Here is a 72,089-nt window from a genome sequence, read left to right as displayed (position 1 = left end):
TATTTATCGCACGAGTGGTTCGACATTCGCTGAACACTTAGTGCAATCGGCGCACGCACCCAACCCCCCGGATAATACTCGCTCTTGCATTGCGAAGTGAAGGGTGCGAGGTTGGATATTTTGGAAGAAATGCAAATTTTTAAACACTAACTGCATGACAATAATAATCTTCTTAATGACCATCTGCAGCTGCGGAACAAACTTTTTTGAAGGTTTTCAACCGTTATTCCATTCGCCATAATTTTAGGGAGTAATCATTGTACCCTTGCCAACATGTTTTTAGCACTCCCGTTTGCTGTATAGCTGGGATTATCTGGTAATTCAAACCCGTAGTTATCCTCATGCGGTCAAATTCGATGATTAACCCGAATGTGCTAGGTTGGCTTAAAATAGTAAACGCATTGCTCCATTCACTTTTGACGTCCAACAAATTATTACAAATGTTAAGACAGTCGATATATCTTTGTTCCTTACAGGATAACGCATACATCAATTTCGTTAGCCCCACCTGGTTATTCATAAAATTTTAAGTTTAGGAGTACATGTTGGTACCAGTGTTAACATTGCAACTGAGGCTGTGTTAATTCAAAATTATTATGGAAATTGGTTGGATGGTGAAACTACGAGTAGGTGACAAAGTGCTCGAAGTCCTTTGTCTAATCACAGAACGTGGAATTCTGACGCACTCACCGTAAAGCACAACAAGCGGCGAATTGTGGCAGATCTGGCAAGAAAGCGAATTATTGGTGCAGGAACAAATGTTGCACATTGCTGAACTTGGAGCTTCGCAGCAGATGACCCCTATATGTTCCCATGATTACCAACGACATTATGATTTACGATTACTATGGGCATAGGGTCATCGAGACTGGACCGTGGATCAGTGGAAACGTGTCGCCTGGTCGGATGAATCCCGTTTCTTGCTACAGCAGGTAGATGCTCGCATCAGTAGTGTAGCCTCAGGAGGCAAGTACACCCCGTACCAGCCCTCCTGCCAAGGAAAAATGCCTGGCAGTGTTGTCGTCATCCCGGCAAATGGCTGCTCGAAACACACATAGCAACACGACACAGGCCGGTGGGGGCAGTATTATACCATGGGGACTTGTGGCAGTAATCGGAGACACCATGACAGGTATGGACTTCGTGAACATTATTACGAATCATCTTCATTCCTTCATGTTTGACCGCGATGGCATCTTCAAGCGGAATAATTATCCGTGTCGCAAAACTAGAATCGTGCTTCAGTTGTTTGAGAAGTATGATGGTGAGTTCAAGCTGTCTTGGCCATAAAATTTTCTTACTCTGAACCTCATGGAACACATGTGGGTTGCTATCGGGTGGCAGCTCCACGCCCACAAACCGGTGCCACATACTTTACGGGAGTTGCCTTACCGGAAATTGTCTTAAAAGCTCATAGACATCTGGTGCCACATACCCCGGAACCCTATGAAGGAATTGTTAAATCCCTGTCATGCAGAGTTGCTGCTGTATTGTGTCTGATCCTCCTCTGTAGTTGAGTGGACAGCTTAGCTGATTGCCAAACGCGGAAATCGAGTTAGATTCCTAATACTGCCAGGCATTTTTCCTAGGTAGGAGGACTGGTACGGGGACAATTCGCATTGTGAGGCCAGTTGAGGAGCTACTCCACGATTCAGTAGCGGTTCCAAGGTCAAGAAATCCGTCAACGACTGGGACAGCGTTGTACTGACCACATTACCCTCCATATCAAGTCGAATGCGTTGTCACAGGATGACATGGCGATCAGTACGGCCCACTCGGCCCGTCTGGAGCCATAACGCTGGAATGAACCTTTTCCATAGTGTTTTGGCTCGTCAGTGTATAAATCTGGTAACATAACCGGCCGAAGGGCTGGCAGTAGACAATTCTCTTCAGATAATCATCTAAAGTACGTGGTCGTCACCTACGTCTGCTCTCCGTCACTGTCACTGGACTCAGTTTATGAGATATCCCCCCTTCGCGGAACTGTAATAAGATTTTCGCCTCGTCTTGTTGTGCTGTCACAGGACTTTCTCAGCAGTGGTCGACCGTAGGTGATAGAGTGGGAAACATTTCCGCGGGATGTTGGTACTACTGTGGCCTATGTCGTGTGGAACCCTCTGAACTTGCTCAAGTTGTTACAAGGAATCACTGATGACATTCTGTTGTAGACACAGACTCCTGGAACTACAAGTGTCAGTTCCTTGTACCCTGTTTATTTTCTTGTGAAGTTTAATTCTCCTAGATGCAAGGAAATAGCAATTTAAGTTTTATTAATATTTGATGGACCTTGGATACTTTACCCAAATTTTTTTTTTTTTTTTTGGCTGCTGCAGGTTACAGCTGTTCTCGCCGGCTTCTTACATCACAATGTCCAGCCTGGCACCCTCTATTATCTGTATAATTTTGGTCTTAAAGCTTGGGGAGTTAGACACAATCAAAAGTTGATATGGCTTCGAACATATCCGACCGTTCGGTCTCTCGTGACGAGATAAACCTGCTTCCTGCGCATTCGTGCTCGGCATGGCTGTGCGTCGGCGTTTCCTGCGTGTGAATTTTTCGACCCAGCCCTTTAGTAATGATGTGGTCGGTAGCCCAGACGCTGGCAGTAACGAGGCGCCTGCCCGCAGCTCGGGGGTCCCGTATTCAATTAACGGCGCCGCCACCACCGCCACCTCCCGCCGAATAACAACGAGGGGCAGGCGGAGCGCGGCGCCGTGCTGTGGGCGGGCCAGCACACAGCACACAGCGCAGTCCCAGGGGGCCGAGCCCCACACCGCCCGTAACTGGGGTGAGGCAGTACAGCGCAGTCGCCGCTGGTAACTCGCACAGAAATACGAAGTGTAGTCATAATGTTCCAATTATCCTCTCGAAAAAATCAAGCTGCAAGCATGAAACTTGGTAGTGGTGATCGCCCTTCGCTACATATTCATCTTTCAATGCAACACGTTTTCCCAAAAGCCGGATGACTTGGCAGAGTCATCCAAAGAAAGCAAACAAGTCACAGGGTTCACTACAGGTCATAGTCGTAGATTTTACTTCATATGTATTGCACTTCACACCAGTGAAAACCACGAACATCATTCGATCATGTGTCACATCTACTGCGCAACCATTGACTTCTTAAGTAATAGAAAACAGGACGTTCTCCTCGATGGTGAGTGTTCATCGGAGGTCAGTGCCCCAGGGAAGTGTGGTAGGTACTCTGTTGTTTTCTATCTACATAAATGATCTTTCGGATAGTGTGGATAGCAATGTGCGGCTGTTTGCTGTGGTGTACGTGAAGGTGTCGTCGTTGAGTGACTGTGGGAGGATACAATATGACTTGGACAGGATTTCTGATTGGTGTAAAGAATGGCAGCTAACTTTAAATATAGATAAATGTAAATTAATGCAGATGAATAGGAAAAAGAATCCCGTAATGTTTGAACACTCCATTAGTAGTGTAGCGCTTGACAGTCACGTCGATTAAATATTTGGGCGTAATATTGCAGAGCGATATGAAGTGGGACAAGAATGTAATGGCAGTTGTGGGGAAGGTGGATAGTCGTCTTCGGTTCATTGGTAGAATTTTGGAAACATGTGGTTCATCTGTAAAGGAGACCGCTTATAAAACACTAATACGACCTATTCTTGAGTACTGCTCGAGCGTTTGGAATCCCTATCAGATCGGATTGAGGGAGGACATAGAAGCAATTCTGAGGCGGGCTGCTATATTTGTTACTGGTAGGTTTGATCATCACGCGAGTGTTGCGGAAACGCTTCAGGAACTCGGGTGGGAGTCTCTGGAGGAAAGGAGGCGTTCTTTTCGCGAATCGCTACTGAGAAAATTTAGAGAACCAGCATTTGAGGCTGACTGCAGTACAATTTTATTGCCCCCAACTTACATTTCGCGGAAAGACCACAAAGATAAGATAAGGGAGATTAGGGCTCGCCGGCCGAAGTGGCCGTGCGGTTAAAGGCGCTGCAGTCTGGAACCGCAAGACCGCTACGGTCGCAGGTTCGAATCCTGCCTCGGGCATGGATGTTTGTGATGTACTTAGGTTAGTTAGGTTTAACTAGTTCTAAGTTCTAGGGGACTGATGACCACAGCAGTTGAGTCCCATAGTGCTCAGAGCCATTTGAACCATTTGATTAGGGCTCGTACAGAGGCATATAGGCAGTCATTTTTCCCTCGTTCTGTTTGGGAGTGGAACAGTGAGAGAAGATGCTAGTTGTGTTACGAGGTACCCTCCACCACGCACCTTATGGTGGATTGCGGAGTATATATGTAAATGTAGATGTAGATGTAGATTTTTTGAGTGGTGCAACCTGCATGATGTTCGAAATCCAGAGACAAATTAAGGTAAGTTATAGGGAAAGATGGTTAATATATAGTATCAAATGGCGATAAGTTATAGGTAAAGACGGTTAATACATAATATCTATAGAAACCAAGAGCAATTAATAAGAATGAAATACCAAGAACCAAGTGCTCTGATTAAAAATGGTGTAAGATAAGGATGTAGCCTTTCGCCCCTGCTGTTCAATCTACACAGTGAACGAGTAAGAAGAAGGTCCCAGTTTGTGATTAAAACTCAAGGTGATATCAGTCATAAACATCTATCCTTGGACGCTCCGGCAGTTTACTAATATTACATTAAACTTTCCCGAATCCAATCTACGAGGATGAGCATTCTCTGAGTATATTAGGGTTGATGTACGTTCGATTTTGTCAGACAATTCGTCTCTGATCCTAAGGGGATTTCTCTAACCTAAAAACCTGCATATCCACTCCACACGTTTTCCGCTACCGTATTAGCCGCTCCATATGTGTAGAGTACACCTGACCTACGTTATATTGGCACCAAATTTCATCATAATTCTGCCCAAAGCCCCCGTGGACACGTCAGTTGATGGGAAGGTCGTCAGATACCCATATTTCATACCCTCTTTTGACGCCCCTGCGATGAGGGTGAGAGCCGCGCGGGATTAGCCGAGCCATGTAAGGCGCTGCAGTCATGGACTGTGCGGCTGGTCCCGGTGGAGGTTCGAGTCCTCCCTTGGGCATGGGTGTGTGCGTTTGTCCTTAGGGTAATTTAGGTTAAGTAGTGTGTAAGCTTAGAAACTGATGACCTTAGCAGTTAAGTCCCATAAGATTTCACACACATTTGAATTATTATTATTTTTTTAATGAGGGTGAGAACCACGACACCCGGCGTTGAAATCACGTATTTTTGTTATAGGTTGCAGAGGAAACCTTTGCAGACAGTTCTCCGCTCAGAATCGACATATAAAGGCCTCATGAAATGGTATAAATGGCGTCAATGAAACGACCCGCTCTCTTGGGGTGATTATTCCGTCACATTTTGTGGTCAAAGACGACAGCCATTTGATGAGTATTCAACATTGCTGACACCCCCTAGACAAATCAGCACTTCTTCAAAGACAACGTAGGGCTGCAGTCCCATTGAACGTGATCTGACCCCTTTTTTTTAGTGTAGTTTGACCGCAATTTTTCCTGTGGTATATAGGGCGGAACAACTAGGGATCGTTCAGAACCATTAGATGAAAACTGTACGTGATTTTAACCAGAAAAAACGTGTTTGTGTTTCTTCAGCCCTCCTGTTTTGCTCCCTCCTGTGGCGTGACCACGTGGAGGCAGGGAGGGGAGGTGCAACAATGACATGTGCTTGAGTAAAATGGCAAAGGGTTCCCCCCAAACACCACCCCTCATCCTGTTCTGCAACCCACTCAGTGCCAACCCCGCACGTTTGTTGAGCACTTTAAAAACGCACCAATCGAGAGGGTTGAACTCCCATTCAGGTGAGTGGCGTTCTGCTGCTATTCTAGCATCCATTTGAGGACATGCAAAATCTAAGGACTGTCCAAGGGGTTGCCTGCCCTCAGGCGCTAGAGCAGAAGCGGATCGAAACACATATCAAGAGTTCCACGCTGTATAACAAAGCAAAGCTTGCAGTCGCGCTACACTCCAAAGGGGTCACATCACATTCCTAGGAGTTGCAGTCCTTATAGAAGGGTTGAGTCGTCCAGAAGGTGACAGTAGTGTCAAACGGTCAAGAAAGTCGTTCTGTTCCTCATTGCACTGTGAAATGTCGTTTTTGACAACGAAATATGCGGGAATCAACGCCCCAAGGGAAGGGTTTGTTTCATTGACGCTATTTATTGCTCTTCCTGAGGCCTTTCCGTGTTGTTTCTGAGCGGTAGTGTATCTCAGATACTTTCTTTGGTGATTCAAGAAAACAACACGATTACAATGGTGGGCGTAGCGGCTATAACCGCTATCGCATAGGCATCAAAAGAAGGCGTAAAATGTGGATAAGAGGCGGTGTAACTATCTTCTCATCGTGTGCCACGTCCGCTGTGGATTTGGACAGAATTTGAATGAAATTTGGTGCCGATGTGACATAATTAATCCGCGTTATACTTCACCTGAACTGCTCAACTATAGCCTGTTTTCAACATGTGTATCCACCTTGCTTGTGAAACGTCGCCAAGCCCTAGGTTGGTGTCACAAGGGGGCACACTTATGCGCCGATGCAGAGGAAGGTTTTAGGCACATTTGAGCCAAATATTAAACTCCGGCGTCGCAACAGGAGGTAATTAAAGGGTTTTAAAAAAGTGGCCCTTTAATTATGTTGAACAGTGTACATTCTTTATTTAGCAAGTCCTGGTACATTCGTTTAAAGGAGGCGATTCGAAGGCATGAATTGACCTCAATCAGCAGTGTCTGCCTCAGCAAAGCACAAGACGGCATGTTCGCCTGCGACGGCGTGTGGTGAAGCGCACCGGTGAAGTAGCAGCATCAGCGGTCTTGCGTATGTGGGACTGGCGTCAGACATTCCTGCGGCAGAGTGCACATGAATGCTGGGCAGCTGGCGCCTCTGGAAGTGGGGTAGGTGCGAGACATGCTGTAATGCAGTCCTCGAACTAGATGGAGTCATCCTGGAGGTGGCCCACTCGTGTGACTCCAGCCAGCGTGTTGGAATCATCAGATCTAGTAGTGGCAAATAAACCAGCAGCTACCAGATAAAGCGGCTGGACATAGACGAAGCTGGCTGGCCAGCACAGACGTCACCTGGCATGAAGTATGTCTCAGCATTGGCGGTAGTCGAAGACCAGAGACCACTAGGTCTGAGCAGCAAGTATTTTTCATGAGGTAACTCAGCTCCCCACTGCGGCGGACTGGGGTTATGCACTATACTACGTCAGCACGATTTCAAAGGCAGCGTGACCGCGTCGGCCACAGCCTGTGAAGCCTACTCAGAGTGATGCTCTCACAACACAGAAAATGACAGCTATCACTGGCATCAGTTTTGTGATAAATACCAGATGATTATAGTGACAGCTATCATTGTCTTCATACCTAAAAGCTGAAGATGACCTAATTCAACCGAAACTGGTTACAGCAGTAAAAATACCTGAACTGGGCTGTACTTTCTTTCTAGAAGCATATTAGTTTATTTAGAATTCCTGTATATTGGAATTTCCATTTCTGTTTCATTCAGTGGAGATTTTACTCCCCAAATTACTTTCTCTTAGCTGTCCATCTTCACATTCACCTTATAAACAATGCATAAATTCGATTTTCAGATGACAGGAAATCAGCAGTCTTGATTGTGGGTACGACATTAAGGTGAAGTGCCAGGTGCATTCTATCCCTAAACTATCTGTCAATAAGTACACCAGACGAAAATTCCCATTGCAAAACGATTTCGTAGACGAACATTACTACCGAGAAAGAATATAGCGTTGGTTTTCAGTGAGAAATATTTTATCATCCCCTCAACTGCGCTCCTACAGGGAGTGTAGAAAAGCCGGCCGCGGTGGTCTCGCGGTTCTAGGCGCGCAGTCCGGAACCGCGCGACTGCTACGGTGGCAGGTTCGAATCCTGCCTTGGGCATGGATGTGTGTGATGTCCTTAGGTTAGCTAGGTTTAACTAGTTCTAAGTTCTAGGGGACTGATGACCACAGCTGTTAAGTCCCATAGTGCTCAGAGCCATTTGAACCATTTTTTTGAGTGTAGAAATATTAGGCGAATTAATTACTCCAAGTTGGGGAAATGAAAAACGCTGACTTCACCAAAACATTAATTAGTTTCATGATTCAACACTGAATACTTTTTTAATGAGCCCTTCGGTATAATGTGGAGATACTGAGATGCATTAATGCTTATTACTCCTTGTACACAGTTGTTTTTGTCTGGAACGCCTTTTTCGCAGTCAACATACTGAACAAAAATATTTCATCTAACTCATTAGTCAGCAAATTAGCAGTGTGGAGACGGTGTTGTCCTGCAAAACTCTTCGTTAATTAGCAAGGTTTACTCCTCTCCACTTTTATTATTATTTCTTTCTCATCAATTTTCTATGAAATACTACACCATGAAGCTAACATGTGAAATATCTCATAAACAATGGTTCACAACGTAGTTGTATCGCGGGTATTTGTAACTGAACTCACATATTTCCACGTGTGACAAATTCACCTCCTTACTTCAAATGTCGGAATCGCGTGTAATCGAACGGTTTTTAACATTACGTAGTGGGGAAAGGAATGTTTCTCGGCTACGAAGATGACAATATTTAGCCGTATTACCTGCTAATCCTGCTTAAAATGGGATTAATTATATGCATAATAAGTTTTGTGTCTCTCCACAAGTGAAAATACGGCATTGGCCGCGCTACGGAAAGCGAATCCGTTTGGCGGTAGGGTTAACGACACCCCGCGCCTGTAACTCTACCTGCTGTGACTGCCTCACAAGAAAAGAACCTCCCTCACTCGCAGACTGACCACGTGTCGCTTCTCACAAAAATACAAATTTTAGTGCCCCAATAGAGCATTTTCATTCAAACAAAACGACATTACACTGTTTTCACCAACATCAACAACGATCTCTAACACCAATTTTGACGCTACCTAACACAATACTATTAGTAGCAAGGCACCTGTTTATCATTTAAACTTCGCTCCAAAGTTAGATACGGATAATGGGGCCCGATTTTCAGGACTCGTGCACCATACGCACACAACACATTATGTGACCTACCTGGATTTGGTCTTATCCGCACCCCTGTAGCTTGTAGCTATGGTATGTAGCCTTACCTTATAACAGATGCAATGAAAGAAAACTATATCTACGAAGGTAGATTTGGTCACCAGCTCTGAAGGAGCAATTTCAGTACTTTCTTTCAGTTTATGCCATGAAATGTGTCAGAAACAAATTTACGTTAATGACTTTTGTGGCAACAATTTTACTTGGGAACAAGGTGGGCGCACACTGAGATATTCTTATACGATTAATGGCTGCCGTCTTTACTTTGAGTACTTAAGTAAAGTTAACATTCTGATAAAGAAAATTTAAATATAAGAATTCTCATAAAATTGAACTTTACAATGATATATCAAAGCGACCACACTTTTTGGTTCCTCAAAATGAAAACAAACAATTATTCTTGGAATGACACATTTATATAACACTGAAAGATTGTTGTAACAACAAAATTAATGAACTACGATCTTTTGACCCTACATAAGGACACAAAATTTACATTTAACAAAATTGACAGGGAACTTTCGGTCAGTATATGACTTTGGGACAATGATGCTTACAAAAACTTTTAACAAAACTTTTATTAAAACTATGGCAGACTATGGGGTTGGCTGTAACATCTCGATACATTGCTAAATACTGTTAATACGAAAATGTCTTGTCTTGTTGGTTGCAGTCTTATCGGTGAAAAAGTAGTTGCTTGTTGCATGAAAATTGGATAGACTCTTCACGTCTCCAATGATGGAATTAATTTATAGCTACTACACACATGCGGTGGCCATGTTAACTGCCTATATCATTGGCTCCATGTTTCACAATATAAAACCAGTCTGATATTCTTGCTGTTCAACACAAAATAAATTGAAGACGATGTTAGGAACTATAAGCCACTGCCACACCAAATGTTAAGTACTTTCACACTCAATTTTTACTGTTTAAGCCTCATATTGCTAGACATGGCATCCCACGATATGTACACTGCCAAGGCTTGACTGCAACTGTCTCTGGTTTTCCGTTCGTTTCCTCCGTTGCAGTGTTCGCAAGACAGGCAGTCGAAAGTCTGTATTTGAATCCCTATCTTTATGTTTTCAATTTGTTTAAATGAATTACACGTTCTAACATCCTTATAACGTTACAGTCAGTACATTTCTGACATTCATTTCTATATTTTATTCTCCATAAAATTATTAATGTTTTCACAAAACGCCCTCTTCTTCCAACGAACGTTTAACGCAGAAATAACACGTTCACATCTTTACATGGTTATAGAGGTTTTCATAACACTGACCTTTTGTATAAGTTGGATCATTGTACAGAGTCGGTTTGCCTTCGATACCATTTGAACAAACAAAAATTTTTAGACATTTCAGTTTGAATTTGGCTGTATCATCACATATTCACATCATCTGTAAGGCAGTACAAATGGCTGTCTGTTAAACATCTCAGTAATTGTCGCATCACTTCACTATAAGAAAATTAATATTACTCCTCTCTTATGAAGCTTACTTTGATGGTCAACATGGGGATATTGTACGTAACTGCGAGCAGCAATCAATTAAAGAAATACAAAATCTAAACAGTTACTCAGAAATTCTTTGAATATTCACACATAGACGTTGTGTCTTCCTTTCAACAACCGTGGATCATATCAAGAAGATGAAAGAAAGCCAACTAAATATGGGGCACAAGCTTTTATTGTGAAGAAAAGGGAAATGCAACTTTCTCTGGCTTGGAATACATCCTGATAATACACGAAAACCATTACATGACCTTATACTATGACTGCAGTTCTGAGGTGCAAAGTTGTTGCTGTATTTCGGTATAATTGCTAAACTGCATCGCTCTTGACTGTACTTTGTAGCTGTATTTTATGGAAGTCTTATTTGATTTCTGTTTGTGTAACACTTGTATTTTTCTGTGATCTAATATGACTGCAAAAGAAAATGTTAATGAATGAATCTACAAAAGCAATATCTCCTACTGAACATCAAATCCCATAGTTTTTATATTAATCTGTGTCTTCATCTCTCTACTATGCTTGAAGTGATGTTTTCTGAAGCAAACCAATAATGTGTAGTGTTTTAACTGCATCATGGCTGTAAAATCTAGTTGAGTGCATCGCTCCTTTCATGGTGGCATTACCGTGAATTTTTGTTGAAGTAATTTTTATAGGAAGAGATTAAATTTTCCTTTTGTTCACTTTTAATATCCATAGTTTAAGAGTGTGTGTTAGGATTGTAACATTCGATTCATTTATTCGATTCATTTATTTTTTGGAGTCTGCAACTATCCCGATGTCACCACCCACTCTAATAAAATGCATTCTTTCACCATTTGTTTCCGTTTCCTTTGTCTTCTGCTACATAATCTAAATAGTTTCCTCAATGAACACGTTAAATGAATATGGGGATACGAGAGATCCTTTTCTAATCCTGGCCTCTTCCTTTACTTCACTGAAATTTATTTTTGTGCTTTGATTCTCACACAGATGATCAATCATCCTTCTACCCCTCTAGTCAAGTCCTACTTTTCCCTTAATGTTTGCGTTTTCAATTAAACACCTTTATTTTGAATTGCACCTTTTAGTTTTGTGATCCCAAGAGGGAGTGCTGAACAACAACTAACAGCTTCACAGTTATCGAAAACGTTGTCCGAAACGACCGAAGCCCTACTTTTCATGTCTACAAACGTTTCGATGCAAATGTCGTTCACATTCATAGTTACGAAGCGACAAGTGCCTGTTTCACATAAATATCCACCAGACAACGAAACGCCCCTTCCTACAGGATTCTCCCTGTGTATAGAAATGTCTGAACATTACTGTTCTTCCATTAATAGTTCTTTTATTGAGCCTCAACAACGTCTAACATTCTCTAAAGCCTCCTTGCTACATTGTTTAATCATAAATCGGATATGAATATTTCCCTTTTTTCACTCCTTTATCGTAACCTGAGCAATTTTCAATTCAATTTCTCTGAAAGAACATTTGAAGTTTAAGCATTCATTTTAAGTAAGAGAGTGAGAAAGAACATCTTTAGACTAGAAGTAGAACAGCTTCGAAACTGATACGGACCTACAAGTTCGCAGTGGCATCTAACATACATACCTCTAAGTAAACAGATACTATTGAATAAATTTAGTTACTTGATAATAGCAGGCTCTATTTACAGTTTCAGTCTATCCTGACTTAAATAACCGTTAAAGTCAGTGTTAACACGTGGACAAAGCTCAAATATTTTAACAAATCTAACTTTTCTGGGAGGGCAGACAGCTTATTGCTATTCATTATTGTTGCTGAAGTTGTCATGTGTATTTGGAGTAAAGGAGGACAGGGAGCAGAAATATGTGCACGTGCGATAAAGAAATATTTTCAAAAATATATGCGAAAATTTGTAAGTGATACTGAACGAAAATAGTTTGCGTACGGAACCGCTTCTCAGAAAATGATTGTACTAGGTCGATTTTCGTTAATCACATACAACTGTAGATAAACTATTGCAAGGCATGTTTTTCCTGTGGTGTATGATGCGACGTATGAAAAGCGTTCTTCGGGTGACAGGGAGCTAGACACAATATTGAGGTATATATGACGGTAGTGTCTGTTCCCGAAAGAACAGTTAACGTAGATGACCGTGCAGCTTTGCTAGAAATGAAATGATAATTAAATGGACATCCTAGCTACAAACAGGCGTTGGTGTACTTCATTGCGGACAAGTTGAAAATGTGTGCCCCGACCGGGACACGAACCCGGATCTCCTCCTTACATGGCAGACGCTCTATCCATCTGAGCCACCGAAGGCACAGAGGACTGCAGGGACATATCCCTTGCACGCTCCCCGTGAGACCCACATTCCCAACATGTCCACGCCACTACATTCGTAGTGCGCCTGCCATGCTATGAGATGCTATAGTTTGGTACTTATTTTCAGATAGCGGCTATCGAGACGAATCCAACGATGTGTTACAGTGAGGTCTTTAAAGGTCCAAGGGAATGGCTGTTCAGAATGCAACGCTGAAGAAACGGTACCTACAGAAATCGTCACGACGACTTTAACGACTGCAGTTCTGTGGAGCTTGAAGAGAAGAGAAATCATCACATTAGCTTTCCTTGGTAAGTGTAGTTCTCTTCTAAAATGTCATGACAACTTCTTACTGGGTAAAATGTTCCAGAGATACTATAAACCCCCCTTTTATGATTTCATAGTGTTCTAGCTGGTCTCAGGTTCGATCGCAGCCACTGCTTAGATTCTGAATAAAAATAATCTGCAATCGTTGCTGAAGACTTTCAGCATCAGGAGTCACTCTCCATCTTCCTACCACCTCCTCAAGAAGGGCGGAGAGCAGACAGAGCTTCATAGCACCTTGCTGATCTTGGGGTGCGTATTTGCGTTAAAGGAGGCATAATCAGCAAAGATCATTTGCATGAGGACGTAGAAGGCAACAGACTTCACAGAAGACACATAATGTCTACCAACACGAAATGTGACCTGTAACTAAAACACTGTCATTATCTTCCCTCCATTAGAAAGAGGTTTCAGATTAGTTTCCCACTGTGATTTACGGGAGGGGACTGCCAAGGGACTGGTGACCAAGGCGAAAAGATTTAAGAATCAGCGAAACGATAACATTTAAGAATTTCTGAGTGGAATTTCGGAAAGCTGAATGTGATAGGGAATCAAAAAAAAACTAAAAAATGAAATGCAAGGACTCATGACATAAAAAAGTACCAGACAATGAAGACAAATAGAAAGATACTGCCTTTTGGTGAGACTTCATAACATTCGCTTCACGACTGTTATAGAGAGTCTTCTGAGAGTAGATGGCTTCATCTGAGCAACCAACACAACTGGCGCTGCTGGAGGTATCATACGACTTCCACGTCGCTGACAGCGGGCTGTACGAGCAGACAACGGTGATGATTACTCTGAAGGACAGAAAGCTTTGAAACATGGATTAATATCGAATCAGTTGTGGGTAAGTAGTAGCCGCTAGTGATGTTTCAACCCTCGTCCAGTCGTGGAAAATGAATTTGCAACATCCAGAAGATGTGCTTCATGACTGAAATTCGGGAGGTGTGTTTGCTCATGTGGAACGTGACACCGTGCAAAGTGGCCACCGATGATTCCCCTCCACAATGACTGCAAAACCCACATCACTCGCCCACCTTACATTTTTAATTCACAACTATGAGGTTTGCATATGGTTTTGCGGAATCATTCTGAATATTTCTAGTTATCTTCATACCGGAGTAACCAACCAGCGCAAGTAGTGATTTTCAAGCAAATAGCAAATCTTGTATCAGCTGAAAATAATTATTACCTTCGGCTCCTGTGAGTGATCCACAACGAGAGAAAGGCCGAGTCGGGGCGGTTTATAGCGGTCTCCCAGAAGCCACACGTTAGCTGAAATTGTGTGACGTGGGACGATGATTCCCGCGCACAGAATGTTTGGATTGAAGATAGGGGGTTGGCAGAAATTTTGTTGCACGAAAATGATCGGGCAGCCGCTGGTAGCTACAATTATTGTTGGTAAATATACGCAGCACTGCCGTACATTGATCAGCCTTTTGTTTTCCAGTTAGCGCCTTGCTCCATCTTGCCAGAGCGATATATCTCGTGACATTTGATTACCAATTCGCACCATTCGTGACCACCACTTTACATTTGTTTCAAAGTTTACTGGGTATATTTTAATTGTTCCCTTCTTACCACTTAGAGAAAACTTTTAATAACAATCTAATTAATTTTTCTCTGTTGAACTGAATAAATTCAATAATAATTCTGATGCTCAGAACACTTATCTGTTCAGAATATCCGTCCCTTGGCTCCTACCAATGATTAATGTTGGATGGTTTAAGCAAAAGATAATGATTTACATAATCTTATAAGAGAAAACCAGTCAAGCCCAAGATAGCTGCATAGCAGGGTGAACATAGCAATGTCAGATAGCGTGTTGTGCAATTAAATATGCTCCTCTCTTGGGTTAAGTCTTTGAATTTCTAGTCTAAATTATAATCACTTGCATAAGAAATTGAAACTTTCTTATGACGGCTCGGTGGCCAGTTCCCATCCGATTCATCTTTCAAGCTTCCCGACTAAGAGTGGTGCTAGTAACGCAGCTATGACTTGTCGAAGCATATTTGCCATAAATACCAGATGTACACTGCGCAACTATTAGTTTTGACGTTGTTAGGTCGATGTGAGTCAAACATGCCTTCCTGGAGGCAAATAAGGCAGTACAGGTAGTTTACAGAGTTTCAGTGACGACGTCTAATAGGGATACGGGAAGGTGAAACTGCTTTTCTCGAAACTGCAGAAAGAATTGGTGGAAATCTATCCACACAGCAGCCTTGGCATCATTCACCATCTCAAGCAGAGCAGGGTCTAGCCCACTCAAGCCGGTAGTGAATGGAAAGACAACCGTATTCTCCACGTAGCTGTGGTAAGACGTACTACTTCTGTGTCAACTCCAATTACTGTCATCTGCAGTTTCTGTGCCATCAAACAAGAACTCACTGGGTAGTGGTGTGGTGATCCGTTGCATTCTCAGCTAGGAGCTGTTACTGTCTTGGTGGCAGTTAGGGCTGTTTGTTGGTATGAAGGAGGCGAGCTGCCTGTGGCGTAGACACACTGAACCTACGCCAGGAGTTACACTGTGAAAGATGATTTCCTACCACAACAACACTGCCGTCTTTATCACAAGAATCTTGGCAGGAAATTTGCACGTCAGACTGATGACTGAACAGGTTGTGCCTCCACTCATTCGTGGGATTCAATGGGGTGTATTCCGACAGGATACCCCGACTCCTCGTACCACTGCTATCAGACACCGTCACTTACAGAGTGTCGATCAGTGGGTAGGTTCTGCGAGGTAGCCACGCCTTTCTCCCACTGAGCATGTGTGGGCAACAAGTCCAGCGTAATCCAGTACCAGAATTAAACGTTGCCTACTTGTATGTCCAAGTGCAGCAGGCATGAAATAGCATCTCACAAAATGACATACGCCACCTGCACGTGCAACTGCAAGCATATTTTCAAACTTACAGTCAAAACCTAGGTGACTACAGCCATTATTATGATACCACCATTCAACATTTCTTATCAAGCATATTGTAATCTGTAACTTGGAAACTTTAATTGTTTAGCGTAAACTTTATTCTTCTGGCCAAGTGTCTTCCTGGAGTTGAAATTTCATTTTCCTTCAGTGTAAATCCAATGTAAGCCTTGACTTCTACGTTCCTTCACTAAAACAACGCAGTTCGCAACTTAAAAGGGCTGCTTGATTTCCGGTCATTGGTGTGTCCTCATGTAGGAGGATAGTCATGGGTAAGAGCGACGACGTCTGAATAAGATGGTCCTGGACCATAAGGTTGTTGATTGAGATTTACGCCGCGACCTTTCTCTTGGTCCCTGTTCTGTATCCCGTCAGAAAGAGAGTGTAACTGGTGGGATGATCTTTGCCTATCCTCGAGGCGTGTTGGGTTCAAATGATACGTGGCAGAGATTAGTGAGAAATGAGACCATTTGGTGACTACAATTCGTCTGCCACGCCTTTTAAAGTACCCTAATTTTGGAGGCACTTGCGCAGGCAAGAGGTGAGTGTGCAATGCCATGTCTGCCGTGTCGTACACTGCACGTGATGTAACGTGTGCTGCAGAGCATGTGGGTCTCGCGAACTCATATTCTGAATCCATAGTCTCTGTATTAGTGCTTCGTTTGCGCCGTCTCAGGTAGTCTCCAGCTAGTAGTTTTAGTACTAGCAACTCATAGCTAGAGCTGCTCTCTTTCGAGGTTCTGAAATCCTTAGTGAGGTCATGTTTCCGAGATAGTTTCCAAGACAATATGTAACCTCCCTTGCTTTATATGCTTTGTTCGTGCTTCATTCCAACAGTTTAGTTTACGTCAATCAGGCATGGCTTTCGTTGCCGTATCTGACCTTGTTGCCTGAACTAAAATGTGTCTCTTTATTAATTTAAAGTTTCTCAAATTTGGATGGAGAAATTTTGTTTGGAAATAATAACAGTGGGTACCATTCTAATCCATTTTTGATTTCGTCAGTTACTCTCTTTCTAGTATTGTCGAGACCTAAGCCTGTATGTGTTAACAGTTAAATTTATTCCACTTCCAGACTGAATTTTGCATTTCTTCTATTGCTTTTATAAATCAGTCGTTAACACTACGACATTCTACAGTAGCCTTTCTGGGACTGATGAAATAGTAATATGCCTGGCCAACAGATATGTTACTGATTTGTCCTGATTTGTACGCAGATTACCTGTGCATCCTCCAAAAATAAACTGGAAAATTTGTAACTGTTCCCCTAGCAATCGACGGAAAACTTCTCAACTAATATTTCATCATATTATCAAAGTGTTCAGAAATTTTTGTGCTCCTCAACTGCATGCAGGCAACGGCCTTGCCGCAGTGGATACACCCGTTCTCGTCAGATCACCGAAGTTATGCGCTGTCGGGCGTGGCCGACACTTGGATGGGTGACCATCCGGGCTGCCATGCGCTGTTGCCATTTTTCGGGGTGCACTCAGCCTTGTGATGATAATTGAGGAGGTATTCGACCGAATAGTAGCGGCTCTGGTCAAAAACCATCACAACGACTGGGAGAGCGGTGTGCTGACCACACGCCCCTCCTATCCACATCGTCAGCTGAGGATGACACGGCGGTCGGATGGTGCCGATGGGCCACTTGTGGTCTGAAGAGGGAGTGTTTGTGCTGCTTCAGCTGCATGCGACCCCTCCGCGCGAAACCCGAAAAACAACTCAGCTGGAATTTTTTGACGGTTTATTGATTTAGCTTTGGCATTGTTGAAAGTAACAGAAAGACAATGGCTCTGTTGGAAAAGGCGTACTTAGTTCCGAAAGTTCCAGAGAACCAGCGATGTGTTAGGGGTAAGATTTGCTATGTCATATTACTATCGGTAATAGTGCCCCTTGCAAATGGCTGAATGTTTAGTGAGTAACCCGAGACTCGGTGACTAGTTTGGTTAACGACTGACAGAACAGAGACAGTTTGCCAACACTACATGTTTAGAAATCCGGGCACACTGTCGGGCTTTCAAAGGCTCCTATCACATAGTGAGTTTACAATAACGAGAAAGAATTGTTTCGTGCCACGTAGCAGTCCAAAATTGCGTCCTCATTCAGGAGCCACTTCACAATGAAACAGTGAAAGATTGAAGTTTGAGACCTTCGATATAGCAGGGCTCTTCAACGTATTGCGCAAAAAGCGTCTCGAAATGATACATCCACCGTGTGATGCAGGCGGTACAGCAGAACTTGCCTACAACTCAAATAAAGTCGAAGCTGATTCTGCAGGGGGCAGAAAAGTCACAGACCCAGTGCGGCAGGCAGGCAGTCCTTTAGTTTCTGTTAAGTTCTGCGTGCCAGGTCTGGCAGCAAGGAACGGGCAAAGAAGCTCGCTGCAGAGAGTCTGCCTACGGGGAAAATGTTGTGAGAGGAAAGGGCGCAGAAGAGACGCCCGGCTCCGGGTATTGCCCGTCTGAAAGAGAATGCAAGAGGGTTTTGCCTCTGCTCCCTCACGTGGAAAGTAGCTAATTACATTAATTTTCTGAGAAGCCTATTAACCCACAGTCATAATAACTAGGCCGTGAAATACAAGAGCTCGCAAAAGCCGGCAGAAATCTCATTGCAAAGATGGTCTTGCGTGAAACACACATGCAAGTAATTTTATCTTGGAACTCTTCAAAAAAAGTGGTTCAAATGGCTCTGAGCACTATGGGACTTAACTTCTTAGGTCATCAGTCCCCTAGAACTTAGAACTACTTAAACTTAACTAACCTAAGGACAGCACACACATCCATTCCCGAGGCAGGATTCGAACCTGCGACCGTAGCGGTCGCGCGGTTCCAGACTGAAGCGCCAAGAACCGCTCGGCCATTTCGGCCGGCTGGAACTCTTCCATTTGGTCCGTGTTTGCATAGAAAAATAGTAATATCAGAAACTGAGTGCGCCTTGATGCAAAACACGTTATTATTCGTTTATTTCTTTATTCTCCCAAACTAGTTTCGGCGACAAATATCACCATCATCAGTGTGATTTTAGATTTTAAAAACCCCACTGATGATAGTGATATTTGTCGCCGAAACTAGTTTGGGAGAATAAAGAAATAAACGAATAATAACGTGTTTTGCATCAAGGCGGCCTCAATTTCTGATGTTACTGTTCATGCAAGTGTTCCCATCATTTCGTCTTAAGAGATTTCGGAAAAATCTGCACCCATTGTAACACCGGTTCTGATGTGATATCGTAAATTATTTGACAATTTTGGAATGTACCCGCTGAGGAAGAATTAAGCAAAAGGAAGTCTAGTCTAGTCATTAGTCAGTAGTGCAAGTTGTAAATTTCTGTCATCTAATATAACGTTTACTACGGAGACTGGTCCCCAACTGCAAATAATCGCTCTCATCACGAGGTAATTGCACTTTAGATGTCCTCCAAATGTCGGAAGTTCCTATAAATTAAACAAATTAAAATTATTTTATGACATTTGACTGGACTAATTTATAGAATAAATAATACTATACATGCTGTTTATTGAGGAAGATATTCGCGTTGTAACATCTACCTAGCGTTTCGTAATATGACTGCACCAACGGTTTTGGTTGCCATTTTCGGTGTGGGCAATGCACAACTTGAACAGTTAGGCTGTCTCGCTTCATTGACGTAGGGGCAAGTTGTACACCATGCATTTACTAAATAAATGAGTCTTGTAGTATTTTAATTTAGTAGGCAGGCCAGTGAAATAACTTACAAATAAATAAACTGCATAGATAAAGCGTTAGGTATTGTCGACATAGGGTAATCATATTTTAAGTTAAATATATAGTCAAGAATTCACAAAATTTTTTAATGGTAGCCTTAGACAACAACTGATTTAAATGAAACCAAAGATAAATAATAGCTAATGTAATGCAGAAGAACAATGTGGTTGGAACACATACGCGCAAAGTTCGTTCAACAGTCCACTAATCAACAAATTCAATAGCACTCAAAATCCTAAAACACAGTTTTTCACTATTAATCGCGACAGAAAACTGAAATTCAGTATCCTAAATAACCATTGTGAACACAAAGAAACAAATCTGTCATACAATAGATTTAATATTAGCTACAACAACACACATAAATTTCTCAGTTGCCTCACCAATAAAATTAAAGTATGTGTGGGTTCGCAAACTCAATCAGCAGCCTGCATTCGCTAAACTAAAATAATTCTAGCAATCGGCATCGGCACCTCAGCAACGTTGAAGTTTTTAAGTAGGATGGCTGCTACCCTGTATAGTATATCTACTGCCAACACAGAAGACGAAATATTACCTGTCAAAGACCGAAGACCAAAGATGAAAGGCCAGACACGCCATGTTCATTGGTACTAACCCTTAAATACTTCCTATGATGTCACTATACATGTTAAATGTTGAATCAATGACACCATTAGAAACTAAGAATATTTGCACCTTTAAAGGGTGCTTAGAAAAAGGGATATAAGATACGTCTGTCACATATTCCACTACAGGAGTTAATTTAGTTCAAAGCTAGAACAAAAGCTTCTACGAGTCTAGAAAGCAATAACTGATGAGATATGGATCACTTTACTTGCGGCGAGTAATGTATAGTTTTCGGTGGTTTAGGTCATCTTACTGCTGCAGTTCATTGCGCATGTCTGAGTAGTAGTACTTTACAGGACACTGATGATGACAGAAACACAACAATTCTCCTTTATGTACCACTCCGCACCATCCCTTTTTCTAAGGAACGTGCGAAAGTACCTCGCTGCAAAGTTTCATGTGTGATAGGTTGGTGAAGAAGGCATCCTTGTTCACTCCACTTGAATATTGTTGAAGTCCTGGCTACGGGTACATTTAAAGCCATTTGTGTATGACCCCCTCCCCATTGACAATGTGCAGCTGTTAGGAGCATGTGATCTTTGTGTGTGACGCAGATCAAAGGGAGCCTAGTGTACTTGATAGACCGTGTGATCCACTGCAAGGAAGGACTGAAGGTCGTGCCAGGATGTGTTGTAACTACATGCACCATTGCCTGTAGTTTCTACTTCAACGTAACAGACAGATGGGAATGAGATGACACATTGGTCTGTATCTGCATTTTGGTATTTCGGTTGTTATGGGTTTATTTATTTATTTTCATTTTTTATTTCTGGGTGACTGTTGCTATTTGAGTTTATATATTTTCATTTTGTCATTTGGTGATAGTGAGTGGAGTTGTGGACGCTAGAAAATGGAGTGGCAAGTGTAGAAATCCGAACATTTCTGACATATTCCTTTGTTAAGATCGATATAGGCCTGCTAGCAGCGGAGACATCCAGAAAGATTTGCGCCGCGAATAGGGATAATGGCTCTAGACAGAGCACGGCAAGAAAATGAATTTATCATTTTAAATGGAAGGAAGGAAAGAAGATAGGGTTTAACGGCCCGTCGATATCAAGGTCATTGGAGACGGAGCACAAGCTCGGATTGTGTTAAGAATTGGGAAGAAAATCGACTGTGCCTTTCAAAGGAACCAACCCATCATTTGCCTGGAGCGATTTAGAGAAATCACAGAAAACCTAATTTGGGTGGCTAGAATTGGGTTTGCACCGTCGCCCCCCGAATGCGAGTTCGGTTGCCAACCTCTGCTCCTCCTCGCTTGGTATTTCTCGTTTGAAGGAGGATAGTTTCGACATCAGTGACTCTCCACTTTCAGAAAGACCTTCAGGGTAGATGAAGATCGTTTAAAGGCATTAGTCCACAATGATGCACATCAATGTACTCGAGAACCGGCAGATGTGATGAACTGTGATCATTCCACCATAGTACGACATTTCCATGCGATGGGGAGGGTTCAAAAATCATGTGTGTGGGTACCGCATTCTCTACTCCAAAATCACAAAAACCAACGGCTGGCCATATGTGCATCTCTGTTTGCACCTCATCAGTTGTCTCCTGATCGACACCGGCTATTCCTGTCTTGTAAGTCTAGTGCTGACGAGAAATGCTATCCTTATGCCAACTTAAGGAAAAGAAGGGAATGGTTGAGTCCAAACAAAGCAGCAACGCCCTGTGCAAACACCTGTGCGCATGCTTTCCAAAGTGTAACCATCACTGCCGACATTTATTGTCAACAATTGAGACGTCTTGCAGACGCAGTCCAGGAACAACGACCAGGAAGAATGCCGGAGTGATGCGACTCCACGATGAAACCCGCCTGCATTCTGCTAGACACAAGAAACACAATACATGAGGAGAGTTGGGAAGTCATTCCGCACCCACTTTTTTCATCTCATCTTGAGCTCTCAGATTTTCACCTTTTCCGATCTCTATCGAACTACCTTCATATAACTTCCTTTCCGGATGAAAATGCGACCCAATTACGGCTCGACGAGTTCTTCGCCTCGAAACCACATGATTTCTACAGTAGCGGAGCCAAGGAGTTACCCCAGCTTGGCAGGCTGTTGCAAACAGTGAAGGAAAATATATTACTGAGGACTAAAGTCCCTGTTATGTGTATCTGTTGTATTTATTAAACTTACGGGAAAACGCTACGAATTTATGCACCAACCTCATATTACAGTGATTTTTCTTCTAGTATTGATCAGTTTACTTGAAACGTGTCCGTCCATTACTGGACTGCTACGCCTCAAATTCCATTGCGTTCAGCTCAGTTTATCTCAGTCTGAGTCATACTCTTGCTGATTAATGAAAATATAAAGCTGATTACAGGAAAAAGCTGTGATCACTAACTGGGTCATGATGCCCTGAGGGAAGAACAGAAGCGTAGGGCAGTGAATCGGAGCCCCGCTGAGCTCCCTGAAGAGCACGGCCCGCCTTTCAGTGGAGAAGGCACTGTTGGTTTGGGAGACGTTTTGCATCCAGTTGGCGCAGCTGAGCCGCTGCACCCAAGTACTGTCAAGTGGGCATATGGCGGACGGTGGCCACAAGGTCTTTCCACTAACTGTGTCCTGCACAGTATGGGCTCAGAGTCTGTAACTAAGGAAGCGGATAACGAGTTGTGGCCCTGTGTAGAATTTTGCCGTTGCACAAGCCGAGCAACCTGATCGTAGCGCAGTTCTAAAGAATGTATTTTTCTACGACTGGTAGCTTCCTAGAAGGCAGTGGAGTGAGAGGCGAGTAGCAGATATCGATCTCTTGTGTCTCATGGAAAGGAATGAAGCTGTACTTCATTTAGAAATTCTTCTTTTTTTTCTTTATAAGAGCGATGCACCGACTTCTCGGAGCCGCTCTACCCAGGATGGACAGCATGGAGAATTTCATTGGAAATCTTAACAAATAACAGAGAGTGGGTATCAGGAAACCAGTTTCTCAGAATGTCGGGCATGACATACCTGTGTATTGGCTGCAGTAAAGACTTAATTGAAAAAAAAAATGGTTCAAATGGTTCTGAGCACTATGGGACTTAACATCTGTGGTCATCAGTCCCCTCGAACTTAGAACTACTTAAACCTAACTAACCTAAGGACATCACACACATCCATGCCCGAGGCAGGATTCGAACCTGCGACCGTAGAAGTCCCGCGGTTCCGGACTGAGCGCCTAGACTTAATTGAAGAGTGGTAGATTATCACTTAATTATACGGAACTTTGCGGAGAGTAGAGAGAGAGGATTTCTTTTTAGGCCACAGTCGAGTCTGGATCTCCAGATTTAGTGGAACACGCTCTTTGTCGACGGCAGAACGAGCTCCAGTGGCTGTTTTGTTGCTGTGGGCAGTCGGCAATTTCACTCGCAGCTTTCTACCTTCCACTAGGAACCGATGACCTCAGCAGTTTGGTCACATAGGAACCTACCACAAATCTCCAATTCTCTTCCAGAATCAAAAATATGGTGCAAATTTGCAGTATTGGCGACCAAGTAAGAAGGTTATTAACCGTTGGTAGGGAAGCACTTGTGGGTTGATTTTGTCGCGTCTTTTATATTTTTGCTTAAATAATTGAAGGCTTATTCATTATCAGAGCCATGTGGTAGTCATATGTCCTTCTGCCGAAATCTGAGCAATCACTGTGTCTTGTAGATAACTTCTGTAATGATAGTCATTCCCTTCACCTACCGCACGCGAAGTTTTCCAAGTCCTCCAGTTGTTATTTTAGATTACCTGAATATTTGTAAAAGTTAGTTTTCGTATACCCTGTGCTTCATAGATCTCAACAACATTCTATCATTAGTTTATGTTCATGCGTGCGTATGAGTAGAATCCATACAAATTATAAAAATGGATGTATGTATTTATGTACGTATTATATACACCGACGTGCCAAAACATTATGAACACCGGTTTAATAGGGCATTATTCCACTTTTCAGACACAGTACAACAGAGTCTGAGCTTGTCATTGAATTCTGAAACTCCTTCACAGAACTCCAGAAGTATGTGGCACCAAATGTCGACGCAGGTCAAACAATTCCCGCAGATTATGGGACGCAGGTTAGTAAGCACGCAGCGGGCACCCGATATGTGTTCCAGTGGGTACAGATCAGGAGCATTTACTGGCTAATCATGCTCCTCAAACCACTGTAGCACGATTCTCGCTTGTGTCTTGGAGATTTATCCCGCTGGAAGATGTCGTTGTCATCAGAGAAGATTTCAACTATGAAGGGGTGAAAGTGGTCCGCAATAATGTTCACGTAGTTCACTGCTGTCATGGGGTCTTCGAGTACTACCATAGGCCCCACAGAAACCCAATTCATTGTAACCACAACATAATTCTCCTCTCACCGACCTGTCTGTGGCGAGTTGCACGTTTCGAGCAGCCATTCGCCTAGATGACGGCGTGCAGGGACACAATCATAGACCTGGTGTAATATGAAATGCGATTCATTTGCACAGGCGACACGTATCTATTGCCCCACGGCGAAAGCTCAGCGATATTGTGCGCATTGCAATCGTAGTTGACTGCCGTTGAGTCAGCACGGGCTTTCGAGCTCGTCACAAGTGCCCCTTTGTCAAAACCGCTTACATCAGTGGGCTTTCGAATTGGCGGTCCGTATCTTCTCTATAATGACTGTCCACTCCTCTCTGATCCGCTTATGTTCTTTATGCATCACATCCCCGCAGCATCACCAGGAGGCATTCAACCTCACGGTGGGCAGTGGTCATAATGTTTCGGCTCATCAGTGCATGTATGTATGTATATATGTATGTCCCACATCTCTTCCTAGTCTGCTTAACCGATTTTAACCAAACTTGGTCATCAGTCTAGAGACACCACATTGATATTAAAAAAACGGTGGGGGTGAGAAAACCGTGTACCTCACAACGCGATAATATCCACACTATAGTCGCCCAGTAGTTGTAATTTTACTCGTAATTTCAAACATTTACGAATCGTTCAAAAATGGCTCTGAGCACTATGGCACTTAACTTCTGAGGTCATCAGTCCCCTAGAACTTAGAACTACTTAAACCTAACTAACCGAAGGACATCACACACATCCATGCCTGAGGCAGGATTCCATCCTCCGACCGTAGAGGTCGCGCGGTTCCAGGCTGTAGCGCCTAGAACCGCTCGGCCACCCCGGCCAGCTACGAATCGTTGTCTCGCTGACGACACTCGCGAATTTATGATAGCAGAAAAGTTTATCGCTGTTCACGCAATAAAACTGCCACATAATACATGGCCTTTCAATTTATTACATCTTTATTGCTCACTGTGTTGGTAACACATTTTTGCAGACAGTATTCACATGTACCATTGTATGTACCACAAAAGTTACATCATTGTACGACTCTTAGTTCAGGACATACGACATCATAAACACTGAATGCGTGAAACTACCGCATCAGGCAACGCGTTTAAATTTATTACTTCGCTACTAATGAATCTATTCGCAACGCTTCTCGCGGACAATATCCAAATTTACTGCTGAATGTACCTACAAAAATATATCGTTGTGGGACACATAGTTGAGGGGATATAATGTCATAACACTGGAATGCTTGAGAAACTGTCGTATCTTGTATGACGTTTTAATTGATTACTTCTTCTCTACTAAATCTATTTGCAACACATTTCGCAGACAGTAGCCACATATAGCACTTGATATACACGCAGAATTTTATATTTGCGCAGCACATGGTTAAGGAGATACGACGTCATAAACATTTAGATACATGAAAATGAAACTTCAGTGCGGTATTCGCTAGACATATGGGTGAAAAATGTGCACAATACACCTGAAATATATTACAAATGTGGCATCCAAACAAAATTGGTACCCATATTAGTTACAACCTGGAAAGAAATACTGTAGGGGTGAGAAGCACCAGCCTCCGATTGGGGTGAATGTGGAAACTTGTGTAGAGAAAGGACGAGAAGATGGACATACAGCGAGGGGGAAGGAAATGGTAGGCACAGATAGGAGGAGGTGAAGGTGAGCAGAGATAGGAGAGGGGGGATTGACAAAGATAGCAGAGGGGGAAATAGTTAAAGGGGAGAGGAGGAGATGGAGATAGCTAGGAAAGAGAAAGAAATGGATACAAGGAAGGAGATGATCTGCCAGAGGGGGAGGAGGAGATGGACAGAGAGAGGAGGGAGCGTGAGATGGATAGAGAGAGGGAGAGGAAGAGATTGATAAAGAGAAGGGAAGTAGAAGATGGACATACAGAGAGGCAACAGAAGTTGGACAGGCAGTGGTGGTTGGAGGAGGCTGACAGAGAGAGGGAATGGTGGAAATGGACAGAGATAGGAGATAGGAGGAGATGGGCTAATAGAATGTGTTTGTGAATTCCTAAGGGACCAAAGTGCTGAGGTTAAAGAGCCCTAGACTTACATACTACTTAAACTAACTTATGCTAAGAACAACACACACACTCATGCCCGAGGGAGGACTCGAGCTCTGGCGGGAGGGGCCGCGCAGTCCGTTACATAGCGCCTTAAACCGCGCGGCCGCTCCGCACGGCTACTAATAGAAGAGTAGAGTAAATGCATACCCCGAGCATGCCGGGTACTCACGGTAGTAATATAACATAATAGGGTAAATTTCGGATCGAGTATCCATTTCATCAGTTGGATGATACCTTTCTAGACGTACGTCTACACCTACAAGACTAAATTGCAATTGACAATTAAGTGCCTGGCAGAAGGTCCTCCGAACCACCTTTAGACCATTTCTCTACCGTTCCACTCTCTAAAAATTTGTGAGAAAAATGAATGTTTCGTATTTTACTACGATGACTACTTCTCCCTATGTAGGATGACGACGATAAAATATTTTTGCATTCAGAGGAAAAAACTGATGATTGAAATTTGGCGAAAAGATCTCCCCACCACGAAAAACGCCTTTGTTTTAATTACTGCCACCCCAAATCGCTTATCATATCCGTGAACTCTCTCCCCTATTTCGCGGCAGTAATTATCTGTTCTTCAACATTTTTATGAGAGGAACAACACTCAGCATTCATTTTCTAGAGCCATCCCAACGATATCGTTATCCCGGTTGCGCAACAGTGTTTCATTGCCGTCTCTGAGTCTGTAAGAAACGCTCTGTCTCTCATGTTGTCCAACCAGAGCAGATCGTTGCGGCAGCCAAAAAAGCGTGTCAAGAGCTACGTTGGCGTCTCTCACTATCCCCTGTTGGAACATGTGACGCTTCTTTTAAAAAAAAAACATGCTGGATACATATTATTAGAATAAACTCAAATTTACTTCGGTTATTCTGCGAAGCCTGATTACAAAAACAATGCAGTATACGTCCGATCCTATTAACAGAATTCATAAAAATGCTTTCATTCAGTTTTAAAATCTGAAAGAGTTATATTAAATTACGAAACACAGATGGATGGTTTTAATAAAGGGCGTCCTTGTGCCTTCTAGATGCACATTCGTGCATTCTTGCATTTGACATTTTGTTATTCACACATTCATAGCGATGTTATATAAATTTTATTAATGGTTATTTACATAATCATTGAAAGTCTATCTAACACTTACGTGTAGGTACTCATTACCTAGGAAGATTAGGTGAAGTAACTTGTGCTGTGTCGGTACTACGTTTAGCTTCCGGCGGATTTGTCGGTGTGACACATCAGCATACCTATCTTTCAGTAGTAACTCGTGCTCACTTAGTAGTTAGATAGGAAGTCCTTAGAACGAAATTTTTCAGAAGATTCCTTTTCTGTATAAATTTCAAAGACGCTGCAAAAATCGTAAATATGATAATTACACAATTACAAAAAGAATCCACGAAGTATTGTAGCTAGTCTCTTCTCTTTCTGGTGTTCGTACTTATTCTAGCTATATTTGCTTTTGGGGTGTGATTCTGGCGTAATTGTCTTCTAAAAAGAAAGTACATATTGGGAACATGCAACCTGAAAGTACATATTGGGAACATTCTTGGATTTTATCTTATCCCTAATGGAAAAACTGTGGGAAAATCCTTGGCTAGAAGTGGTTTCGTGTGTATTTTACCTAACTACCACTTTAACTAATGAGGTCTCTGCCTTCGCAGGTTATTGTACCAACTAACACAGGGCTAGCAATATTATAGTATCTCCTACACTTTGTGCTTTTTGTTAATCCATTTGAGGTTTTGTCTTGGCTGTGAGCATTAGTCATACGTGATACTTCCACACATGTATCTCATTGGTAGATACTTTTCAGGGGTCGAAGTATTTAAGAATATTAGTTCCACTAAAGTTTTGCCAGGATTTCAGTTGTAATTAGTCCCCATTCTTGCTGCAGGACGTCCCACAAATATTTCCACCTCATGATTCCCTGTTTTCAGATTCTCCTGCCCAACTCATCCCACAGTAGCTCGATTGGGTTACAATCAGAGGTCTGTGGAGGCCATTCCATGTCTTCCAAAATTTTCTAAACCTTTAGATTCTTCACACGGTTCTGATACATGCCGGATGTAAGTATAAGGTCTTTGTCTTGCTGCACAACAGACTCTTCACTAAACAGACACAAAACAGATGTCTTTTTTATCAAATCTCCGATTTTATTCTTTCCAAAAGATCCCCATGCCATCAAGGGACACCCTCCATGCTTCAGAATTGAAATTACGCACTGAAAATTCAAGCGTTCTTAGGGTAAATGGCATACGAATTGAAGGCGTTGACTTCCTAATGTTTCGAACCTGGTTCAGCAGTGAGTAAGACTCTCTCCCAATCCCTGCTGTCCAGTGGGGATGTGTCGTAGCTCACTGAATGCTTTTCTTCTTGTTAAAGGTCGCAACATTTTTTTTTAATTTTTTTTTAATTTTTTTTTTTTAAAGAACCCTGCCAGGTACCGTCTCACTGTTGATTTGCTCACTGGTGCATCCCTAGTTGTGTTTAGTTCAGTAGTCAATATACGGACAGTTTTTAATCTATTGCGTTTATTCGTCACTATCAAATACTTTTCCCGTCTTTCTCATATTTTTCCTGGGTGCTCTTGATCGAGGACAATCATCGTAGGAGAGTGAATCTCGATGCCGTTGTGTGGTCTTGACAACCCCACAAATAGAAGTCTTTGATTTCCCCTGTCGAATATCTGTCGAATACTATTGCCTTATTGGTGCAAAGCGATTATCTTTACCCATGACTCATAAAGAATCTGGCAGTTGAGGTCCATCTTCATTTATTTTTGCTGTGTGTACTACCTTGTTTCGTAGCCTGTCCTATCTTCACACAAACGGAACTACAACTGAACAGAATTGCAGACAACATACCTTCACAGAGCCGCGCCATGTACTGGCGAAACCTGGCATGTTTAGTAGAACTGCTTGAACATGTGAAGTTAGTTTTTATAAAACTTCTCAATACCAATATGTATGTGTATATACAACAATTATCTGTACAATACTGTAAGTATCATTATTAATCGTTATTTGAGCATACTGTTCTGTATTCCAACGAATAATTTACATAAATCATTCACATCTTGCTCCGTTGTAATACGCAGCATGGCGTTTCCAAATATATGAGGGGTAGTGTATGTATGAAGCGGATCCCTTGGATCGTCACTATCGTCGCTATCAAATACTTTCCCCATCTTTCTCATATTTTTCCTGGGTGCTCCTGATCGAGGACAATCATCGTAGGAGAGTGAATCTCGATGCCATTGTGCGGTCTTGACAACCCTGGGTGCTGAACAGTTCAGAGAAAATTTGAGTCTCGTAACAAATAAATACCCCACTCATACGGTTATAGTTGGTGGGGACTTCAACCTTCCCTCGATATGTTGGCAAAAATACCTGTTCAAAACCGGTGGTAGGCAGAAAACATCTTCCGAGATTGTCCTAAATGCTTTCTCCGAAAATTATTTCGAGCAGTTAGTCCACGAACCCACGCGAATTGTAAATGGTTGCGAAAACACACTTGACCTCTTAGCCACAAACAATCCAGAACTAATAGAGAGCATCATGACTGATACAGGGATTAGTGATCACAAGGTCGTTGTAGCTAGGCTCAATAGCGTTTCCTCCAAATCCACCAAAAACAAACGCAAAATAATTTTATTTAAAAAAGCGGATAAAGTGTCACTAGAAGCCTTCCTAAGAGACAATCTCCATTCCTTCCGAACTGACTATGCAAATGTAGACGAGATGTGGCTCAAATTCAAAGATACAGTAGCAACAGCAATTGAGAGGTTCATACCTCATAAATTGGTAAGAGGTGGAACTGATCCCCCATGGTACACAAAACAGGTCCGAACGCTGTTGCACAGACAACGGAAAAAGCATGCGAAGTTCAGAAGAACGCAAAATCCCGAAGATTGGCTAAAATTTACAGACGCGCGTAATTTGGCAGGGACTTCAATGCTAGATGCCTTCAATAGGTTCCACAACGAAACATTGTCTCGAAATTTGGTAGAAAATCCGAAGAAATTCTGGTCGTATGTAAAGTAAACAAGCGGCAAGACGCAGTCAATACCTTCGCTGCGCAGTGCTGATGGTACTGTTACCGACGACTGTGCCGCTAAAGCGGAGTTACTAAACGCAGTTTTCCGAAATTCCTTCACCAGGGAAGACGAATGGAATATTCCAGAATTTTAAACACGAACAGCTGCTAGAATGAGTTTCTTAGAAGTAGATACCTTAGGGGTTGCGAAGCAACTCAAATCGCTTGATACGGGCAAGTCTTCAGGTCCAGATTGTATACCGATTAGGTTCCTTTCAGATTACGCTGATACAATAGCTCACTACTCAGCAATCATATAGAACCGCTCGCTCACCGTTATATCTGTACCTACAGATTGGAAAATTACGCAGGTCGCACCAGTGTTTAAGAAGGGTAGTAGGAGTAATCCATCGAACTACAGACCTATATCATTGACGTCGGTTTGCAGTAGGATTCTGGGTCATATACTGTATTCAAACATTATGAATCACCTCGAAGGGAACGATCTATTGATACGCAATCAGCATGGTTTCAGAAAACATCGTTCTTGTGCAACGCAGCTAGCTCTTTATTCGCACGAAGTAGTGGCCGCTATCGACAGGGGATCTCAAGTTGATTCCGTATATCTAGATTTCCGGAAAGCTTTTGACACCGTTCCTCACAAGCGACTTCTAATCAAGCTGCGGGCCTATCGTCTCAGTTGTCCGACTGGATTCATGATTTCCTGTCAGGAAGGTCGCAGTTCGTAGTAATAGACGGCAAATCATCGAGTAAAACTGAAGTGATATCAGGTGTTCCCCAGGGAAGCGTCCTGGGACCTCTGCTGTTCTTGATGTATATAAATGACCTGGGTGACAATCTGAGCAGTTCTCTTAGGTTGTTCGCAGATGATGCTGTAATTTACCGTCTAGTAAGGTCATCCGAAGACCAGTATCAGTTGCAAAGCGACTTAGAAAAGATTGCTGTATGGTGTGGCAGGTGACAGTTGACGCTAAATAACGAAAAGTGTGAGGTGATCCACATGAGTTCCAAAAGAAATCCTTTGGAATTCGATTACTCGATAAATAGTACAATTCTCAAGACTGTCAATTCAACTAAGTACCTGGGTGTTAAAATTACGAACAACTTCAGTTGAAAAGACCACGTAGATAATATTGTAGGGGAGGCGAGCCAAAGGTTGCGTTTTATTGGCAGGACACTTAGAAGAAGCAACAAGTCCACTAAAGAGACAGCTTACACTACACTCGTTCGTCCTTTGTTAGAGTATTGCTGCGCGGTGTGGGATCCTTACCATGTGGGATTGACGGAGGACATCGAAACGGTGCAAAAAAGGGCAGCTTGTTTTGTATTATCACGTAATAGGGGAGAGAGTGTGGCAGATATGATACGCGAGTTGGGATGGAAGTCATTAAAGCAAAGACGTTTTTCATCGCGGCGAGATCTACTTACGAAATTTCAGTCACCAACTTCCTCTTCCGAATGCGAAAATATTTTGTTGAGCCCAACCTACATAGTTAGGAATGATCACCAAAATAAAATACTTCAAGTGAAGTCACCACTAGTGACTACATGATCATCTAGCATCACTGAGAGAGAAGTTGTTTTCATGTCAGGCGGTTCCTCTGTTGACTTCGCCTCACCTGCACAGAAAAAAAAATGAGTTACAGACATTCTTTTCTACATTCTTATTCATCTTTGTCGCCAATACTCCCATGATCGCTGTCTTGCAGTGTTGAAGGTTGGTATGCATTCTGGCCGTGCCTTTGAGAGGTCTTAAGCGACTGGCTGAGTGAATTATCAACCACTGTATACACTACTGGGATTTAAAATTGCTACACCACGAAGATGACGTGCTACAGACGCAAAATTTAACCGACAGGAATAAGATGCTGTGATATGCAAATGATTAGCTTTTCAGAGTATTCACACAAGGTTGCCACCGGTGGCGACACCTACAAACTGCTGACATGAGGAAAGTTTCCAACCCATTTCTCATACACAAACAGCAGTTGACCGGCATTGCCTGATGAAACGTTGTTGTGATGCCTCGTGTAAGGAGGAGAAATGCGTACCATCACGTTTCCGACTTTGCTAAAGGTCGGATTTTAGCCTATCGCGATTGCGCTTTATCGTATCGCGACATGGCTGCTCGCGTTGTTCGAGATCCAATAGCTGTTAGTAGAATACAGAATCCGTGGGTTCGGGAGGATTACACGGAACGCCGTGCTGGATCCCAACGGCCTCGTATCAATAGCAGTCGAGATGACAGGCATCTTATCCGCATGGCTGTAACGGATCGTGCAGCCACGTCTCAATCCCTGAGTCAACAGATGGGGACGTTTGCAAGACAACAACCATCTGCACGAACAGTCGACGACGTTTGCAGCAGCATGGACTTTCAGCTCGCATCCGTGTTTGGCGACATCGCGGTGAACGCACGTTGGAAGCGTGTATTCGTCATCGCCATACTGGCGTATCACCCGGCGTGATGGTATGGGGTGCCACTGGTTACACGTCTCGGTCATCTCTTGTTCGCTTTGACGGCACTTTGAAAAGTGGACGTTACATTTCAGACGTGTTACGACCCGTGGCTCTACCCTTCATTCGATCCCTGCAAAACCCTACATTTCAGCAGGATAACGCACGTTCGAATGTTGTAGGTCCTGTACAGGCCTTTCTGGATGCAGAAAATGTTCGACTGCTGCCCTGGTCAGCACATTCTCCAGATCTCTCACCAATTGAAAACGTCTGGTCAATGGTGGCCGAGCAACTGACTCGTCACAATACGCCAGTCACTACTCTTGATGAACTGTGGTATCGTGTTGAAGCTGCATGGGTAGCTGTACCTGTACACGCCATCCAAGCTCTGTTTGACTCAATGCCCAGCCGTATGAAGGCCGTTATCACGGCCAGAGGTGGTCATTCTGGCTACTGATTTCTCATGATCTATGCACCCAAATTGCGTGAAAATATAATCACAGTTCAGCTCTAGCATAATATATTTGTCCAATGAAGACCCGTTTATCATCTGCATTTCTTCTTGGTGTAGCAATTTTAATGGCCAGTACTCTATATAGATACACCTATACTTTACGGCTTATGATGTTAGCAGTAGTGCATGCAACTTAATAACATTGTGTTCAACATCAGAAGTTCATGATGCCACAGTCCCTGGAAGGTTTCCATTACATTTTCTCTACAATGCAATATCTACGACCTTTATCTGTAATGATATTTAAATAGCATATGAACATTAAATTACTTATCATAAGAGTGCAATTTAATAAAAACAAAAAACTATGTTTTCAATCCAGTTTATACTAAACATGTGTTGTGGAGATCTACTGAGTTACACAACCGAATTCGTTTTTCAAACTTTGGGTGCAACGGACTGATGTTATGAGAGATATATTTTCCGAAACAAATATTTATTCTGTCAGATCAGTCCCGCAATAAAACTGTTACATTTCTGCCAATTCTTCCGTTCAACATAATGAAGAAAAGAAAGAGGGTTTAGGGTTTAGCATCCTGTCAATGATGTGTTATTATTTAACTAGCAAGACCTCAGGCAGGTCAGTGATAGGGAAGGAATCAACCGTGTACCCTTCCCCTGCACCACTGCCCAGCATTTATTTCCGTTAACTCAAGAAAAAAATGGAAACTTCAAACTAGTTGCTTCCAAATGCAAGTCAGTCGTGTTGACAGCTGTACCATCTCGCTGAATGACGATATGGTCTCACGAACAATTTGTAAAAATTTTGAGGGTCTTTTCTGTTTCTTACCACGAATATAATATTAATTTTCTGTGAACGAAAAACTGGGTCTTTCTGCATGACCCCTGCACCAAACTACTTATTTCACTTAAATTTCAGAAAAGATATAACTTCCTTGTCAACACATCTAACTGTAGCAGATGGAGGCATGTGCACTGCGTGTACTGCCTGTTATGTCTTTATACTATGTTGTCAGAATACGATTTTTTTACTGAAAAGACAAAACAGGTGATACATACATACATGAAAACAATTAATGTATAGCAGAATACCATCTGGCATCCTTTCTGAATATTACAACTAGAATGTTGACGGACTGGAACTGATCATTGGGTAATATTTTTGTGTAATAACTACAGCCATCAATTTAGGAACAAATGTGTAATATATATATATATATATATATATATATATATATATATTTCACATCTGGTCCGAAATTAAATTTCAGTTTTATTAACTATTCTTTTATATTCGTTATATATATGTATATGTATATATATATATATATATATCACACTTGTTTCTAAATTAAATATCAGTTTTATTAACTATTCTTTCATATTCATGGTTGTAGTTATTACATAAAAATATTACCTAATGATCAGTTACAATCATGCAAAATTCTAGCTGTAATTTTCAGAGTGGATATATATATATATATATATATATATATATATATATATATATATATATACATATATATATATATGGCCACAATAACCTAATCATTATCACCTGCATGTAAGTGTATTGCACATTTACATGTTTCATGATAAGTTTGTTGGTACCCTTTAAAAAAAACATTTCTAAGACTTTTTGATGTATTCCACATCCATGAAGACTGCTTTACTTGTGGAAAGTACATTAGCATATGTTTGTTTCCTAGCAATTATTTATAGTGTATTCTTTTTTTCTAACTTGTTCTGCTTCTTGAGCATCTCCTTACTATCGATTTATGGAGCGAAAGGTACATCTAAACTACTGTAATGTATTTGTTTTTAGGGAAGGAGAGACACTCAAGAAGAAATTTTAACATTGGACTTATTATGGACAGGGAGATTCAGGCAAGTAAAATACATAATATACTTTATTAATAGTGTTTCATAAGGCTTTTGATAATATGTTAATAAGGAAGAAAATGTTTATTCCTAGGCAGTTTCGTATTAGATACAGACAAATAAACCAAGTAGTTGCACTGACAGAATGATGCAAGAGACCAAAATGTGGAAAACAGAAAGTACACAGTGATATTTATCACTAATATTTAATTTGTGTGTAGGATAGTCAGGAGGAAGTAAAGGATTTTCCTGTGAGGGTGGTCAGAGCAGTCAGACAGACAGAAAGTTTTACTGATAGGGCTTTCTGAAGGTTGAGTAGTTGCTGAATGTTAACAGAAAGAGTCAAGTGATGTAATGAAATGTGATGTTACGACATGCTGTAGGTGATAGTTGTCATACACAGATAAACAAATAGAAATATAAAGTTATGGTGAATGCATACATGATAGATGGTTAACTATTAAAACTGGAATGGAAACTCTTCAAATGATATGGTGTTTCAGGAACAGACCACATAAAAAAGGAAGATGCCTGTAACACATAACAGCAACAACTGTAAAGGGCAATAATGCTACCTGTAACAAGAAACATCTGCAAACATCAAATAAAAAGTCCATGAGAAGCTATGTTTGGGTCATAGCTCTTTACAATTGGGAAGAGGTATATAAAATGAACAGAAACTTTTGAAATGTGTTTTCAACCCAATCACTAATATATGCTTAAACGTTTTACTTTTCAGAAAGCGGCTTCTCATTTTTATGATGTGAACAGCTTACAATAATTAAACAGAATCCTAAGTAACAATGATAATTTATTATTAGTTCATTATTACTATACATTCTAATCTGGCGGCTTTGATAGGATTTGGCCCCGCAATCTCTGGATATTGAAGTTTTTTTAATGAAAAATGCAGCCCATAGTAAGTATTATCTCGAACTGCATAAAAATTTGTCAAAACTACAACTTGCAGATCCAGTGTGGTATGATTTGAAACAGAAACAACAGCTATGACAAGCTCCATTCAACATTTCATAGAGCACTATGTGAGTAATAAAAATGTACTGTCTCACCAATAAAGCCCAGAATTTTTGCAATCATGTGTCAAGTGTGTGTAATGATTATGAAACTAAATTCTTATAATATGCACATTATGTATAGGGGTACTTTGGTGTCAGTAATTTCACAGACTATTTGATCATATTATCAATTTCCAAACGCAAGACAAACAACACAAGAAATACTTAAGACTTGTCTTATTTTTCAAAAAACGAAACCACTGTACAAAAACTGTAAGGGTGAGCTACATGCCATACTTCCTAGCAAATCCTCACACATAGTAGTAGTGGATGTATGTGCTTTAGTTATTTTCTCTGATAAACATTGGGACGGCTTTTGTAGGATTATGGAATCAAGCAAATCATCTCAAAATACCATCTATAGGCTAATCTTGCTGAAGAATATTCAGAGTACGTAATACGTTTATAAGACCTTATTGCTCTACTAAACAAACGAATTGGATAAGTTACCTTAAAACATTCGAAGGTCTAGTCAACAACCTATAGTATAGTTCTACAAGTTGTTCATCAAATTAACTACCATTTAACAGATGCAAAAGAAACGAATGGCTAAACCCTGTCCTAGAGCTGACATTTCAGTGGGGGAAAAATTTATGCAAGCAATAGTAACCCTTATTAGTAAAGCTGGACTGAGGAAGCAATATTTTGATTCTAAGCTAAGAAAAAAATATTTGAGATGTAGTTGAGAAGGTGCTGGTTAGTAATCATCCACAGTAATGTCACCTACATAAAATTAGTAAGAGTGGTGAGTGATATACAAAGGGCTATTTGAGACTGTAAGGATACCTCATGCTGAAGCCTGTATATTAGCCTACCCTGAAAGCAAAAGGATTAAAGAACTCTATCCTTAACAACACATTAAGGCTTCCACTGATAATTTATAAATATGTATGCAGAAAAATTCATGAACAGATGTGATTAGTGTAATACAGCTTGAAGTTACTAAATATTTTGTTTACAGAAGAGGAGGAACATGGACTTCATTTACTAACAAATTACTTATCATCGTTTGTGTTTACTATTAAGCAACTGAGTTATGTGTCCTGAACTGTGACTGAAATGTATGTTAATGTTTATACATCAACCAATACTTTTTCCACAGTGAAGAGAATCCAGAATACTGCCATATCACTTGTAGTTGAACGAACTGTTTATCTTGTTGGCTATTAAGAGAATTATTTTGCATATATAAGTAAGAAAGTCATCATCATTCAGAATTATGCTTACACAGGTCAGCATACATGTTAATGTACATGAAAATAATTTTTGTTACAGTTCAGTAAAAGACATGTACTTTAGAAGAAAGATGTTCTTGTATTTCGTGTGTGTTTATAATTAGGCATGGTTTTCATGTGAGAACTATATGACTTAAGTTGTGTACTTCTGCAGTTCTGTAGTTCTGAATGGAAGCTATTTATGATTTGCTGGAAGAAGTTTTAACTTAGCATTTATTTATGGATGTCATTCACTTGTGTAGTTAAACATGCTGGGATGTAGCTGAATTTTGAATGAAACTTTAAAGTAGAGTTAGATGGAGTCATGTGTCGAGGATTTGTGTTTCATTGGAACTTTACTGTTCATCTCTTAACATCATGAACCAATTTATACTGAACCTTGGTGCAAGTACGGTGGGACACAGTGGTATGAGTATGATTTTTTATGCACACAGTTTCTTACTGAGGTCTGCACACTAAGAATATATGGGTATTACCACCAGACATGGCTGTGACCAACGAATCAGGTTAATGAACCAGAGGTGCAATTTATCGGTTACAAGTTATAAGATAGGAGTTCAATGTTATTTTGTGCATTAAATACACATTGACTGATTTTGTATGTGACCCAGAGCGACAGTATAAAATATCATATTGTGTTGGCTTGATATGAGTTTTCACAGATTGTCAATATAAACATTAAAGTACTAGTTAAGTGAAACTCTTATGGACGGCAAGAAGAAGAATTTGACGAGAAAAGGAAACTAACTGTACACATCTGAAGACTGCGTGATTACTGACTTTGTGGAGATAATTAATTCGATGGCGCTGAGATAAAGTTCTTCCTGGTGATGGGTAGTCAGTTCTCAGTATCACTGAAAACTAATCACAAAGTAAGTATCATGTAGTGCAATATGAAGCATTCGATACGAGCTACTGTGGTTATGTCATATTGCATGCAACTGTCACTCAAAGAATCATCGGTACCAGGCAGATGATATGGTTCACATACAACTAAGTGAAAACGAAATTATGTGAAATAAACACCTACGAGTTGTAAATATTTTTGTGCGGAAACCACTGGGATTAGCAACTGTAAAGAGAGTATCTAAATCCGCTTTTAGCGTTACGAAGAGTGAATGAACCACTTCTTAAGCCAGACCCTATTGACAGTCTAATTTGACTACACTGAACTGCTAATAGCAGAATGCAGCGTCAGCTAACCATTAAATAAGGCTTGTGCTTTCCACCGTTCACTACCTCTAATCCTCAAGATGGCATTTTAATTCACGATAACAGAAGTAGCTCTGCCTCCTGACGTATTTTTTCATTATAATTATATTTCCCTTTTTGGGAAGCCGTTACTGATGTTTATTTGCTGTACCCGTTTTACAAATGCTTCATGTCCTACCAACATCTGATGTACTGGATAGCAATTACTCAAGATACATCCATGTCCATTCCGAGTGTCCTCAATGAATCAAGAAACCAATCAAATGTGTTGTATTGTGAAGACTTACATTCTCCACGAAGTAGGAACAGGATGATTTACATTGTACTGTTTATGAAACTGATTTTTTTAACCTTTTACCATGACTGAGATAGAGATAAAAAAGATGAAGAAATTTATGTAATTAAGTTAAATATTGCTGAGGTCGAAGACTTCGTTTGTAGCTCTTTTTCTGGTCTTCCACAAACAATTACTTAGTGGCAGAGTACGAAAAAAATAAAACAAAATGAAATCCAGGAAAAAAATTATTTTCTGATCTCAACATAGCCTACGAAAGACGTAAAATTAAAGGACCCTTGAAATTAATCTAAAATATGTCTTATTTACTGAAGCTCAAAAATCTTGGAAGCAATGGAACTAACTGAAATACTGTAAAAATGAATATTATACTTTTTTATTCTAAAAATCAAAATTGCTGTTATAGATGTTGTATGTAAGATATGGCCATGACGTATTTGTACTGTTTACAGATGGTCTAACTGGGTAAGAACTCAAGAAGACCAACGATCCAATGGAACTAACTGAAATACTGTAAAAATGAATATTATACTTTTTTATTGTAAAAATCAAAATTGCTGTTATAGATGATGTATGTAAGATATGGCCACGACGTATTTGTACTGTTTACAGATGGTCTAACTGGGTAAGAACTCAAGAAGACCAACGATCCAATGGAACTAACTGAAATACTGTAAAAACGAATATTACACTTTTTTATTGTAAAAATCAAAATTGCTGTTATAGATTATGTATGTAAGATATGGCCACGACGTATTTGTACTGTTTACAGATGGTGTAACTGGGTAAGAACTCAAGAAGACCAACGATCCAATGGTACTAACTGAAATACTGTAAAAATGAATATTATACTTTTTTATTGTAAAAATCAAAATTGCTGTTATAGATGATGTATGTAAGATATGGCCACGACGTATTTGTACTGTTTACAGATGGTCTAACTGGGTAAGAACTCAAGAAGACCAACGATCCAATGGAACTAACTGAAATACTGTAAAAATGAATATTACACTTTTTTATTGTAAAAATCAAAATTGCTGTTATAGATTATGTATGTAAGATATGGCCACGACGTATTTGTACTGTTTACAGATGGTCTAACTGGGTAAGAACTCAAGAAGACCAACGATCCAATGGTACTAACTGAAATACTGTAAAATTGAATATTACACTTTTTTATTCTAAAAATCAAAATTGCTGTTATAGATTATGTATGTAAGATATGGCCACGACGTATTTGTACTGTTTACAGATGGTCTAACTGGGTAAGAACTCAAGAAGACCAACGATCCAATGAAACTAACTGAAATACTGTAAAAATGAATATTACACTTTTTTATTCTAAAAATCAAAATTACTGTTATAGATGATGTATGTAAGATATGGCCACGACGTATTTGTACTGTTTACAGATGGTCTAACTGGGTAAGAACTCAAGAAGACCAACGATCCAATGGAACTAACTGAAATACTGTAAAAATGAATATTATACTTTTTTATTGTAAAATTCAAAATTGCTGTTATAGATGATGTATGTAAGATATGGCCACGACGTATTTGTACTGTTTACAGATGGTCTAACTGGGTAAGAACTCAAGAAGACCAACGATCCAATGGAACTAACTGAAATACTGTAAAAATGAATATTACACTTTTTTATTCTAAAAATCAAAATTGCTGTTATAGATGATGTATGTAAGACATGGCCACGACGTATTTGTACTGTTTACAGATGGTCTAACTGGGTACGAACTCAAGAAGACCAACGATCCAATGGAACTAACTGAAATACTGTAAAATGAATATTACACTTTTTTATTCTAAAAATCAAAATTGCTGTTATAGATGATGTATGTAAGATATGGCCACAACGTATTTGTACTGTTTACAGATGGTCTAACTGGGTAAGAACTCAAGAAGACCAACGATCCAATGGAACTAACTGAAATACTGTAAAAATGAATATTATACTTTTTTATTGTAAAAATCAAAGTTGCTGTTATAGATGATGTGTGTAAGATATGGCCACGACGTATTTGTACTGTTTACAGATGGTCTAACTGGGTAAGAACTCAAGAAGACCAACGATCCAATGGAACTAACTGAAATATTGTAAAAATGAATATTACACTTTCTTATTGTAAAAATCAAAATTACTGTTATAGATTATGTATGTAAGATATGGCCACGACGTATTTGTACTGTTTACAGATGGTCTAACTGGGTAAGAACTCAAGAAGACCAACGATCCAACGGAACTAACTGAAATACTGTAAAAATGAATATTACACTTTTTTATTCTAAAAATCAAAATTGCTGTTATAGATGATGTATGTAAGATATGGCCACGACGTATTTGTACTGTTTACAGATGGTCTAACTGGGTAAGAACTCAAGAAGACCAACGATCCAATGGAACTAACTGAAATACTGTAAAAATGAATATTACACTTTTTTTTCTAAAAATCAAAATTGCTGTTATAGATGATGTATGTAAGATATGGCCACGACGTATTTGTACTGTTTACAGATGGTCTAACTGGGTAAGAACTCAAGAAGACCAACGATCCAATGGAACTAACTGAAATACTGTAAAATGAATATTACACTTTTTTATTCTAAAAATCAAAATTGCTGTTATAGATGATGTATGTAAGATATGGCCACGACGTATATGTACTGTTTACAGATGGTCTAACTGGGAAAGAACTCAAGAAGACCAACGATCCAATGGAACTAACTGAAATACTGTAAAAATGAATATTATACTTTTTTATTGTAAAAATCAAAGTTGCTGTTATAGATGATGTGTGTAAGATATGGCCACGACGTATTTGTACTGTTTACAGATGGTCTAACTGGGTAAGAACTCAAGAAGACCAACGATCCAATGGAACTAACTGAAATATTGTAAAAATGAATATTACACTTTTTTATTGTAAAAATCAAAATTGCTGTTATAGATGATGTATGTAAGATATGGCCACGACGTATTTGTACTGTTTACAGATGGTCTAACTGGGTAAGAACTCAAGAAGACCAACGATCCAACGGAACTAATTGAAATACTGTAAAAATGAATATTACACTTTTTTATTCTAAAAATCAAAATTGCTGTTATAGATGATGTATGTAAGATATGGCCACGACGTATTTGTACTGTTTACAGATGGTCTAACTGGGTAAGAACTCAAGAAGACCAACGATCCAATGGAACTAACTGAAATACTGTAAAAATGAATATTACACTTTTTTATTCTAAAAATCAAAATTGCTGTTATAGATGATGTATGTAAGATATGGCCACGACGTATTTGTACTGTTTACAGATGGTCTAACTGGGTAAGAACTCAAGAAGACCAACGATCCAATGGAACTAACTGAAATACTGTAAAAATGAATATTACACTTTTTTATTCTAAAAATCGAAATAGCTGTTATAGATGATGTATGTAAGATATGGCCACGACGTATTTGTACTGTTTACAGATGGTCTAACTGGGTAAGAACTCAAGAAGACCAACGATCCAATGGAACTAACTGAAATACTGTAAAAATGAATATTATACTTTTTTATTGTAAAAATCAAAATAGCTGTTATAGATTATGTATGTAAGATATGGCCACGACGTATTTGTACTGTTTACAGATGGTCTAACTGGGTAAGAACTCAAGAAGACCAACGATCCAATGGAACTAACTGAAATACTGTAAAAATGAATATTACACTTTTTTATTCTAAAAATCAAAATAGCTGTTATAGATGATGTATGTAAGATATGGCCACGACGTATTTGTACTGTTTACAGATGGTCTAACTGGGTAAGAACTCAAGAAGACCAACGATCCAATGGAACTAACTGAAATACTGTAAAAATGAATATTACACTTTTTTATTCTAAAAATCAAAATTGCTGTTATAGATGATGTATGTAAGATATGGCCACGAAGTATTTGTACTGTTTACAGATGGTCTAACTGGGTAAGAACTCAAGAAGACCAACGATCCAATGGAACTAACTGAAATACTGTAAAAATGAATATTACACTTTTTTATTCTAAAAATCAAAATTGCTGTTATAGATGATGTATGTAAGATATGGCCACGACGTATTTGTACTGTTTACAGATGGTCTAACTGGGTAAGAACTCAAGAAGACCAACGATCCAATGGAACTAACTGAAATACTGTAAAAATGAATATTATACTTTTTTATTGTAAAAGTCAAAATTGCTGTTATAGATTATGTATGTAAGATATGGCCACGACGTATCTGTACTGTTTACAGATGGTCGACCTGGGTAAGAACTCAAGAAGACCAACGATCCAGGGAACAAATATTCCTAGTGCAAAAGGTGATAAATGGAAGAGAGAGAAGTTTTGGGTAAATGTTACGGCAGGAGTCGTCCTTCAATACTGTAATTGTAGGGACAGTGGAAATAAAATATCACAAGTTTCTCCTACATCTACATGCTGAGGGAAATCGTCAGATACGTGAGGTATAGCAGCTATGCTGAAATGAAGGGATAACTAGAAAGCAAAAGTAATGGACAATTGCTTCAAACCAATCTTAGGGCTTATCATCCAATCAGTACCACAAACAGCATGAGCACGACTTAACACACCTGAAAGAAAACGACATGCAGACGTGTGGTATTGAAACTCATGGAAGACTGTCAACTACGTAATCTGCAGTTATCATTCATAAACATGGCTACAGTGACAGTAACACCGTAAAGGAAAGTATCTCTTAACATTAAAAGCCTATGATCAAGGCAACATTGATAACACGTAGTGTTTGTTGCACCGTTTGCCTTCATAGTAAGTTCGTGTTTGTGTCGCAGACATAGCTAGAGTCTGGATTTACTTCGACCGAAAAATTTGGTAGTCTAATGGTCACGATCTGAAAAGCAATTACATCTGACCCAGCGATGCTGTCTCCCCGAGTAACTACCAGGTAATAGCATTCTTATCGTACTACTGCTGTGTTTTTAGTCACAAGATTTGTTTCAATTACGGTGAGAGCAGCATGTAGTTTCTCGTTATTGTAATGTTCCGAGATGTGCTACGTTGCCCTCACTACCATTCCTTTCCCCTTTCGTCAGTCGTTCAGACGGGAGATATTCCTTTCCCTGTATGTACATCAAAGAAGACTGCCAAGGCAGAGTAAAACTCAGTGAGAGACGTTTACTCGTTGAGTGGTGGAGGTTGTCGGTACTCCGTGGGAAGATGGCAAGAGTTAAGTGTAGTAGTGGCCGCGAACAAACTCATGTACTATATCCAGGATCTAAAAAACGACCTACACAAATTTATTGAGTTATTAGAGCAGATAAAAAGAAAAAGTTTTGTTTTCTGCTAGGGGTTCTTAAAGAGTTTCACCCTTGACTTTTCTTAGGCCAACGTTCACAGCTAATCTGACTGTTTCGTTGACACTGGAATCTGATTTGCGACACAGTTACATCTTACTGCTTATTGTCAATAGTGAACATGTCCCTGGATAAAGAGCTATTCGTTTATTGTTAATGTTAGGTTGTGTTTAGATGTTTACAACTTGATTATGGATTATTGTACTCTTAGCCAGTTAGCTGAAATCCATTGCATTTTTGGGAAGGTGCTTTAGAACAGTCGAGCAGCAAGGAATTGGAATATACCGCGTAGTTCAAGTTAGGAAGACCAAAAAAATAGAAACTTGGATTGAACTCCTCCTCCCTCAATACATCACGTTTCTAACAGTCGGGAGTATGGTTAGCAAATGTGACTTACCGTGGCTGCCACCGAAGTGCTTGCCGACAAGTCTGGGTGTGCGGAACTGCCGACGCTGCTAACTGTTGCTGGACTGAGCCAAATGAGCCAATGTGAAGAGATCGTTAATCGCGGGCCCCATCATCCTCCTCATTATTCGTCGCGCATACGCGTACATTCAAAGTGAAACTTCGTAGCATTGGCAGAATGCTGAAGTCAAGAAAAACACGCACGAGCGCAAAATCCAGAGTGGCCTCACCAAATAGAAGTTCGAATCAGAACACCCATACCAATCCGAATACGCCTCTTATTGTCTCTCTCAATTTTTGGTAGCCTTACTTTGTAACCTCCCTCTCACTTATCGACCTCAATGACAGTGAAAAATTAAACCACGTGTACCTAATGGAAATTTGGGAAAAATCAATCGTCACCGAAGTTAATCTGTCGACAAAGAGGAAGGAAAGGGTTACATTTACATGAAAGGAAAAATGCAAATGAAATTGGTGGAAATTAATTTTGAAAAAGGGTAAAGTTAATGAAGAAAGTAAATGTGCGGTCGTTACGCTAACAATTAACTGACGTTAATAAGATATTTGAGATTTGGGGAAATTTACGGTCGCCAGTCCTATGGACAACTACTATAATAACTGAGAAAGAAAGGTTAATGCACATATAATTAGCACTAAAAGCGTGGTAACTGAAGGCTGACACGTGTTGTGTGAAAACTGAATGTTTGTCAGAAGTAATAAATTTCGCAACACTCTGACTTAATTTAGCAAAATAATTAATAAAACCGGAAAATTGAAAGTTAATTTAGCGACTGAAATTAATAGTGAACTTTGCTTCTGAAGCACTACACAATTAAATAAAATTATGTTAGTCTTGGGCTGCCTCAACAGTCATCTCAAATTCTACTTGAATCTACGCAATTTATAAATAACAGATTTAACTTTGAACTTGAATTAAATGATTTTGTACAATTAACAATAGTAAAATTTAGTACGGACCAAGCTGAGCTGCAGTCACAGGTAAGCTAATATATGGTAACAAAACTCGCACTCTTAATTTGTGCTTGCGTAATCTAAATAATGTAGCCAGCTATGAATACTTCAACTGAACTTTGAAATTAAAGCAGTGAAATGGAATGGTATTACTTTAATGCTGGCGTTTGAATTTCAACGACACTCGGGTTCATTTCGGAAAAGGATAGTATCCTGCTTGGTAATGCAATTGGGAGAATGAGCGACAAAAGTTCATGCTAAGTTACTGTATTTTAGTGATGCGAATGGAACAGTTTGAAAAGCTGAGGTCTGCCATACAGTTCTAAAACTTAATGTGCTTTCAGTCTTCCTTGTTGGTTGATTGAAGGTTTGAAGTCGTCGATCGAGAAGGTGGTGACAATCACTCATTGTCGGCCGTCGCTGTTGCAGAAGCTGGATGTTGGCGTGCCTTCTTCTCGACACAGTCACCAGGCGAAACGGGCTCTTGATGTGTGCCAGCTAATGTTTCCCGTCCGCGACACCGTGCCAGAAACTGCCATAGCAAGTCGAGCGCAATTACATGCTGCCAAACCCCGAAAGCGCGGCAACTCGCGGGAGCGTCACTCAACACACCTGCTCCACCGCCCTACTCCAGCCAGACTCTGCTCTGCCCGCGCTCCACGCGGCAGAGCGAACACTAGCAAAGGTCTTAAACACTTTCGTTCTCTACACGAGCTATCGATGTAATCGTTCGATAGCATAGTTTTCCCTAGGCAAGACCCAGCGTAAAAATACAAATAGTATTTACAAAACATACCAATTATACATCGACATGAATGCATAACAATTACAATATATAAAGACACAGAAATGTCGTATCTTCAGGTAACAAAATAAGGAAAAAATTTGTAGTACAATAGATGGAAATAGGAGGATATGCATTTCCAGCATTACACCTTCACACCTTTGAAAGGTATCCCCTACAGTCCTTTCTGGCCAGTCCCAGAAAAAAACTAAGTGGTCTCCCAATCAGGGATATGAATGGTCGTCCCTTAGCTCCCACAAATGAGATACTTATGGTATATAAGGACACAGGAAACAAGTATCGCCCTTTTCTCACGTACAGACTCATTTGTCAGAAATACTGCAAACTTTGTAGAGCTGTGTACAGCGCTCCCAAGGGAAGAACACACTTTGAAAATTTGCAGACCCACAAGTGCCTATTTATTTTGTTTGAGGAAACGTGTCTGGTGATCAAACACAGCATGATAACGACACGTGGACGGCTGATCACTCCACCCATAGGTTACTAACAAGCAGAGTTCTCTTTCCTTCCACCAGTGGTTTCCTGTTCTGCTATAGAGGACACCAGTCTTCCATTCCGCCGCTCATTGTCTGAGGAGGCTCAGTCTGGGGGTAACCCCTGAAAGGCTCGCCTGCCTATCGGTGCGGTCCAATGGCATAGGAGCTGCCTTCTGAGTGGCCGGCAGCTGTCCCAAAGTGTGTGAAATTTTCTCTTGTTTTATCCGAGTGAAAAGCATTTCATCTTGCACTTTACGGGAAAAAACTGCTACAAGAATGAAATGTTTGGTTAGGGACAGATGCGTGGGTTACCCACTTTGCTACAAGCTACCCCTAACCACTCACGTAATCAGCTCGCAATACCAGTGAAAAATTGACACATAAAAACTGAATTTATGTATTTAATTTTGGTCCTGTGACATCTTGTTCAGATACAGGAGAAGCCAATAAAGAATATAGAGAATATATATATATATATATATATATATATATATATATATATATACAATAATAGAATTTACCACAATTGACTGTTTAGGACAAGTTTGATACAGAATTTATCACGAGTTTCACATTAATGCAAACGACTTTGTTAACACAATATCATACACATAATTAGTGTGATTTACCACACACAAGATCGCTACATTACTTTTGATAATTTTATGTTATAAGATCCCACTTCAGATGATGAGGAATTCATTTACAGAGTAGAAGCTTTGATCCATCAGAAATGACTTCTTTCAATAATTTGATGTTGTTAGGAAGGTGATTATATAACTTCGAACCTCTGTGAGGAACACATTCTGATAGATTATGTCCTGGCATAGGAGACATGGATGTCTTTGCCATTTCTTGTTCCATGACAGTGCACAGAGTTGCTTTGCTGATATGCATTGGAGGTTCCAATATACTCTCAAGTAATGACTATTGTTTTAAATATATACAAGAATGGAGTGTTCAGTACCTTTAATGGCGGGACAAGAGGGCGAGACGAATCTTATTTCTTTATGTTGCGTATGATTCTGATAGCTCGCTTTTGCGTATTGAGTATGGGTTGACTACAAGGTGCATTCCCCCAGAATATTATTCCATATCTGATTACAGACCGGAAATGTGCATTATTCCTGTATTACTGCTTCTCTGTTACAGTCTGTGTTAAGTATCCGTAGCATATAACAGACTGATGACGGTTTAGCTGCAAGAACTTTAATAGGTGTGTTCAATTTTAGGCCACTCTTCGGTTATATTCGTAGGAATTTCACAGTTTTCAACTTTTTTTATTTATCTCCAGTGAGTGGTAATTTTATGCTTGGGGTGGGATGCATGAAAGTTCGTGGCTAACGTTTCTTAGGTGTTTCTTATAAGTTTATTTCTTTCTAATCAGTATGTTAGCTCCAGCAATGATATGTATGTAGATGTTTGAAGGTCTTTTTTGGTTTAACCCTGTAATCAAAATATTGGTGTCATCAGCAAATGAAGTTCTCTCTTTGGCATATACAGTTTCGTTCAGGTCATCTATATCCAAAAGAAAGAGGATTGGGCCTAATGTTGACCCTTTTGGCACACCATATCTCATTGTAGCTTTTTCTGATGCTTATGTTGTTGTTCTTATAATGTTTCCAGTGATTCTACCGTGTTGAAGAACAACTTTTTGTTAACAGTTAGAAAGATATGACCTAACCCCCTAATTTGTAATACCTGTAATTCCTTTTCTTTCTAGTTTACATAATAGAATAGTGTGATCTATAACATGAAATGCTTTAGATAGGTCCAGGAAGATCCCAGTAGCCATTTCCTTTTCATGTATATGTTTTAGGATAGGATGCAGTAACTCATAGACTGGTGTGGTTGTGGATCTTGATTGCCTCACACCATGCTGATCATCTGATGGCAAAGAGTCTGTTAATAAACTCTGGCACTCTATTTTAGAACAACTTCTCAAAGATCTTTAAGAACCCACTGAGCTGAGATATAGAACTGTAATTGCTAACATTGTCCATGGCTCCCTTTTTGTGCAAGGTGGTAACTTTGCAACGTTAAGGAGATTTGGAAATGAACCAGTGCAAAAGGAGTGATTAATAATATACTTCAGCAGATCTATAATAGAACATCCTGTTTGGTTTGCAACACAGCCTGAAATATCATCAAAACTACATGAAGGTTTCCTTAATGATGTAATTGTCAGTATGGGCTCATTGTGTGTGACCTGTTTGAGAAATATAGGCCCACTGGAGGGTTTGTGCTTTTCATTGTGGTGCATATTAAGGGTCTGAAAGTTACTTTGGATGACATCATTTGCTATTTTACTAAAATACTCATTGAAAGTATTAGCTATACTGCAGTGGCATCAGATGCTTGTCCATTTTCCAGACTTAGGCTAATACTCTTTGCCACTGGCTTGGCTCCTGCTTCAGAATGGATGATATTCCTTGTAGCCCATGTCTTGCTTTTGATTTGCAGATGTATTCATCATTACCCTTTTTTGCATCTTTAGTAAGTTTGTTGCAGAGCCTACTGTACCATTTGATATAATTTTGCATCTCTGATTATTCGCCATCTTCAGCAGTTCAACTCTGCAGTTTGAAGGTTTCAAAAAATTAACGTTAATGTCACCACAAATAATTTTCTTTCTTGTTGGATCTGGACTATTTAACACATCTCAAATTTACCCAAGAAGTCCTCAAAGTCACCATCAGGTGATTGGTATACAGTTAAAATGGTACGATGGATGACAGTGAGTTCAATAGTAGCAATTTCAAATACTTTTTCCTTAGTCAAATCAGAATGTATTTGGATGTCTTTATACCTTATATTCTGATTTGCAAAGATAGATGCCCCATCATGTTTATAATGACATCTACACACTGAACTGCCTAGGAGAAAAACCAGGTATACATACAGTTTCAATATGCTGCTTTTTAGCCAGTGCTCTGTCGAGCTGAACACATCAATTTTTAGGTCAGAGTCTGCTATTATTTCTAGTTTTCGTCATTCATTGGTTAGAATTATATGATATTGGAGAAAATGGGTTTCGTTTTGCTTATTACTACTACTTTCAGCCGTTTATGATGAACCACTTATCTCAGATAACATCGTGACTCTGTTTGCCTTGTGTTCTTCCTTGCTCTGCTTTCTGTTAAAAAATTATTCATATGGAAAGAAGGCATTTTTTTCCTTCTGCTCATCTCACTGGGCACTGCTGCTGGTGCTGTTCCTTGTGATCCATTTCCATAGCGGAGAAGGGAACTGCTGCCGCTGTCTTCATTGTTCTAAGATAACTTTTCATAGGATATATTCCTTGAGAGGTATCTAGTGTTGACGCTGTTTGTGAACGGTCAGTCTGAGAGGAATTCTCTTATGATGTTCCTGAGGTTTGGGACACTTCAGTGCACATTGTGTGAACATGATTAGCATTTTTTGGAACTGTTGGGATTTTCTAACAAAGATGAATGGCAGCTTAACTAGATGTGCCGTGAGCACTCTTCATAATTTCCTCGATTTTTTTTACAGATAACAGTTTTTCCCCTCCCATTAAGATACACACCATGCCTGGTAAAGATTTCACGCTCCATATCCTATGCATGTATTAAGAATATGTTCTGAAAGGCTTGGTAGATTTTGTAATACCATCTGTTTGCTTTCACAATCTCTTTCTTTGCACTGGAGAAATCTGAAAGGCCGTTTCTGTGCGGAATTCTACAACAATCGTTGTTTGCTTCTCCAGCAACAGTGTTTTCCTTAAGCATTTTGTGGCTCCTTTGAGATCATTTTTGCAAATGTCGTTGGCAGCTGCTATTAATATCGCGCACCATTTTCAATTGGAACAGTTCTTAAGGATGTCACACATAGGAGCTCCTGGTTTAACGAAACTAGAGGCGTTTACTCATTGACCACCTCGTAAAATGTTTGCGAGTCCTCTGCCGTGGTTGTCAGGATATATACAGATTTCACAATTTTACATCAGTTCTTTACACAAAGATGCCTTGGTACTACTAATTGCTTTCATCTTATTTGCTGTAGGTGGAATAAAGAAAGCTTATTGACTGCATTTAGTGGCGTGAGTGACTTTTCTACGTTGCTCTTGCGTGTATTATTTACCTCCACTGTTATATTTCCGTTCTTAATAATCTTTTAATTGGTTATATTTGGCGTCAAACTGTCGTATTTGTTACTTGGCAGCACATGATAGTTCGTCCTAGACATACGACGGAAAGTTGTCTTGCACTCATTGATCTGAAACAGTTCATCATTTTGTGAGTTCACGGGAGTCCCCTAGCAAATATTCTGAACATAATTTTTGGCGTCCTTTGATTCAATGAGGAGTGAACCTGTCACGGCAAGTTCTACACTTATGACGCACGTTTAAACTGCTGAGTCACGACCGTTACATTTTGGTCCACAGTCACACGTTATTTTCTCTTTATCGGTACCATTTCTGGAATGCTGGGCATATTCGAATTCCTTTTATCGTGGTCATTAAATGCGGAGCGTTTTGCCACAACCTGTATACCTGCTGCCATCTTGCTTGATACTCAACGTAAATGAAGCAAGAGATCTCTTACGCAAATTTAGTATGGAAATAGAATAAAATATGAGGAGAAAGGCCTAAAAGAGGCCGCCATCTCACATTATTACACTGCGGATGATCATGATTATGTTCCGAATCAAAGCTTGTAAGTCTCATTCTGTATCTTTGATTATGGCGAATGGTGACGTCCTTGTAAGTAATATGTTAAGCACAAATCCCCATAGAGGGCGGTTTGGGTCTAGTTTTAATGTTAATTGTTTATTTCTTTATTACGCTTATTTTAAATTTTCTTTTATTTTATTTTATGTAAGCGCATTTTTATAGATATATGACTGGTCGTGATGCATATATTTCATACAACAACTGTATTTTACTGATTTTATTCATATTTGATGGCAATTGGCTATCACTGATATAATGCCGCAGATGGTGGGCGGACCTCCCGCTGTTTAACGACGGCAACTGCACGCACGTCATGCAGCAGTTACTCTTCGCACCAGCCAAGAGCAGTTAGGGCTCCATTCCACCGGCTCCTACAGTCAGCGAGGGTATCTCTTCCTTTTAATTATTTATATCGTAGTTATTTAGTTCTTTACTGCTGTGTTTATCTTCATGTGTCCTGTAATAGCTTTCATGTTACATCGTTTTATAGAGTATATAAAGGTCCAAGAATGATCAGATATTGGTCGAAACTAGTCACCGTTTTTTTAATAAACTATTTTACACTTTCTAGACTGTTTTTATTATATTTTATTATATTTTACGACCGCTGTCATTTCCTAAAGCTCTGTTTTAAAAAAGTTTAGCTCAAACAGTGTGTAAACTGTTCACTTTGAGGAAGCTGTGTTAACAGCAAATTAAATACATCCGCAATACCAGCACAAGACAGATAGTTGAGGAAATGAATATCTCCAATGACAATGTGTTAAATGTCCTGCAAGAGACAAGCGACCGTCATTCCTAGTATCAAAAGATGTATCTGCTGGCGACTTTCCCCAGCCTGTGAAGTTCTGCTGATGCTACTGACAAGATTGAAAACTTCTGTTGGTTCCAAACTTCTGGTTTGTTTACTGACGAAGCTGTCTTCATAAAGGAAGGAATGCGCAACAGCCGAAATCGACATTTCTGGAAGCTGGAAACACCTACAGCAATTCCTGCGTTCCACCGTCAACAGAGACTTACCACAAATTCGTGGGCTGGTATTGTTCTCTATCATCTGATCGGGCCGTATCTTCTGCCTAACACGTTCGGTGTATTCAGTTACCGTAACTTTCTCCATGAAGTACTACCGGAAATGTTGGAGATTGTCTCGCTAACAATAAGCCAGCAATTATTGTCTCAACACGACAGGGCGCCACCACACTCTGCCTTGGTTAGCAATTTACATCACACTTGGAAAGACTTAACCGTCTTCATGCAACAGGATCACTTGCACCAAGGGACCGAAAAACTACTAGACCACACAGTGTGTGAACTGTTCAGTTTATGGAGCTGTGTTAACAGCAAATTCAGCCTCACCCCAATATCAGTTGTTGGTTTCCGAGGAATGGGCAAATATCGTGGCTACCACATTCTCGTAGCTTGGAGGGAGACAAAGTATTTGGTGTACGTGATACCAAAAGACACTCCAGAAGAGGAGGTTTCCCGTTTGGCGGAAGCTGCAGAAATTATTCGTGAAACATCTTGCTGTTTAGTACATGTTAGACAATCATTAGTTAGTAAATGTCTGTCGTGCATTAATGTAAACGTACAACATTTTCAGCAACATCTCTGAGACAACATTCATCGGACGGCAGTTTGAACATCGTCTGTTAACGTCACTAGCGGCAAAACCTTCTTGCACCCCAAGTGGGGATATGATGCTCCTGTGACATTTTTGTAACATAAGAAAGTTGTATCTCCTCCAAAGGTCTCCGTCTTCGGGTCACAAGTGGCCCATCTGGACCATCCGACCACCGTGTCATCCACAGCTGAGGATGCGGATAGGAGAGACGTGTGGTCAGCACGCCGCTCTCCCGGTCATTAGGATGGTTTTCTGTGGCCAGAGCCGCTACTATTCGGGCGAGTAGCTCCTCAGTCGGCATCACGAGGCTGAGTGCACTCCGAAAAATGGCAACAGCGCATGACGGCCCAGATGGTCACCCATCCAAGTGCCGACCACGCCTGACAGCGCTTAACTTTGGTTATCTGGCGGGAACCGGTGTATCCACTGCGGCAAGGCCGTTGTCCGTCTCTCCTCCGATACGTCTGAAATCTTGTATATGCAGTTTATTTACACCCTGTTCATTGCAAACCACTACTGTGAGTAGTGGATGATACTTCTCGCACTACTATCGTATATCTCCTTTACTCTTCAGTTCGCTAATGTCTTGTAGAAAGAACGACTGCTGCTAGCCTACAATGTATTGTAATTTCTCTGATTTCTTTCGAGAGAGGAATGTGAGCGAAGAAATCTGTTGCTTGGTTCTTCTTGTAACAGTAATCCAGTAACATTCAACAGTAATCCTCTCCGTGGTACACAACGACTTTCTTGAAGCGTCTGGCACTGGAGTTAATTGAGCATCTCTGTATAGGTCTCCCGCTTACTCAACTCGTCTTTAGATCTCTTCTATGCCCTCTATTCCCTACAAGCATCCCAATCGACACTCAGATTCAAGAATTGGTTGAAAGAATGCTCTGTATGCCATTTCCTTCAGGTATGAGTCACACCTCCCTGTGGTCCTTCCTATGAACCTTAGGCTGGCATCCACTTTTCCTAAAACCACACTCACGTCGTTAGTCCACTTAGGTGACAACAAAGGTTCTGTACAGTTGTTATTGTCTCCACTGAATTATCAATACTAGCCTCATCGAATAGTTACTGTATTTTCCCCTCATTTATGGGCAATATTCTGTATTTATTTACGTTCACGACCAACTCTAATCTCTGCACTAGGCATTAATCCTCTTATGTCGTTCCTCCATTTCGCAACTTATTTTTTTCGGTACCACAGCTATTCGTATACAGTAACTTCATCTGTGAACAGCCTGAAAGAGCTTTCGACTTTATCGATCGACTTTTTTTTGTTTATATCGTAAAGGGTAACGGTGCTATAATACTCCCTTAGGGTACTCCAGAGGTTACTTTCGGATCTGTCTATTCCAACTATCAGTTATACAGATCTCAAATTACGAAGAGGATTATCGGTGTAGTTAAGATGAAGTCATAAAAATTTCTGTGCTTGAAGTTCCAAAATAAATTACGTGGCACATGCTCTGCCACTACAGCAATGGTATCAAACCTGTGTGCAAGGTACGCTGATAGCATGTGCTAGCTCGCCTCGGTGGGAATGACTCAAGTAGTGTGAGTAGTAGGCCAGTCCTACCTGATTTGCCACAGGAAATATATTAGGTGGAAGAGATACTTTTGGATAAAAAGTTCTCAATTGACTTCCTGCTTGAGAATAGAATAAAATGTGAAGTTTTAACTCATGTGATAATCCTTCCACAGTGATTTCTTGTAAATGTTCTGGTTCCTTTCTTATATGTACAAAATGAAACTACGTCATAGAATACAAGCTACGTCCAAGAAGAGCAGATCTGGAGACTGAATTGCTGAGAATGACACACTTGAGACTGTCAGTATTTAAAGGCGAGATAAGACTCTACCCAAAGCCAGGCGAGCCGTACAGCCAAAGACCCAAATACACTCTAAGACAAAAAATAAATAAAAAAAATAAAAGAACGCACCACGATGGGAGTATCCGAATGGGACGGATATCGGTACATGTGATGTACAAACAGGACAAACAAATGATTACAATTTCACACAAAAATGATGATTTATTCAAGAGAAAGGGCTTCACTAACTGATGAAGTCAGGAACGCATTGGTTCGTCTCTGGCCCTTGTGCAAGCAGTTATTCTGCTTCTAACTGATTGACAGAGCTGTTGGATTTAGTTCTGAGATATATCGTGTCAAATTCCGTCCAATTTGCGCGTTACATCGTCAAAATCCGCAGCTGGTTGGAGTGCCCTGTCCATAACGCTCCAAACGTTCTCAAGTGGAGAGGGATCCGGTGATCGATTTTTCTGGCCAATGCAGAGTTTGGCAAGCACGGAGACAAGCAGAAGAGCTCTCGCCTTGTGCAAGCGGGCATTACATCGCTGAAGTTTAAGTCCAGGATAGCTTGCCAAGACGGGCAACGAAATGAGGCATAGAATATCGTCGACGTAGTTATTACTACCGAAAAAACTCGCAGATTCAACGTTTGCGATACAAAATCACAAGTTATAATCAAATGGGCAGCTCAGGTTTTATGCCAGAACAAGTAAGTAGCCACCTGGTCAGAGTACAGATCATGCGACTGTAGATTCCATAACTTACGTTTAAAGAAAATCAGCAAAGAATTCACCCATCAGCACCAGATGGTCACCAGGTGACCAAAATGCGCGTTGGCCAGAACACGAATGTAATGAAACATATTTCTCTATTATCAGATCTCTAACTTTCAAAAAACACTATATGGAGTGCACGATTCAGTACTGTTCCCAATGTGACAGAGGAGAATATCGCGTAAATAACTAACTCCGTCAGAACAAGCCTCGGAAGGCCCAACGATGCCGACCGATCGCCGTGTCATCCACAGCCGACAGGCGTCACTGGATGGAGGGGCTTGTGGTCAGCACACCGGTCTGTCGGCCGTTGTCAGTTTTCGTGACCGGAGAATATCGCTTCTTTCATGAAAAAGTATGGGAACACAGGTGACCAAAATGCGCGTTGGCCAGAACACGAATGTAATGAAACATATTTCTCTATTATCAGATCTCTAACTTTCAAAAAACACTATATGGAGTGCATGATTCAGTACTGTTCCCAATGTGACAGAGGAGAATATCGCGTAAATAACTAACTCCGTCAGAACAAGCCTCGGAAGGCCCAACGATGCCGACCGATCGCCGTGTCATCCACAGCCGACAGGCGTCACTGGATGGAGGGGCTTGTGGTCAGCACACCGGTCTGTCGGCCGTTGTCAGTTTTCGTGACCGGAGAATATCGCTTCTTTCATGAAAAAGTATGGGAACACAGCAGAAACTTCCCGCCCTTCACATTAACGAAACACAAGTTTGGTTCTGGCCTAGAGCAGTGACTCCTCGATTGGTTGGCCACTTCACTCCAAGCACTATGGTGGAGTGACATAATTCGACGGGATAACCAAAATTTTGGAGTGAATGCACCCATGTATCTGACACTGGCCGGGTAACTTCTCGGCGTCTCGAGCATTGATGTTCGTACAGAAAAGAAAAAAGTGTCATATTCATTTATTCTCTGAGAGTGGCAGCGGTGACGCAGCAGCCTCTGCCCTCCAGTAGGCCACGCACTGGCTCTGACCACAAAGGCACAAACCAGGCCATAGCCACATCTCCTGTGTATTTAATTATTCGCCTAAGCCCATATATTAAGCGTTGTGCAAAGGAACCGATGCCTGTATTAATTTGTTCTTTAAATGAAGTCAGACAGTATTAAATTACATCTTTCATGGGTCAATATTCATAGATCGTAAGAGGGCGTTCTAATCAGGGTAATTTGCTGTTGACATTCTCACATGTATTCAGAATTTCAGAACTACAAGGGCACTACGGCCTGAAACGCCCGCTAAACCCGCAGGGCAGAAGAAGTGATTAGGGTTGTGGATAGGGCCAAATAAGGTGGCGATCAGTTTCACTTCAAAATTGTAATTTAATAACACATTTAAACCAAAACGGCACATAGCCGAACCTCTTTACAACTACGAGTTTCAAAATCCAGTTCTTTCATGACTGAAGGCCTCCACGCTGCAGTCTGGAACCGCAAGACCGCTACGGTCGCAGGTTCGAATCCTGCCTCGGGCATGGATGTTTGTGATGTCCTTAGGTTAGTTAAGTTTAACTAGTTCTAAGTTCTAGGGGACTAATGACCTCAGCAGTTGAGTCCCATTGTGCTCAGAGCCATTTGAACCATTTTTTTGAAGGCCTCCAAACAAGAAATCTTCAAAATCAACAAGATAAATTTCAAGTGACTGAAGACAAGCAGTTAAAACTGCAAATAAAATTATATATATATATATATATATATATATATATATATATATATATATTGTATATATATCTATCTGCGATATATATGTATATATATATATCTGCGATACATGAAAACTCAAAGACCAAATTGTTATGGACGTGATTATCCACAATGAAATAAGTATTGAGCTGTAAAAACTACACACCACGTTGCACAGCAACAACAGAAGAGGAAAGGACACTGCCTGAAATTACGTTATAGGCCAGGGCAGGTAACCAGAACACTGACGACCACAAGGCAGAAAATTCCGCTAGTACACTTGCATTTGAAATAAGATAATATAGTCAACTCCACCAAAACAGAACACTGCTAGAATTTACGTCAGTGTCCAGGGCAGGTAACCAGAACACCGACGGTCACAAGGCAGAAAATTCCGCTATGCACTTGAATTGTAGTGAACGAATATAGTTAATTCCACCGCATGGCGGCTCGATTTCACCACTACAATCACTCGGTGTTGCTCACAGGTAAAGGTCCCCAACAGCGAACAATCGAAACGAACGACACAACATGAACGGACGTGGCTTGGGTACTTAAGACTCCACTCAACTTTGACGTCATGGGTCGGTAAGCGACGAAGCTCGTAGCGATCGGACAGCTCCACACACGCTCCGACACTGTGCAGGGACCGTCAGCGGTCCCAGCCGACTGCTCCGCATGGAGATATCCTCCCTGGTCCGCACCAACCGACCGACTGCCCACACACACCCTAGCCGAAAACTATAAGTCCAAAGATGGTACACTGTGCAAATATCGATACACATCGCTGCTGCCACACATAGAAGGAGGAAGAACCACGGCATAACCGCAACAATGGCGGGAAATCAAATGCAGATAGACAGCTAAGTTCAAGGAAACGCATAGTTTGGAGTGAGCACGGCTCGTAACCTCTTAGCCAAAAATAATCCTGAGAAGGGGAAAGCATTGTTACCGACACAGGAGTTAGTGACCACAAGGTTGTTGTAGCGGGTTTGTATACCGTATTATCCGAATCTATCAAAAATAATGGCAAAAAGCAGATAAAAATTCTCTTGACGCCACTGTGAGACACAGGCTTCATTCCTTCCACCGCATACATATGGCTTAAATTGAAGGAAATATTGGTGCCAGCAGTTGAGAGTTTTCTACCAAGTAATTGAATAAGTGACGGAGCAAATTCCCCACGGTGCACAGAATATATCAGAACATTGTTGAGAAGCAACGAGAAAAACATGCCAGATTTAGAAGAATGTAAAATTTCCAATACCAGCAACAATTTTCAGACGCTCGTAATTTAGAGCGGACATCAATGCGACATGCTGTTAATAGTTTCCGTAACCAAATTCTGTTTCTAAATGTGCTAAAAATTCAAAGAGAACCTAGGCGTATGTAAAGTATACCAGCGACAAGACATAATTAATACCTTGATTGCGTGTTTGCAGTGGTACTCTTACCAACAACAGCCTAAATAAACTGGAAATACTGAATACGGTTCCCGAACAAGTTTTTAACCAAAGAAGACGAAGTACTTATTCCAAAACTATAATCGAGAACTGCTGCCAGTATGAGTAATTTGGAAGAAGATATCATACATGTAAAAAAGCAACTAAGGTCACTTAATAATGACAAGGCTTCCTTTCCAGGAATTTGATGGTTTTAGATGCAACTAAATATCTAGGGATTACAATTACCAGCAACTTAAATTTTAACCACGACACAGAAAATGTTGTGAGAAGGGCGAACTGCAGACTGTATCATATCGGCAGAACACTTGGCAAGGTGTAACAAATATACTGAAGAAATTAGTAACACTATGCTTGTCCATGTCTTCTAAGTGTTCACGTGTGGTATGGGATCCTTACCAGACAATACTGACGAACGACATCGAAAGCATTCAAAGATGGCTAGAACAGTTGCATTATAGCGAAATAGAGAAAGGATTGTCACGGAATGCTAAGCGACATGGGGTGGCCAGCATTAATACAAGAGCGATTTTCGTTGCTATGAGATCTTTTCGCGAAATTTCAGTCATTTTCTTCTCCGAAAGTCAGAGTATGTTGTTGTCTCCCACCTACACAGGAAATGACCTCCGTAATAAAGTAAGAAAAATGAGAGGCAGCTTCTTCGAACATGCAAAGTGTGTCAGAAGCGGAAACCTTCTACGGTCACATGCAAAGCATTATTATAGCGTATTGTACCTCCACGATTAAGAGAGATCACACCAGCAGACCTGTTTGGCCCACTATCCAATTAATGAATACCACTATGTGTTTACTGCTGTAGAATTGGTGTCAAAGTATGTAACGTTTGTTCCCTTGGGGAGCAAGAACAGCGGCAGCAGCTTTGATGAAACGTTTCCACAGAGATGTGGGTCATGCTGAGAAAATATGTGCAGATAATGGATCACAATAAAGATCAAAGTTATCGCAATCTTTACTTAGCAGAAAAAGGATTAGATCAGTATTTATCTCAAAATTCCATCCGGCCTTAAACCCAGCTAAGAGAGGATTTAAAGAACTGCGTAAATTATGTCACGTCATCATAGTTGGGTTATATTCTTGGAAGAGTTTCAAAATGTCATCAGTGAAACGCCACATGGAGCTGTAGGTATGAATCCAATTACAGTATTAAAGAATCGACCATCCCCAGATAGAGTGACAGAATTAATATGTTTGCCAGCCGCTGTGGCCGAGAGGTTGTAGACGCTTCAGTACGGAACCGCGCTGCTGCTACAGTCACAGGTTCGAATCCTGCCTCGGGCCTGGATGTGTGTGATGTTCTTAGGTTAGTTAGGTTTAAGTAGTTCTAAGTCTAAGGGACTGATGACCTCAGATGCTAAGTTCCATAGTGCTCAGAGCCATTTGAACCATTTGAATTAATATGTCAACATAGCAATAAAATGAATTCAGAAAGAGGCACTGAGAAGGCAAAGAAAACAGAAGGGTAGAGCTCGTCATCTGGAGTTGAAAGTAGGAGATAAAGTACTGATCATGAGTCACCGCTTGTAGAAGAAACATAAATTTTTTGCTTGTAAATTCTTTAACATGTGTGTAGGCTCTTTCCGAGTACGAAACGCTGTGGAAGTTGAAACACTTAGAAGTAAGAAATAACGAGGATTACACTACATTTCGAATGTGAAGCCCTTTATAAAATGAAAACTGTCAAGATAAGGGCGTGCCTTTTGCTATTTTTCGGAAGTAAAGAAAGTAGAATAGCAGTAATCTGATGTTCGGTTCAGAGTTGAAGAAGAAATAGGTCGATGTTGATTGGATTTTAAGACACTTTGATACTGTGTAGTGGCGCACTTGAGAATATTTGACGATCTTTATGAGAAATAGTCCACTGAAGGGAACAGTGCGTTAGTAGCGCTAAGGGAGGGCAAGAATTTTTTAGATATTTTTTGTGCCCTATGTTTATGCTCATGGAAAATGGTGCCTATGGAAGTCAATTTGTTACGCAGAGGGAGTGCTCGCGTTGGGTCAAAGAACCCTGAGTATATACAGGGTGAACATTAATAAAACCGACAAACTGCAGGGACTGATTCCTGGCTGGAAATGGGGGAAAACATGTGGTATGAACATGTGTTCAGAAATGTGCGTGCAATGACGTCGGATCGTTCCAACCATTCCCCGAGGATTGTCTGCAGCCCACAAATTACAATTATGCAGATTGATGGTGCCAGTTCTGGTAAACGTAGATTCGTCGGTAAAGAGGACTGATGACAGAAATCCCATAATTTTGATGGTTTAGTACAAAATCCATCGAAAAAGTACTTCCCGTAGAGGGAAATCCGCTACTGACAATCCTTGCACTCGTTGCAGGTGATAGGGATACTAGCAGTTGTCATGAAAGGTACTCATAATCGTACTTTGGCTTACATCATGTTGGCGGGAAATTTTCCTGGGGCTTGTACTAGGCTTCGTGTCAGTATCCTGCAGAACCGGTCCTCAATCTGGTGTATGCACAGTCCGCCGTCTCTTTATACGTTCGCCTGTCTGAAGTGACCCATGATCACACAAACGCCCAAAAAGGCTTGAAATATTGTGTGATATGGTTGGTGTCACTCAGGGCACCTGTTTTGGTACAGCCGTGCTGCTCTTGAATGTTTCCATCTCCTTGGCTGTACACAAACACCATTTCGACTTGTTCCCGACATGAATACCGGACCATTCTGCTGCTTACAGTACGCTGCGTCAATCATACTGCCTGCAACACAGAAGAGACACACGGCACGTGGTCAGAGGAACTTTCATTCGCCAGCTCCATCTACCATGTCAACGATGCATTTCCTCACACGTATTCATCGGACCTTTTTTGCTCCATTTACAATCTGGAAACCGTCCCTGCAGTTTGTCGGTTTTATTAATGTTCACCCTGCGTCCTCTAATCTCAGGGTTCCCTCGTACAAAATCCTCACTATTCTCTCACCCAACACAGAACCAGAAAAAAGTGTGACGACTACCGAATACCTGTTTAGATGAACCAGGAAGGCGTGGTAAGACCCAAACATCCATTAGAAGGGAGTATAAACAGGTGACACCAGATTAAGATTGGTGTGTTTAATGGCATGTGTTTTTAATTTCAGCAGGCTTAGAAAACTGTAATGTGTAAAATGTGTTGTACGAACAGATGTTGTAAAGATGAGAGTATGAGAAGGGATCTATTTTTAAAACTAAGTGAAGGAAGGATGAATTGAGTACTACAATGTTCACTCTTAATCATGGCATTCTCTAGAAGGTAGATAAGGAGGTGGTTGAATAAAACGAAGAGGTACAGGCGGAGTATGAGGAGTGAATCGTATTCAGTGCTGGATCTGTTTATTTTGAAGATGTTTGAAAAAAAAAAAAACACTTTGTTCCGTTTTGTTGTCAGTTGTCTGACACTCACGTGGAATCCTTTGTGGATTTACTCGTATGAGGTAGTCGAGGTAATATGCCTGTAGTTGTGAATTGTTTCTTTATGAAGTTCCATAATCTTAGCGAGTTCTCTGGTTATGAGATGTAAATGATAAATGTGCGAAGACTTCGCGAGCTGATCGATTTTCTTCGCGTAAAAATGGGTATGCAAATGTTCAAAGAAATGTCAAGGGTCTACGCTGAAGTGGATAAAGAATGATTACCTCAAATATTAGAGAGGACTCTTTTCATAATAGGACGAGAATCCTAAAGAGTTTTTGGTGGGTAACCTCTTAAATAGCTGAAGGTACGTATCCCTACTCCAGTATCCCTGAAAACCTAAAGACTGAATGATTACAAAATGTTCCCTTTCACTGTTATCGTATTGCGAATCATCATATCAAAATAAGCAAATTGATATCAGTCACTGTAAATAATTATTAGTAGTCATTAATAAGATGTACATTTGTACAGTACATACCATAGTAGGACTTAAGTAGGTCGTAGGCAGATAAAAAGATGAACCTCTTTTTGTGAAAGTTTTGATTTTGGAGTAAATACGTGCCGTTGTTGAGCATTTAGGGTATTCTGAAACGTTTATTGTGTAAATTAAAGAGACCTCTGTTATATAAAGAAATTTTGATGGAGTTGATATGAGAGGTGATCTCTAATTGGTGTAAATTAGTTTTTTTGCGCAAAAGCATCATCAAATGTAGGTAAACATGTAAACATTTGCTAGAAAGAATGACTGAAGTAACATTATTTGCACTCATTTTTATGGGTTGAGGAGCCTGTCCCTTATAATTTCATTTCTTCCATACTAATATGAATATAGCCAAATATGTAACAAAATGTTTGACATAAGTTAGTTACGAGGTTTGTCAAGGTTGTTGTATGCTGTATGTTAACCAGGGACCTAGAAACGATGGAGAGGCTCCGTCCCCGCCGCAGCCGCAGTGGTCCACAACCCCACGACGACTACCGCAGTCTACTTCACACCTCCGCCGCCCCACACCGAACCCAGGGTTATTGTGCGGTTCGGCCCCCGGTGGATCCCCCCCCCCCTCCGCCCCCCCCCCCCCCTGGAGAACGTTTCACACCAGACGAGTGTAACCCCTATGTATGCATGGTACAGTAATGGTGGCGTATGCATACGTGGAGAACTTGTTTGTGCACCAATCGCCGACATAGTTTAGCTGAGGCGGAATAAGGGGAACCAGCCCACATTCGCCGAGGCAGATGGAAAACCGCCCGAAAACCATCCACAGACTGGCCGGCTCTCCGGACCTCGACACAATTCCGCTGGACGGATTCATGCCGGGGACGAGGCGCTCCTTCTCGCTCCTTCTCGCTGCGTTAGACCACTCGGCTAACCGGGCGGTATTTTGTCAAGGTTACAAAAATTAGAAAACCTTACACTCGAAGCAGAATGTTCCTGTGAAAGAAATGCTAACGGGAATGTTGTAAGTAATCCGCGGACATCAGAGAGGCAGAGAAAGGAAGAAAATGGGGGTGTCATTGGCTGGAGGTGTGGCCATTAAGACGCAGACGTAAGCCGCGGCCCATAACGGTGCGTTGAGGGATGTGCCGTCGTCATAAACAGCGCCATTGAGACCTGGCAACCCGTTGGAGAGGGGTGCTGGGCGATCCCCTTGGCTATGACCTTGTGAGTAAAGAACCTGGCGCTGAAACCACACGCAGCAGTCTGCAACAAAGTGTGATTCCTACCACGTCACCAGGCCAGCGTGGAGGAGGGCTCGACAGGTCACAGGCAGCACTCTGGGAGCAAGGACATCTAAAACTTCCGCACGGCAGGCCAACAAGAACGCATGTCGAGGAAGGCTTGTGTCATAAGACAGTGTACTACAATGTTTTGTGCAATGAAAATCGCATGGTTGACGTAAAGTCTCACTTGTAGTGAGTGGGAGCAGTAAAATAGGCGAACAATAACACCGATAATAAAGATGTTTGGAACTTTATGAACTTGGTTGGGATCAGTGGCGGACATAGAGAAACCTCAAGGAGGCGGCGCTGAAGATATATTGAGCCACCTTTACTTCTTCCGTAATAAAAAATAAAGTCACATGCAAAGTTTAAGAAAGTTTTATTTAAACTGATTAATTATTATTAATACTTCACAATTATTATTAATACTTCACAATCAACTGACCACTCTCAGTCTAGATTAATCATCACACTTGCACTCGCTACAACTAGGACTTTTTACTTATTCATTCTTCAGTCTTAATATTACTGCTTCTGAATGTAAACTAGCTTCCTGTTCGGGAAATAGTCCGATTTATAACGCTACGTATCGAAGGTTCTCTTTACAAGAAAACAGTAGAATATTCGTGTTTTTTCTCAAACAAATGCCAGATAGAATAACATATCGAGATCACTAAATGGCCGCGACTTTTCTCGCGGGTACGTGTTAGCTATCTATGCGCCAGACAGAAACGTATGGCCGGCCGTTGTGGCGGAGCGGTTCTAGGCGCCTCAGTCTGGAACCGCGCGACCGCAACGGTCGTAGGTTCGAATCCTGCCTCGGCCATCGATATATGTGATGTCCTTAGCTTAGTTAGGTTTAAGTAGTTCTAAGTTCTAGGGGCTGATGACCTCAGATGATAAGTCCCATTGTGCTCAGAGCCATTTGAACAGAAACGTATAAAATACGATGACGCGGACGCGCGTGCTACATAGGAGAGTACGACCACTCGATAACTCGATTCAGTCGAGTCGACTGAGAAAGAAACGAACGAATAGTGTGCGGACTGACTTGCGTGGGCGGCGTGGGTGGCAATTCGGGTGCCCCCCCTCTCCCCAAGGGGGAGGGAAGGGCACACCCGCACCCCCCACCCCATATGTATCCGCCACGGGCTGGAATAGCTATGGTAAGGGGGATTCTCGTTGGCAAGAATAGGTGAATAGACACTAATGGACGTTATTAACGTGAAGCACCTTTTGTAGCGAATAGGAGCAGCAAAATATAAAAACAGGAGCTCTGATGGCAGAGGCGTTGTAAATGTGGTAGGAACAGAGTCCAAATGATAGTATGTCCTAGACTATGTTCGATCAACAGCTAGTGATGTGAACAAATGCACTTGGTGCACAGTTGCAGTGGAACTATAATACTTGGGACAGCAACACTTGGATTTTTGTCTTGAGTTGTTTACCGTGAAGTAGGCGTAAGCATGGGGTATCTCTGGCTTTGAAATAAAGGAAAGTATGGACACTGAGACAAAATCGTATAATGAGTGTGCAGGAACTGTGAAGACTACTTCAATTTGTTTGCAGTATGGTCGAAAAAGTAAGATCGTGACTGATTGACTACAACAACATGAGGTGATCTCCATCTCACGTCTATGTTAAAATTCAATCGAATTGTTCTTGTCAGCCATCCTCCAATTTCTTTTGGAAGCAAGTTCTCCGCTACAGTAATGCAGGCCTCCCCCCCCCCCCCCCCCCCCCCGTATTTGTGCAGCGTTTATTAGGAGTGTTTTGTAAATCAAAAGTTAAGTTATATTCTAAAATGAAAATTTAAAAAATAATGTTTAGGGTCGTGTCTAGTACTCTGATCAGTTGTTGTCTTGTGTAAATCTTTTCTGACAAGGCGTTTACTTAGACTGAGCGACAGCCTTATTAATGCATTTGATTTAAATTTGTCGTTATTCATATTAGATATCTGTTTGAAGGGTTCTGTTGAAATTACTTTAATAGTCACGAGTGTTAGTTTTCGTGTCATTTGTCAAAAGCATGAAACGTTGGTTAGTGTACCATGTGGTTAGTTGCTATACCAAGCAAATACCACACGAGAAATGCCGAGGATTATTATTGTTGGTTGAAAGTAATTTATGAACACAGGATGTCTTGTAGATAAGTTCCAAACACTGTAATGAAGTGAGCACAGTGTGACAGTAATGCCTGCTTAGATGTGGTAATGGTGTGCTTCAGATATATGTGTACGTCTTTGGTTATGTTGAGTTAATCATGAAATAAAATAAAGTTTTATTTGCTTGCGACATTAAAATTAAAATTTCTTGACGTAACTGAATCTAGGATTAGCATGTGTCTCGAGTGAAGTTTTGATTACATTCCAAGAACGATAGACTAAGGTGAGTTCCTGTGTACCGCTTTGACTTCCAACGTAGTGTTGGCTGCATAGTCATTTAATAACCGTTCTTGTTGAAATTCCTATTACGACAATACGTGTGTGTGAAAAATGTAGTAGGATGTAGTAAATTTTATATGTGCATAATTTTAGAATGTTTTCGTCTGCTCAACCCCCATGCGCCACGTTATGTAAATTACTTGCGTATTCTCGTCAAAATCAAATAGTATCAGTAACTAAACTCAGATGCTATTTAATTCAAAGCATTTCCAGCAGAATAAAAATGAATGACTAGCATGATGATCATGCTATAAGTTTACCGTAATCGTCGTTGTCGTCGTCGTCTTCAAGGATTAGTATTTTTGGAATGCTCCGCATCAGAATTGATTATCTGTTATTGAGTCGTCCAACGTTTCTCTTTCCTATTTGGTTACATAGTATTACAGGTTTACTTATCATGTTATTAGACCCACTTTGGACAAGGAGTTTCCAGAAACCTAAATTTTTCAATTACATTTGTAATGGTTTCAACATGTAGGTCTTGCCTAACATTGCTGTTCTTTTACCGGCCAATGATGAATATCCCGAAATGAAGCGAGGAAATTTATATTTAATGATTCGATTATTTGTAATTGATCAGATGTTACGGTCCGATGTTCGCTACCATGCAGCGATAGAGGCAAGGCTATTACGATATTGCAGTGCCTTCGTCGTTAAGAACTGGTGCTGGTCTCGAACGAATTCCTGATATCGTCTTCACAGTTTTAACGTCGTGCAGATGTGAAACATGTGCAAGACTCTTTCCGCTCCTACGAACAAAGGCGGCCTGCTATCATCACCGGTATGAGGAGTACTTGGGCAAAGTGCGGAATTCGTGACACTAGACACGTGTTAACATATGTCAACGGATGGAGAATTTCTAAAACCCGTGTGATGTTCCCTTTGACGCCCGTCCGGACTGACCGTACTTGTCTCTTACTGTTGTATACTGCTGTTCGACATACGTCGTTTGTAAACAATCCCTAGGCATTTCAAGATATCCATGAGATGTAAAGGTGCTACGCATTCTTACTTTATTCCAACACCAATATTCATCAAAGACTTGTTCACATGTATGCGGCTGCCAGTGGCCGTTCCATATTAGTGGGTCCAGTCTAAACCTACACACATATCGTTTTCATTTCGCACTACCAACACCAGGTCATCCGCTTAGGCCTTACACTTCAATGTATACCCTCGCAAAGTCAGTCCTGTCAGCCGGTGCACATAACTTCATAGATAGGGGACATTCTTGTCTGACCGATCTCGCTACGATGAGGGGTTTCGTCGTACGTCCATTGACGAGCACTTTGGAAGAGGCACTGCAGAGTAACCACGATCACAACATTGATAAATGATCGTGGAAGCCTCATGTGTGTCAAGACTTGTGGCACTCGAAGGCTTGGTCAAAATCCATCGACGACAGTGCTCCGTAGAGGTGGCATGACTTTGCTAGAGCGATTAAATCGCAATATTCACCAAGTGTCGTCTGGACGTGTTACCTGCGCCGAGCAACGTTTGATCGAGTGATAGCGCTTGTGGCAATACTCTTCGAAGGCATGCTGTTAATAGTCCGGTGAATACTGTAAAGTCACAGTTAAGGATCGGCAATGGTTGGTATCCACTTACCCTTGTGCCACCCAAGCATTTGTGCATCAGAAAAATCAGTCCCTGCACAAAAGCCAACGTTAAGGACACGTCAGGAGACATTGGTTTGGGGCAGATATCAGTCCATCACGGTGCCATCATACGGCTAAAGATACTATAGAACTCTAGATGCAGACCATCAGGTCTCAGTGATTTATTCATCGCTCCCCTACTAATGGACTCCACCAGTCCTCCATAAGATGTGCTTCCGCCTCTAATCCAATGGTGCCGAAAACGGTATATGTAACTTCGGTAATGGCCACCACATCGGTGTCCACTGCAGTGTAAAGTTGAGCGTAATGTTCTACAAAGGCATTGCATATTTCTTGTTGCGATGTTAGGTGTCTGCCACTACCGTGTCCACGTCAGTACCAGGGCTCTTCGCCGTCTTTTGCTTTCGTTCATGATGTGATACATCGATGGGCTTTCTCCTGTACCCCTGTCTAGTGTCTGTGCCCTGACCATCGATTGACATCGCCCACGTCCATAAGCCGTCATTGCACGTCGTAGCACCGTCTTGGTACAATCAGTCCACCAACGTAGGATCGTGGGTTACATCTGAAGGCGTTGTTCGCAAGATCTCGAGAAATATTCAATGGCGCTGTTGGGCAACGTTCATTTTCCAAGGACCACGGCTACGTGCACCTTTCATCGAATCCAGATTGTACATGTCAACTAAGTATGGTCAGTGTAGGCTTCGCCGACGTCAGCGTTAAATCTGCGTGTAACATATATTTGGTCGAGAAGACGACGTAATGGCTCGTCCTATGGGTGTATCAAGGATGGAGGCCATGGACATGCTCCCAGCTATCAACCAAATGTATATCGAGCACCAACATTTTTAGCTCTGGGCGCGGGGCATATTGAGGAAATTGATCTTACGCTACAAGTACCCAATTAAAATCATCACCTAGCATAAAACGATCATGTTGACCATGGAAGAACAGCGCAGTTTCCTCTGCGAAGAATGAGAAGCGCTCTCGGAGTGCGTAGTTAAACTCTTCAGTATTTTTTTACAGTTGTTGCACTTATACATCTGAGTTTCTCTTCAGTACTGCTCTGTTTACGCATGTTATTGGTACGTTGGGCTTTAAAAGTTGTGTATGTTAGATTGGAATTCGTATCATGCTGTACATACGAGATGCGGCCATTAATTAAGTAATGACAGATGTGATGTTGCCTGAACTGTTTTAACCCTAATCCGCGAATATTATCTGTGAATGAAACTGGCCGATATTTGGGTTTTAAATAAAAAATCCGCTGATGGTCAAACATGCATCTTATACGTTTCTATTATATAAGTGAACACCCTACTATAGGATTGTAGCGCGGCAACCACGATTTCAGCCGGAACCTCAAATGATAGCTCGAATACTCCGACTGTTCTTGATCCAAGCTCTGCATGATCAATAGCTACTGCACCGATATGGCCGTCAGAATGAATAAATTTAATCCAACTTTGTTGCGTTGTACGATCTCGTCACACACACCGTGTCATGGATCAGAGAAGTGGATTCAAATCATATCCTATGGTTGAATTTTAATCATTTCTCGTAAAAATCGCTCCACTTCAGATGCTTCTGGTCTAAAAAATTCATTATTAAAGCTGATCTTGATGGTAGACTGTCGGTATGAATGAGCCATTTTAGATCGAAAGTGCAAGCATTAACGAAGACTAGCAGGAAGTAAATAACCGTGAGAGTACGAAGCTCCGCGGCAAGGACGTAAACAGAAGTACGTGCCTGCACGACGCTTTGGCGGTTCATGCAAGCCTCACAGCTACGCCCAAACATCGACAGATGACGCATGAACGACGATATATGAGCCGTTTGCGGATAGCTAAAGAGGTTAAGGCGACCGTTCTCTTAAAGCAGGAAATCCGCTTTCGAGTCTCGGTCCAGGACAAATTTTCATTGTCGTCATTCTGTCACACAGCTGATGGTTGTTCGTATTCGCAACTGCCAATACGTTTCACGTACATCATGATGGCTGGAGTCGCCGCAGTCCCTGTTCCTTCGGATACGCATACATGTCCGAAGAAACTTAGTGTAGTACTTTTTATCAAAACAGGCACCTTATTTATCCGCCGATATCAGTTAGCAGTTTTCAGTTAACGTGTCCTCCTCTCTACGGGAATTACATAATGTGGACGTGTTCACAGTCTGCTTTTGGCAGTTCCGAAGTGCAGATCGTGCTCAGCCATCCGGAGTCAAATTTCGACACTCAAGTACGACGATATCGGGCCTGTAGACGTAGATGACGACGGAACTGGCGGTCGGACGATCCGTGTTTTCGAACTGTCTTTCAAGATACAGGAATGGGAATTCATCGCGACGCTAAGCCCGTATGGAAAAGTCCACAGTCATGTAGCCGAAACATGGGCACAATTTACGACGTATCCGCTGCTTAATAGTGAGAGGCAGGTTTGAGTAGACTTCAAACGCCACATCCCATCAAACATTTTTGTAGGCGGCTACCGAGCAGTGATGATTTACGACAGACATCCTCGAACATGTTCCGGTTGCGGCAAAGAATGCCACGTCCGCAGTGAATGTCTGCAACGCCGCTTCAAACAACTACGGCACGACAACATGAACACCGATGAAACTACAACCACCTTTCCAATCAGCTATGCGGTAGCACTGTGCGTGAAGCCTTCTCAGGACGCAATTCATGACCTTCTCCCAGGATTGATACAACTGGAGGCATCACAGCACCTTGCTACCGGCAGTGCCGCCCGCGAATATGATTTCTAGGCGGACACGCACACACTCGAATTTCGCAAGAATACTCCCGAGAGTTTTATGGAGGTTGAAGCTCGCATTATAATAGCAGCGGCTTTTTTCAAATGGTTCAAATGGCTCTGAGCACTATGGGACTCAACTGCTGAGGTTATTAGTCCCCTAGAACTTAAAACTAGTTAAACCTAACTAACCTAAGGACATCACAAACATCCATGCCCGAGGCAGGATTCGAACCTGCGACCGTAGCGGTCTTGCGGTTCCAGACTGCAGCGCCTTTAACCGCACGGCCACTTCGGCCGGCGCAGCGGCTTTTTTACCGGAACGACACGACTCTCTTCCTCCCTCAGAACCGACACACATTGCTGGAAGCAGAAGTCACCCAAACGCCACAGAAACGCCGCAAGACATCAGAATTGGCCACTGATCCACATTCGCAGAACGAATAGGTGGTGCAAA

Source organism: Schistocerca americana, chromosome 4, assembly GCF_021461395.2.
Source record: "Schistocerca americana isolate TAMUIC-IGC-003095 chromosome 4, iqSchAmer2.1, whole genome shotgun sequence".
NCBI lineage: Eukaryota > Metazoa > Arthropoda > Insecta > Orthoptera > Acrididae > Schistocerca > Schistocerca americana.
Note: the sequence above shows the minus strand (reverse complement) of the source record.